The following is a 53825-nucleotide window of genomic DNA, read 5'->3' on the forward strand; positions in this document are numbered from 1 at the left end:
TGAAATTTATCTATCTATTGGGAAACTCACAGAAGTTAGAAGATTTAGGTCCTGACTCTCAACTACTTTCCTAATAAAATATACTTTAGAGAGCTGTCATGAAAGTAAAAATTGGCCTGCTCAGGAAAAATATTGTCAATTATAAAGGACTATTATAGGCCTTAGATTTATCCTCTACAGGGCTTTAACAATTCAGAAGAGTGCTTGTCTCCACTCCAGCCACTTTTCCACAACTCCCTCGTGGTCCCTCTTTCCCCACCCCACATGTGTTCATGTTAAGTGCGCTCTCCCGTTCATGAGAAAAGTTTTCTCCCAGCTAAAAGCCCATAGGCAAGGCTAAAGACGGAGGGCAGTCAGTAATAGCCACTCTGACAGAACCGGGATACTCTGCTGGGTTCAGGCAGCTGCAGGGATGCAGCAGCAACATCTGACATGAAGAACATCTCAGGGCCCAGCCACCTCCCCACCTTGCCACCTGTTAGGACCGCGACCCCGCCCTAGGCGCAGAGCAGGCCGGGAATTGTAGTTTCCGTGGCCCAGCTCAGTCTGCGCACGCGCTCGGAAGTCCCTCCTGCTCTTTCCCCTTCCCCGCCCCTCCCGGGACACACCCGGATAAGGAAGTGGCCAGTGATGCCACGCGTTCTGCTGGCAGCCGCCGTGGGCTTCTGGGAGTTGTAGTCGCTGGGGGCAAGCACAGTCTGTAAGGAGACGTAGCCTTGCCTGGGGTCCACTACTGCGCTCGGCTCCCCGCCGGAGTCGCCGGGTCAGTCTGCCGATCTCGCCTCAGGGCACTCCCCAGACGGGTGAAGCCGCTTTCCTTCTCTCTCTTGTCCTCTCGGGCGCTGTATGCTCTTTACCCCACAGTCCGTTTCTCTGCCTAGTTCTCTCCCTCTACGGTCCATCTCCAAAGCCCGGGTTTAGCGGACGCTCATTAGTCGGGAGAGACAGGGCCGCGACCTTCTCGAACCCGGTCCCCGCCCCGCGGCGACCCTCATCTGATCGGCCCCTCCCACCGGCTTCCTCGACTGCCCCGCGTCTCCCCGCCTCCTCACCGCTGCAATCAGGCTTCTTCCCCTCTCTCTCTTTTTTTCCCTTCAGGGATGGACGCTTCCTGGCGCCAGGTGGCCGGTGGCCGAGGCCGAGCCCGAGGACGGGCCACTGCGGCCCCCTCCTCAGGAAATGGATTCCATCTCCGCGGAGCCGGAGGAGGGCGAGAGAAGGGGTCGCTGGTCGCTACTGCTCCCGGCCCCAGTCCCGGAGGCGCCGCGACCACTGCGGCTGCAGGTAGCTCAGCCCGGCGCAGCCCCGCGGGACCCGAAGCCCTGCAGACTTCCGTAGCCAGTGGTGAGAATGGCTCCCGCCCTCCGTCTCACCTGGATGCCCGCTGAGGCTCTGGCCAGCCCGCGCTGCCTCTGCCCCTGCTCCCACGCACTGCCTTTCTTCTCTTGGGGGGTTCGTTATTGGCTGCACCTCTCAAGCCTTTCAGGCAGCTACTGTCTTCGGTATTCTAGGCAGATTCACATCTTAATTGTATCTTAATTTTAAAAATCTTTTAATTTTAATTGATGTTGATCTTTGCTAATTCCCTGTGCAGTATTCTTCCCTTCACTCTTTTTGCCTGCTGACTCTCTGGATTCAGTTGCAAATTGTCGGGAGGTCTAGCCTATACTGTAGTTTGGTTTGGTTAACACAGGCTTTTAATCTGAATTGGTCTCCTTTTTTTTTTTCTTTTTAAAGTTTTATGAAAACCTGCTTAACATCTTTTCTTGCAAAATACTCTCAAGATTTCATGGCAACAGTCACCAGGACCGAGTCGTAGAAATCCCATGTAGATTGGGCTTCGGCACTAAATTTCACGTTGTCTTTCACACGTCTGGGGGCCAGTTGTAATTTCCTGTCTTTACCTGATTGTCTGTGCCCTGTAAGCTCTTTAGCTTGTGGTACTTTCTTGGTTCCTATTCACAAATTTCACGTCTTTTACTGGGTGTCGCTGGTGTGGCCTTTCCCGGCATGCCAGTGTCCTTAATTCACGGCTGTGTGTTAGCGGCGCCGAGCGCAGGCTCGCAACAAACACGAAATCGCCTTTGCCAACGGAGGAGCGCGCGGGGCCACCACCATAGTCCCTGAAATCAGTTCTGCGCGCCCGCGCGTGTGTTTGGGATGCGTTTTTCAGAATGTATTTTTGGGGGCGGAAGCAAATTGAGCTTCTGAATGCTCTTTTCTCCTAAGCTAATTTTAAAGTTAGGTGATGTTCTGTTAGCTTGCGGTTACCGAGTTTCTAATGGTGGTGGTGAGGTTTGTAAGTTGGAAACCTGTGAAGTTTTGTTTCCAACTTCATGAAGTTGGAAACATGAAGTTTTGGTAAACTTTACTGGATTTTGTGGACAGTAGAAAGCGAGCATTCTGAACCTGGATAATTTAGATTGGAGTGTAAGAAATAATACATGGGAAGGTCGCTTTGTCAACTTTTCTCGAGATGCTCTTATGTGGACACATTGATCAGGATATGAAAGTTTTTGTTATGTGTTCTAACTCAGCCTTTTGAAAAATGTATCTTTAACTGCTAATTTCCCATTTTAATGACATTTATCACCTCTCTTACTGTACATCAAGTTTTGAGTCACATAGCTTATAGATACTACTTTTCTCCTAATCCTAAAAGATTCCTAGGTAGGCACTGTGTAGTTTCCTCCAGTTTTACCTGAAATACTGCCAATCCCCAACCAAACTGGCTGCAACAAGAAAGGGAAAACATTTCATGAAGGCAAGAAAAGATACAACACCATCTAAAATTAGAAAGCTGATCTCAGTAGTAGTAGTTGCAGGCATAAAGTGAATTTTAAACTAGTAATTAAAATTTTCAAATCAGTAAATTTAAAATCCTCTCAGTATGGGCCCTGTTGAATTCAGGTCGATTCAGTACGTTTGTGGCTCCTTTCTTAAACTATGGTTGCTGTCCCGAAGAGCTTATTAACACTTAGTACTCAAGGAAAATTCCCATGGTCCTTGCTCTGGGGGAGTTTGCGGTTTCACTGGGAATGTGCAATGAAGTAATCTAATTCTCTTTGAATTATTATTTAACCAAATAACAAAATGAGAAGTACCGATAGTGCTAAAGAGAAGAGTGGAAGAATTAATCAAAAATTTAGCGTTTCTTTTTGGAAGAAAGTTATAGGAAGCATATTTTCTGTGTTAGCAACCATTTGTGTGTCATTAATATTAAATATTTATGTTGTGTGGCTACATTTTAATAAGGGCAAACAGCCGTTGAGCTTTCTCAGAGGCTACACATTGAATGTTGTTTGTTCAGTCTTCGGTGGGCCAGGCCAGGCTGGTCTGTCGTGTGGAAGAGGTGGTTTTTAAAAGCACCTGCCTGCCTCTCGCTTGTTTGGATGTGCTCCCAGTGGGCGTGTTTCCCTCTTAAAAATCACTGTGTGCAAGTTTATTTTTAAACATCCCACTTTAATTTTTGTTAATGTCCTCATTTTGAGGTGGATCACAGGGTTTTTTTGGATAGTTTTATCATACCTTTATAATTTTTTCAATTGATTTATTAGTCAGTGTTCCTAGAGCAACTCGCTGCATTTAGCAGGGTGTTTTACCAAAGTGTAAGTTTTCATTGTGACATTCCCTTTTGTTGTGTAACAAGAAATTTGAAAATACTGTTTTTCACAGATGATAGTAAAATAGAATGCTCCAAAGATGACTTTTAAATCTGTATTTAAATGATTGCATTAGTACATTATGACTTGCATTTTGAGAGATTGTTTTGTGGAAATGAAAATCATGTTTTTCTCCCTGTAAGCAGAGCTAATGTCGCAAAGGAAATTTGAGGAAATCAAGAAGGCTAATCAAGCTGTGGCAAAAAAACTTGTTGAAGAACATTTTAGCTCCTCCTCTGAAGAAGAAGGAGATGAAGATTTGGAAGGAAAACAGGGAAAAATAGTTGCTAATACATTTATAACTTACACTACTCAGACAGGTACAGTATCTTTTAAATTTAGACTTTTTTGATATTAATGAAATATATTCCTGACTCTTTAAAAACACTTTTACTCTATACGGAACAGTTGTTGCCTCTGAAGAATGAGCATTTTTGTGATTTAGAGTTGAATTTTTGTACAATTTACTATTCGAGTTATATGTTGTTAATTCCATAATGCGAATGGAATGGCGGTGTCCTTCACAGCCTTAGCAGCTGTCCTGTGTGTGTGGTTGGTATTTCACTAGAATGCTGGGAAGGGGCTCCAAAGCCCCCGGTGAGGTGAGTGCCTTCAGGCTGTTCCTGGTTATGATTTGATTGCACTTAAAGACTTTGAATACTCTTTTAAATCTGTTCACTTTTTCTCTTTTGCATCGTGAAGTAAATTTCATTTCTTGACTTTATTTATTTTATATCTTACAGCTTATATCTTTGACTTTCATACTTTTTTTTTGAAACTACGTATTTAGGATGACCTGTGTAATCAATCACACTGTGTTCTTGATATCCAGATTACTCTTAAAGCCATATTTGGACTCCAGAACTTTATCAGAGAAGGTCATTCTTTTTCTCTGAGCACAGCCTTTGAACTTGTGTGATTCTCCTCTCAAATTTCAGACTTGCAGGGTCAACTGCCTGATGGGTATCTCTACCTTGCTGGCCCATGGACACGTCAAGCATGTGTTCAAAGATAACTTATTTCTCTTGTTTTCTTGATCTCAGTCAGTAGCACCACAGTTTTCCCAGGCGCACACCCAAACCAGAAATCTGGGCGCAGGGGTGGCACACAGACGACACGAGTGTGTTTCCTTCTCTACCACTCCTCTCCTCTGCCGTGGCAGGCAGACGTCGCATCAAACACAGCCTTCTTTTCTTCTTACTGTGGACGTGAACATCGCCTTTTAAGAGCAACGTAATCTCAATGTTACCCAGTCCTGTTGAGTTTTACTTCCTAAATTTCTTAAATCTACCCCTCTTCTTCCCGTATACTAACATTGCCTTCATTCAGGCCCCTATGGCTGTTTAATGTATGCATTAAATTCACGCGATAGCTGTGAGGTAGATATTATTATTACTATTGTTACTATTTTGAAGATGAGAAAAATGAGACAGATACATTAGATAACTTGCTCAAGGTCATTTTTTAGTTCATCTGCTCTACCTGCTTCTTAACTACTACTTTCTGCTTCCAGTCTTGGCCTCCTCGTACTGATTTTTCTTTAGTTGCCCGGGCGATCTTTCCAAAGTGCAAGACTTCAAATGCCATGCGATCCACCATGACGTTTTGGACAGTATGCTCTATTGCTTAGGCCAAACTTTAATACAATTTTAAAAGAAATCTTATATAAATTTTATAAATGTAAGGTTAGACTTTATTTTGTTAAGGCCTATTTCATCTTGTTCTCATTTTCCATTACGTGTTAACTGTAAATTAGATGAAATTTAAAATGTTACATATTTGTTAAAGCCAGCTATGCGGAAAAGCAAACTAAACACACAGAATGTGATTATGAAGCATGCTTTTTTTAAAAAAATGATTTTATTTATTTATTTTGAGAGAGGGGAAAGGAGGGAGAAAGAGATGGAGAGAAACATCAATGTGTGATTGCCTCTTCCAGGCATGTGCCCTGACTGGGAATCGAACCAGCAACCCCTTGGTTCAGAAGCCGGCACTCAATTTACTGAGCCACACCAGTCAGGGCATGAAGCCTGCTTTTAATGATACTCTTTAAACTTTAATGTTTATTTAAAATAAAACAATTAGCCCTGGCTGGTGTGGCTCAGTAGATTGAGTGCGGCCTGCGAACTGAAAGGTCGCTGGTTCGATTCCCAGTCAGGGCTCGGTTGGACCTCCAGCTGGGGTCGTGGGAAAGGCAACTGAGGGCAGTTGACGTATAGCTCACACATTAATGCTTCTCTCCCTCTCTATCTCCCTCCTTTCATCTCTCTTTAAAAATTAAATAAAACAATTGATTTAATAATTTTATAATTTATAGTTTGGGGAGTGATTTTATGTATATTTTGTTTAGTATCTGAAATTATATCATGGTAGAACAAATTTTTTATAAGTGCTGTGTTTCCTTAGATGATTTTAGAAAGTAAAGAATTATTTAAGCATCCTATTTATTTAATTTTTCTTTTTGGTTAACTTAGATTTTGACTTGAACCATTTTATTGCTGTGAGGATATAAGCATAAGTTTATACTATTACTCAGGCAGCCTCTATCGAACAGCCTTTAATGTACTAAAGGCATGAAGGCTTACTTCCCTTACGCTCAAGTGACTCGGGTTACTGCCCTTTTGGTGTCATGTGCGCTCTGGGCAGTTTTTCTGCCTTTCATTTTGCTTTTACTTGTTATTTTGGACTTCCCTGTTGTAACCCCTTGCTGTAGCTTATAGTTGTTAAAGAGTCAAACTGAAGTGCTTTAGTTTTATCATCTGTGGAATGAAGGTAAAAGTAGCACATTTAATCCTACTGAAACAGTAATAGTACAGTGCCTAACAAATAAATGCTCAATAATTGCTCAAGAAAATATAGTTCAATTTTTTTCCTAAGAATTTCATGTTTTATTTTTAAGCAGAAATAATTATTGTGCTGTAATGACCTCAGGATCATTTTATTCAACAAGTTTTTATTAGAAATTCTGTGTGTCAAACACACATATGTGCTTATATTTAGGCTAAATGGCTCTGTTGACTTTTGACATTCAGTTTCTTTCCCTTTGCTTTTTGACGTGCTTTCCCTTGTTAGTTGACTTCTTACTGTTCTTGTCTGTGGCTCTGCTCCCACCAAGTTTGTGAAGCATTATAACAGCAATAAAAGCAAGTGCACTCTGAGAGAGTTTTGAATCAAATATGTAAGATTTAAATCTTGGACTTTGTGACCTCTTGGCAGCTCGCTGGGTACTTTTCTTAAACTGTTATTTTAAGCTATATTTTGAGCAATGGATACTGCTACACAGTTCTCACATACTGTAGTGCTTTTAGTGAGTTTGTTATTTTCAGATGTTGCTTAACGTGAAGTTTTCAATTTTTAAATTTCAAGATGGAGATCTACGTGAATTAGAGCGAACAAAGCAGTATGTAAATGAAGCTTTTCAAGCAGGGGCTATGACATGCTTAATTTGTATTGCTTCGGTGAAGAGAAACCAGGCAGTAAGTGTTTCTCCTTATCTGTATTAGTCTCTCTGCCCAAAATATCTTATGCTGTATTTATAATACTTAGCCATTTATTATGCTTTTGCTTATTTTTGTTTAAAAAACGCTTCATTTGAGAATTTTATTGATCTTTATTTTGTAAATCTGTAATTAAAAAAACTACCTCTAATGAGCATCCATTATTTTTAGCATTATTAATATAACTGAAGCAAGTGTCTTCAATTTTAATGTTCATGTCAATTTGATAAAGCATTTTTAATATCTTTGTACATTAGAGATTTCCACAAATACTGAAATGTTAAAATGGGCTATATTTCATTACTTTCAGCAGGTTGAAAAGACAGGCATGGTCCCTGCCTTCAAGGAAATTAACCTCGCAGTGACCATGGTTTATTAGGAAGCTTTTCTTGTGTTGAAGGAACGAACTGTGGAAAGGGACTAGAGTTGTTGGGGAGTGATGGATTCAGTCGTAACTTACGAATTTAGAGTTGCGATGGCCTGATGGCGAGGTTATGTATATGTAAATTTAAAAGGGCACTAATGGAGCAATTACGAGGAAGTGATGACTGGATGTGATAGATGCAACATTCAGACCTCAGATTAACCCACTGCTATTAAGCAGTGTTGCCTAAAGGAAGAAAATTGGGCTAAATGAAATGGGTTGCTCACTTAGAGTGAATCAGAAATTTAACATACGCAGGATAGGGTAGCGTAGCATATATACCTTTGGTGCCTGGAGTCACATATGGTTGGTTTATTCTGATTTCAGCTATAAGTCTCTCCATATGGGGATACAATCCTACCTTAAACAGTTGCTGTGTGTGTGTGTGTGTGTGTGTGTGTGTGTGTTTGTAATATCAGGTTCCTCCTGGGGAACTGACTCAGCCAGTGCAGGGGTGTAGTGCAGAAGCAGAGGGGGGTTAATGTCCCTTGGGGCATCATTCCACCACAGGGAATTGGTAGATGAGTGCCCAGCTTCCTCTCTGTGAGGGTTTTGGACTGTGGTAGTCCTAGGTATGTTGTAAATGTTTCTTTAGAGGATCCCTAGCAGGACAGAACTTTGGCTCTTAGCACTAATCAGCCGGACCATTTATTGGCATTTCCTCTTCCCCACTGTGTCTTCTCACTCCTGCATTCCATGTCTTTTTCCATTCACTGACTGGGGAGGAACTCAGCTGAAAAGTTGGCCTTTCTTTTTAAATGCTGTTACTTATGCAATATACGGCATGTCTGATTTTATGAAACAGTTGAGAAATGTTATGATGAAAGAACTGATTTTTGTCAGTTATATGAAAGTATTCACAGGTGTTAAAAATTACTATTATTCCTTAAGCTTTTAAATTATATATATGTTCTAAATTTTTTTGATCACCTAATTTTTAGAATTTAGCATAAGCGCTAGATTAATATTTTAATATAACACAAAAAACAATAATAGAGATTATATGTAGTTTAGTTATATAGGAATTGCTTGAAGTGTTATTTATAATTGGAAATAACCTAAATGTCTAAGAACCAGAAGTGGGTTAAATAAATTATGGTCTATAAATCTACATGAAATATTATACAGCTATAAATATCTTGTATGAATATGTTTGATAAGGGTGAGTGCTTACACTATGTTAAAAGAAAAGGCTATGAAGTTACATAGCAGTCAGTCCAGCATGACCTCATTTAGAAAAGAAAATGAGATAACATTAAAAAAAAGTTAGAGACCAGAAATTTAGTAGTTATTTCTAGTTTAATGAATCTGGATGGTTAATAATATTTTTCTTACTCTAAGGAAAAATTATTTTTCTTTAATCCTTAGTTTGCTCTTGAAAATAATTTACTATGGTGCTTATTTTAAAGTATTACATAATTATCCAAGAAAAACCATCACATACGTGTTAATCTCTGACACTTTTGCCGCAGGTTTGGAGTTGCTCAGGATGTTTCTGTATATTTCACATGCCCTGCATTCAGAAGTGGGCTAAAGACAGCCAGTTTCTGGTATCTTCTTTGACGGATGATGATTTCGAAAAGAGAGATTATCCCTGGCCTTGGTAATTTTTCTAATTTAGTTGGAATATCAAATTGTAACATATGGAAATTGTAGCTCATAAGTTGCTTTATTGGCAGTTGTAGTACCCATGCGTGGCTTTCAATTAGTCATTGGATTTGCGAAGATATGGGACTTAGTAATGGCATTCATTTCCCAATTTGTATAACTACTAGTCTCTTTCAAAAACTAATAAATTATTCAGACTGTTTTTCCCCTGCAAAACAACTCCTTTGTTACCCTTTTTAAACAACTTTCATTTCTTTTCTGTATGACTAGAGGTAATTCTGGTGCATCTCTTCTGGAGTTCTATATTAGTATCATGTTGTATAAGACTGTCATCTAACATTTTGATCATAGGCTTCCCAATTTTATCCTCAAACATCTTTCAAAACTGTAGGTGTATATTATTTAATATTATTAATTTTTCTTCATGTGTTTGATTGGATGGCTTATGATTCATGAATTGATCTTGAACTTCATTTATATTTCCAGAAACAGTTAGGGAATAGAAGTTTTATATTTCTGCTAAGTAAACACAATGAAAAATTTATCTGTACTAGCAACCAAAATGGTTGATTTACTTTGAAGATAATGAAGCATAAACCTCAGGGGCTCTGTGTGGTCCCATAAATATTCACTTTTGCAGCTAATTTTTTCTTTGTAATTTTGAGTTCTTTTTCTTATCAGAGGCTCCCAAGTTGTATAAGATTCAGGCTTCAGAAAACCTGGATCCGCATCAGACCTCCCCTTGTTACCATAAGTACTGATATGCAGGGAGGGGCAAAAGTAGATTTATAGTTGTTCATATGGAAAATAATATGATAATTAATAAATAATACAGGAATAAACTTTGTGTTTCACATACTCACAATTGTAAACCTACTTTTGCCCCACTCTATTTATAAAATTGTGGTAATAAAGTTTTTAAAAATATTTTAGAAGTACTAGAACTTTGTGAAAGTAATTCTTAGTCATTTGTGAGAGATTTTGTTCCAGTGTTTCCAAAGGGGATATGGAAGTTAGTTGAAATAAAATGATATGATCAGACTTCTTTTACTCTTACATGGTAAAACCCGGATGTAGCCGTACTCTCGGTATGTGCTATTTCCTGCAGTAGCGACCAGCCACTGGTGGTGGTTCACGTTTTCAAACATTGTAAAAGCCCCGTTTCTCTCTCAGTTGTCTGTGTTAGCCGCATTTCAGGTGCTCACTAGCCGTACGCGGTTAGGAACTAGTGTATTGGACGTGCAGGTACAAAACAGTTCCGTCATCTCAGTAAATTATGTTGGACACGGTTGTTCTAGGCAGTTGCGATTTATTTTAGGAAAATCTTGTTTTTCACTAATATAAAACTGGAACAGAGAGTGCCTTACAGAAAACTAATTGAGTATACTGTCTTTCAAAGTGTATTTATGTTTCTGTCTCTTGTGTCACTTAAAAATGAAACTAACTTCAGTAATTCTTCTTTGTAGTCCAAAATGTAGGTTTGAATACAAACGATCTGACACACCTAGTAGGTACTATTGCTACTGTGGAAAGGTAGAAGATCCACCTCTAGATCCGTGGCTTGTGCCTCATTCCTGTGGCCAAGTATGTGAGAGAGAATTTAAACCTCCCTGTGGCCATAAATGTTTACTCCTCTGTCATCCAGGTGAGTTTTGTATTACATTTGTAATTGTTCGTGGGTGGTTATTTCTTTTTAGGTTGAGGCAAAAAAAATTGTGGAAGTTGAATTCAGAACTTAAGTTTACATAAGGAAATACCAAAAGGAAATGCCTTTTAAACTGTCAGCAAGGAAAGCTTTAGAAATCACTGATAGGTATAGGAATTGAAAATTATCTTTGACTTCTGATGTTTTGCTTCTTTTATTGGATTCTAGGGCCCTGCCCTCCTTGTCCAAAGATGGTCACAACTACCTGTCACTGTAAGAAAGCAAAGCCCATCCCTCGTAGGTGCAGTGCCAAGGAATGGTCCTGTCAGCTGCCGTGTGGGCGGAAGTTGCTTTGCGGACAGCATAAGTGTGAAAATCCTTGTCATGCAGGTGAAAGGTCACACTTGTTAGCCAGAGTCGAAGCAGTCAGTATTGCCTTTATAACGTGCCCGTGCTAACTCATCGTTGTGGTTTCAGGAAGTTGTCCGCCCTGTCCGAGAGTTAGTAGACAAAAGTGTGTCTGTGGCAAACGCGTGGCTGAGAGAAGCTGTGCAAGTCCACTGTGGCACTGTGAGCAAGTGAGTGCGGGTGCATTTTGACAGGGGGGCGGGGGGGCGCTAAAGAATGCGGAAAACAGAAATGCTGATTAGGGTTTAGCTAATTACATTTAGTAGGATAAAAGGAGAGGAGGAATAGTAACTCAAATTATATTCATTTTAGGAAACTTTTCCAACTTAGTATTTCAGTTACTGGAGGGAAGTTTTTTTTCCAACGTAACAGCTGTTTGTTGAATTTTGGACTCAGTACACATGTACTTTCTTGCTAGCTCTCCCTCCCTTTACCCCTCCCCCTGTCTTTAATCAATATCCCTCCCCACTTCTTAAGTTAATTCAGCTGAGGAAGGAGGATTGATGTCGTAGATTGTTTGTCCTAGAATTGTCCTAGCGTGGTGTTAGTACCACTTAGAAATCTTTGGTGGGTGGCTGGATGAAGCTATATATATTTTTTTCCTGTATTATATTTTAAATATATACTCTTTGGTACATAGGAGTGTGTGTGTATAAACATGTATATGTATATATGTGTGTGTATATGTTTATAGAGAAAGAACAAATTGTGAGGAATATAAGTTGCTTATTCATAACAAAAATGGATTATATACAAAGAAAAAATGTATTATGTCATGTACAAAGTCTTTTTTGGTAACTTTTAAGTCCTTCACTGGTGCTTATTACATATTATTGTAGGTGTGTGGGAAGACGCTGCCATGTGGTAATCATACATGTGAGCAAGTTTGTCATGTTGGTGCTTGTGGAGAGTGTCCTCGATCTGGGAAAAGATTCTGTCCATGCCAGAAGTCAAGTAAGATGTGTTCAAACCTTTAATGGGATATGATTATTTTTTATGCTAACTTTGTTCCTAATTAGATTTCTGTGCAAATTCATGATGTCGTTTCAGATTTGATGTTAGACTTCTGTACATTTGGATGAGTAGGTGATATAGCACGTGGATTAAGAACTCAGACTTCAGAGGCAGGCATATCTGGGTTCAAAGCCCACCTTCATAAACTCTGGTGTTCTCAAGTTAAATGGGGACAGTTAAGAGTACCCTCTTTGTAAGATGATAGTGAGAATTGCATGATCAAGTGCTCATAAGGCATTAATGAAGTGCCTAGCACATACAGGAAACATAATAATTCCAAGCTATTGTCATTATTGTGTATTGGTTCCCAAATGAATTTAGTTTTGGTTGCTTTGAGATAGAGACGTAGAAAGGGTGCAGTTTGAGTCTGCTTCCCTTGACTGCACCAACACCAGCGCACATTCACAAGACTGTTGCCAGTACTTGTCGTAATATGTTTATGTTGAAGGTGAGTTTCCTTATGTTTTAAAATCTACTTCCTTTTTTTTTTACCTGTGAGGTTATTAAGAGCAAATTGTTTTGATAATACTATATTGTGGGATTCTTCATAGACATTTTTACATGATATTACTTCTTCAAATAACTATTTCCGAAGTAGTTAGCTTATAAAAATGTGCTTCTTTAGGATGGCAACTTGTCATGTGTCAAATACTTTTCAACTTTACATTGAATTTACAAATATTAGAGATTATTTTCATTGAAGTTAATTTTTTCCAATAGTTATATAGATGCAAAAAATTCATAGTTTGAAAGGGCTGTCATCCTCTAGGGAGCCAAAAGAACATGGCATGTTGTTAGTGCTTTATAATAGTGTATCTTACTATTAACATTTGACTCTTTGTCTGCTTTTAGAGTTTTCTTTGCCTTGTACAGAGGATGTACCAACTTGTGGAGACAGTTGTGACAAATTACTTGAATGTGGAATCCATAGATGCTCACAGCGTTGTCACCGAGGTCCTTGTGAAACATGCAGACAAGTTAGTCATCTCCTGTAATAATTACTTCTAAGAGCTCTCCTTTATGTATGTCATGTGGGAGTGTTATGTAATTGTTTTCTAGTAGTCAGTTTTATAAACATCTGTGTCATGACCTGAATGAGTTTAGTGACCTCGTGTGTATGGAGAAGGAGCAGGAGAGAATGCCAGCAGTCACATCCAAAAACCACCTTTTGTTTCTTTTTGCTTGTTGGAACATTCTCATTTTTATAGTCCAGAGTGGGGTTATTTGTTCCAAGCAGACATTCAAAGCAATAATGAATTAGTCTTAGTGATGATGGAAAGAAACTGATGCCTAGACTTGAGACTTATAAGTTATATATGTGTCACATTGATTCTAATCATACTACCAAGTCAGCAAGTTGCTTACAAGATACTCCACTTTTCTTGCGTTACTGAGACAAGATGTGCAGACGTCGTGGTGTAACTACATGTAACTGACTTTAAGGCGTAGTATTGTTTTACTATTTAGTATTAAATTCCTACTAAATTTAATGGTGGAAATTCAAATGAAGTCTCTTGGAAAAAAGTAAGATACAAAAAAAAATCTTAGAAAATTCAGCTTTAGTTTTGGTGGAGGCTTTCATATAAATTTGCACTTCAAACTTTTCTCTAGCATAATAAATATATTAAAAAAACCTTTTCTCCATCACTTTTTAGGAATTTATAAAAATTACAAGGTGAAAAAAATTATGTTAACAAAGTTAGTTTTAATAGCATTTATTTGCTTCTTCCAGGAAGTAGAAAAGCATTGTCGCTGTGGAAAGCATACGAAACGAATGCCATGCCATAAAACTTATCTCTGTGAAACTAAGTGTGTTAAGATGCGTGACTGTCAGAAGCATCAGTGTAGAAGAAAGGTATGTGTTAGGATTCTGCTTTAAAAATTCTCTTGAATTTTTCCTTTGTGGGGCTGTGATAAGCACCATCTTAACGTGTTCCTCAAATGTTCAGGCATATGCTATGCTTCCTATATGAAATATTAATTAATACTCTTTTTTTTTTAAAGAGTATATTTGTTTAGAGGGAAAGGAGGGAAAAAGAGAGGGAGAGAAACATTGATGTGTGGTTGCCTTTCACACAACCCCAACTGGGGACGTGGCCTGCAACCCAGGCATGTGTCCTAACTGGGTTTGAACCCTTGACCCTTTGGTTTGCAGGCCAGCACTCAATCCACTGAACCATACCAACCAGGGCTAATTAATATTCTTGATTAATCCTAATTGTTTGTATTAGTGGGAAGTCTTACCAAGCTTCATAAATGACAAGGTTTTTGTTTGTTTTGTTTTGTTTTTTTATCATGTGCATAATTCTCTGTTTGGTTCTTAAATTATTTTTGTTCCCTGACTTTAAAACATCATAGCACTGTTAAGAGTGATAGTCCATTTGCTGGAAGAGGCTTAACTATTATTGTTCAAAACCTGTTTATAGACACTTGGTTCAGTAGATGGTCAACTGGAGTATTTTACTTAGTTTGTAGGTTTGCAGTTTTTTGGGGGGGTCCTCTTTATCATTATGAATTATCCCTTGATCTCTAAAAGATTCCTTGTTCTTAAATCTGTTGAAATATAATGGTTTCAGCTTTCATTCGCTTAGTGTTAACGTGGTTTATCTTTTTCATTCTTTTACTTTTAACTAATTCATACTTTATATTTAAAGTGGTTTTCTTATATATAGCATTTAGATATTTTATCCTAGCAGAACATCTTTGTCATTTAATTCGGGTGTAGATCATTTACATTTAATGTGATCTTTAATATGGTTGGATTTAAGTCTTATCATTTTGCTATTTATTTTTTATTTGCCCATCCTTTCTTTATTTCTTTTCCCTTTGTTGTTAATTTCTATTTTGAGTGTTTTTCAGTTATTCCATTTTAACTCCTTTATTTGATTTCTCATATATCTTATACCCATGTATTTTATAAATGCAAGGTATTTTTGCTCTAAATAAACAGGTATCTTTTAAAAAGATGGAAAAAAATTAGAAAATGTAGTTTTGTATATTTATTATCATTACTTTTGGTGTTTTTTAGTTTTCTTATATTATCTTAGGTTTATATCTGGTTTCATTTTCTTTTTATTTGAAGGACTTTAACATTTCTTCTAGTGTTCATTAATTCTTTCAACTTTTGGAAAATGTCTTTAGTTTGTGAAAAATACTTTTACTTGAAGTTCTAGTTTGACAGTTTTTTTCCCATTTTTAAAAGGTATTGCTCCATTTTAGCTTGCAATATTTTCCAAAAAGAGTGTGCTCTTTGTTCCTCTATTTGTAATCTGTCTTTTTTTCCTTTTGCTATTTAAAATAATTTTTTCTTTATTACTAGTTTTTAGCAATTTGGGTGCTTCCTATTGTTGCTTTCTTCATGTTTATTTTTTAAATATATTTTATTGATTATGCTATTACAGTTGTCCCATTTTTTTTTCTCCCCTTTATTCCCCTCTGCCCTGCACCACCTCTCCCACCAGCATTCCCCGACCTTAGTTCACATCCATGGGTCATATGTATAAGTTCTTTGTCTGCTCCATTTTCCATACTATTCTTAATCTCCCCCGTCTGTTTTGTACCTACCATTTTTATTGAGCTTCTTAGATCTGTGGATTTATAGTTTTCATCAAATTTGTGAAATTTCCATTTTTTTATTTAAAATGTTTTTCCCCCGCCCATTGCCTTCTGAGGCTGCAGTATGTATGTTACACTACCTGAGGTCTTGCAGCGCACTGATGCTCCATTTACTTTATTTTTTTAAATTTCTTTGTTTTAGTTTATAATAGTTTTTTCTTAAAGTTCATTAATTTTCATCTGCTTTGCCTAATACGTTTTTTAATCACATCCTATGTTTATTCATCTCAGATATTATTTTTTTTTCATTTCTGAGGGTTAGGTTTCGGTCTTTTCTATATTTTCCATGTCTGTCCTTAGCATGTTCATAACCTCTATCTTTGTGAATATAGGGACTATGTTTATGATGACTATTTTAATGTCCTTGTCTGGTAATTCTTATCATTTGTTATTTCTGGGTCTATTTCTGTTGATTGATTTTTCTTCTTTTGGGTTATATCTTCCTGATTATTTGCTTGCTGGGTAATTTTTGATTGGTTTTCAGACATTGTGAACTTAAAATTTTTGGGTGCTGGGTTTGTTTTGTTGTTGTTGTATTCCTTTAACTATTTTTAAGCTTTGTTCTGGGTCAAAGTTAAGTTGTTTAGAAACCATTTGGTCCTGGGTCTGACCAGACTACCGTTGTATCTAGGCCTCAGTTGGCACCCCTGCTGAGGCGGTGATTGTTCGAAGTACTCTGTGTGACTCCTGTGTGGTAGGAGGTTCCTCTACTCTGACCACAGGGAGCACAAGCTATTCCCTGACTTGAATAATCTTTGGAAGTTGTTCTGTCTTCTTCTGGTGGTTCTTTCTCATATTTTGGGTAGTTGCCAGTCACACATACAGACAGGTATGTGGCGCAAACCTCAAGGCATCCCTTTTGGAGTTCTCCAGGAAGTTCGCCACCACTTACCTACAAATTCTAGCCGCACTGGCCTCTGGTCTGTGGAGTTTGTCTACTCAGTGTGTTGGGACCACCACACTCTGTTTGTGATCTTTCCCCTTGTGCTGCAGCCTGGAAATCTGCAGGTCCAAGCTGGTGGTGTCAACAGGACTCACTTTGTTTCTCTTTTCTTAGGAATTGCTGTCCTGTGCTGCCTTGTTGTCAAATACCTGAGAACTGTTGCTTTGTACACATGTCTTGTCTGATGTTATAGTTGTTTAAGGCAGGAGAGTAAACTGGCAGTTGCTTATTCCACCATGGTCAGAAACAGAAGTGTCTGAAGGCTTAGTCATGGACCACACAACCTTCTTTTCCCATGCTGCCACTAGCGAAACAATAGGCACATAGTCTCAGTAAATATTTGTCTAATTGAGTGAGCTATTTTGATTTTTAGTTGCTTTTCAATAAAATGTATTTTGTTTTGAGCTATTTTTGTATACGGAAACTTGTTCTTAAAGTAGGTTTCAACCCTAAGTTTCTTTAAAACAATTGTAGTCTCTATTTTCTTTCCAAAATTAGGATAATGTGAAAAGTCAAGGAAGGAATTAGAATGGTGAGGTAGACTATTAGCAGTTGCCTTTTGTTAGTGAATGAAAATCGGGACAGGTCATAGACAGCTGTATTTCTTACAAAGAGACTAGAAATCAGGGATGTTACAAAATAAAGTTAGAAGCAAATAGCTTATCTCTGCTCTCTTCCTTTAGTTAGTTGCTGAGCCCATGGTTTAAAAATAACTGCTAAACTAATTTATACATTTAACTGGTTTTATTTTAAGTAAATTTTTAAATAACCAGACTAATTGTTTGCCTGAATATAGGGTTTGACCAGTTCTATTCCTCTGGTTAATGTTATCAATCTCTGCATAGATAAGTAGAAATGAAATTATCTTCAGGGAATGTTTTAAGTCCTAGAATAATTAACTGAAATGTAAGAAAATTCAGCCTGATTTTATTAAATTAGGATATTGTCTTTTTAAACTTAAAAATTCTTCATATAGCATATCTACTTAAAAGGAGAACGTTGATACTCTTGAATACTTTTATTCTTACACTGAAAAGAAGTACAGTATCTTTCGCTTTCCGTAAGTTCTGTGGATAACTAATAATGACATTTATATTACGCATGGTTTTCAGATTGCCTGTTCTTTATGTGTTACTTTCTCTTCAGTGTTGTCCTGGAAACTGTACGCCTTGTGATCAAAACTGTGGACGGACTTTAGGATGTAGAAACCATAAGTGTCCATCTGTCTGCCACAGAGGTAATATTTAACAATAGCGGTAATTTTATGTTTGTATTTACGTAGTGTTTTTATAGTTAATAGAGAGCTCTCACATTCATTATCTTAGTTTGTCCTCTTAGTAACCTTTGAAGGCAGGGCAGCTGCCCAAATCATGATTTTATGGACAAGCAGGTTGAAGTTCAGTGATGCGCATATTTAGGGAAATAGTAAAGCAATATAGCTGAGATTTGAACCTAACTTTTCTGAATACAAAAGCTTTGTTATTTCTATAACCTTTTTTTTCCTTACTTCCTCCCAACCTTCCCCGCAAACTTTTTAAATTAATTAATATCCCACACAATTTTTAAATTAATTAATGTGTTCTTAAGTTTTTCAATTTTGTTTTGAATTTTAGACATTTTCATGGAATTAAGTCTAGTAAGGGATTGGATATATCCTAAGCCAGTGGTTCTCAAACTTTTTGGTCTCAAGACCTCTTTACAGTCTTTTGGGACCCAAAGAGCTTTTGTTGATATGGATTTTATCTATTGATATTTGTTGTATTTGAAATTGAACTTAAAATATAATAATAATTATTATTTTGTTAAAAAATAGAAATAATAAGCCCATTACATATCCATGCGGTAACATTTTTTGAAAAATATTGTATCTGAAAAAAATTTAGTGGGAATGGAATTTTTTACATTTTGCAAATGTCTTTAATGTCTAGCTTAATAGGAGATGGCTGGAATTATATCTGTTTTTGTATTCAGTCTGTTTTGGTATCACTTGTCATATAGCTTCTGAAAAACTCTGTGTATATGAGATCTTGCAGACCCCCTGAGAGGATCTCAGGGGCGCCTAAGTTATTAGACATTGAAATCTGAGTTAACTTTACCCATTTCGAGCATGTTGGTATGAAATGGAGTCTACTACACATTGGTTCAGGGTAGTGGGAAGAGCATGGACTTGGGGTGAGAGGTCTTTGCCTCTTAGCACCTTTACGACCTGGGGCCAACTGCTTTGCTGTTTTCATTGTGTTCCTTTGGCACTGCACACATGCTAGATACCCTAGTTAATGTCTTAACCCTCTCAGATTCTTGAAAAGTATATGACACTACTGCTGTTTAGTGTAATAAGGGCACAAAGAGACTGTTGGCCCGGGGTCATAGAACTAGTTGCAGGGTCAGGATGTAAACTTAAACTTTAATGATGTTTCCATTTTGCCATGTTGCCTCTCCTTAGGAAAAGTGACAGATTCCACTAATCCCATAGACAAGTTTCTGTGGATGTTTTCTGATTTGTCAGTGTCTTAAAATTGTGAAGTTAGAGCTAGTTTGTCAGTCATATTTTATCGACTCATTAAATTTAAATTTTATTAACATTTTACCATTAAGCACTAATTTACTCAATAAGGATTTATTTGTTTGTTTTTTTCCCCGTGTCTACTGAGTACCAGGCACTGGGATTATATGAGTGAACCATATTGACAAAGTGCCTGCTCTTATGGAACTTATTTTTTTACCTTTCTTAAGTTAGAATACAAATAAATCAAATTAGTATAGAATGTCTGGTGGTTCCAAGTATAGAAAGGAAACTACAGTAAAATTAAAATGGTGATATTTGGGATGGTATGTACTATTTTGTATAGTGTGATTAGGGGCGGACTCTGAAAGGGTGACATTTGAGGAGACTGAGAGAGGTTAGGGACCGGGCTGTGTGGCAGTGGGCGGGGTCACGTTCCAGGCAGGAAGACAGGAGCAGCATGTGAAGGAGCCGCAAGGAGCTTGGAAGCAGGTGCTCAAGGGGGCAGATGGTAGGAGACGAGGTCACAGAAATGATGGGCTAAAGAGGACTGGAGAGAGGAGAATGGGTGTAGGGTCCTGTAGACCATTGTTAAAGCGCTGGCCTTCACATAGAAAAAAAGCTGGCTAGTCAGATGACCATTAGAGAAGTTGGATCAGGAGCTTAGGATTTTCTTACCAAGAAAACACTAGACTTAATTAATTTTTGCACATAATTTGTAACAAGTAAACATTTAAGGTATATGTAAGTTCAGTCTCTTCATCAGCTATTTTTAGAGTATATCATCCAAAAAGGAAAGAAGAAAAGAGAAAAGTACAGGCCCAGCTAACTCAAAAAGATGTTTGTAAAATGCTAAGTTTTTAGCTATTCAAATCCAGCTGTCCAATAACTGCAGTTTTCGCTGTCCCAGACCTTAATCTGTCACACCCAAATTGAACGTATCCCAGTGATGTATGTTGGTTTAACTTTAGTAGATCTAATAATGTGATTCATCACATTAACAGTTTAAAGGAGAAATGAGGTCATCTTAGTAAATATCTAAAAACAGTTGATAAAATTCAACGTCCATATATGATGAAAACTTGACTAGAAATAGAAGGGTACATCATTAACCTGATAGAAAATATCTACAGAAAAGGCTAGAGCAAGCATCATACTTAGTGGAGAAGTGTTGAAAGCAGATCCCCCTCTTATATTATTTTGAAGCAGATCCCATAAATGCTTCACTATGCATCTCTAAAAGATGGATTCTTAACCTAAAAATAGTTAATATATTTCTTAATATCGGCAAATATCTGGTTCAGATTTATTGTTGTCTCATTTATATCTTCATTTTTAAATTCAGTTTGTATGCCTCAAAAGCCTAATAAGATTGACATGATGTAATTGGTTGAAGTCTCTAAAGTCTATTAATTTGTCATTTCTCTTGTTTAAGAAACTAAGTTGCTTTGTTTAGTTTCACAGAGTCTGGATTTTGCAGATTGCATCTCATAGTATTATTTCACATTTTCCTCTATAAATTGTTAGTGCAATTGGGAGGTCTGATCAGACCCATGTTCAGTGTTTTATTTTGTTTTTTTTTTAGAGTGTTTATTATTATTTTTTAAAGAAATTTATTCCTAACAAAATTTACTTTGATGGGAAGTATGAGGAATACACTGTTGTACAATCCTCACCATTTTTTAATCCACAGTTACATAAGATATATAGAATCATTATTTCATACCATTTTCCATCATACTAGACACCTTCATAATCAAAATTATACTGTAGCTAATAGGGAGAGGATGCTGACTGCATGTTTGCACTGTGAATATATAAAAGTTTGATGCAGTTCTTTTAAGTTCAGTGTCATCTCTCTTCTGGAATTACTGTACTAATACCCACACTGGTAGTTACATTCTGTCTACTGCTTTTTAATTTAAAAAGCATTATACCTGAAACTGTTGTATCTGTCATGTTGTACAGGTATCTGTAACAAATGCTGCGGATCAGTAGGAAGACTGTTTAGAGAAATTACCCCTTGTCCTCAATATTTAAACAAAAGAAAAAGTGATACTACAGTTGAGAGTGGCAAAAATGTTGTTTTTGATAAGGCCCTCTTTGGATTGCTGAAGATGAATGAAATTTGTTATTATCAAGTATGGAAATTGATATGCTGAATTAGAATGGACTTACATGTCACTCTGAAAAAATGTTGCTATTCACTTTTTCTTTTGGAAAGCTCAAAATTTGGTCATGTGGGTCAGGATGACTTGACTTGCATTGCCATCAAGATAATACTTCACTGAATATCATGCTAAGCAAAGTAAGTCAGAAAAAGTCAAGAACCATATGATTTCACTCATGTGGGATACAAAACTGAAAGCAACAAATGAACAAACAATAAAAACAAACAAAAGCTCATAGACACAGACAATAGTACGCTGGTACCAGAGGAAAGGGGGTGGGGTGCTAGTTAAGGGTAAAGGCGATCAGATATATGTAACAGAAGATCGGACTTTGGGTGGTGGGCACATAATGCCATATGCAGGTGATGTGTCATAGAGATGTACCCTTGAAACCTATGTCATATTACTAACCAAAGTCACCACAATGAATTTAATGAAAATATTCAATAAAAGATAATACTTCACTGGATTATTTTTTACTTATTAAAACACTAAAGTATAAACTTGGTAATTTGTACAATACATGTATGTTTTTTGCCTGTGTTGCTTTTTACTCCCATTTCCTTTTTCTCTGTTCATTAATTGAATCCAAATTCTGCCATTTAAGGAAGTATTTTGAACTTTTAGAGGCTTTAACAAAGTTGGCTATTTTTCATCATTAGTCTGTTTCTTATCATGTTAACTGTTAGTCAGTGTTTTGCTGGGTCCTGACACCTAGGCAGCAGTCTCTTAATATACTCACTGCTTAATTGAAGATTCGAATTCCCTTATTTCATTTCAAATGGGGTACCTCATTGGGAAAACCAGCGTAGGAAGAAGGCCCTCAAAATGATGTCTGAGCCTTGGCCATAACGTGATAGCTTGTTGAAAAAGGTTTCTTTCATTTTGTTTTTGTGTATTTCTACCAACTCATAACAAAAGAAGGTTAAAAAGCTGAAGCCCAAATATTTCCTTTTGAAATGTTTAGAAGAGAAATATTCGGAATTATAACCTAAAATGAGGGTTTAGAATTTAGTCTTGCAAAACATGAGTAATGGAAAATTGACTATACTGATGAGAGAATTTACTTTTATTGGGGAATTTATCCAAAACTCATATACTTGAATAGAAGTATGTATGAAAATAAGCCAAAGAGATTATTGTTAACATTAGATTTTCCAAAGACTTAGATCCGTTTATCTTGTGAATGAGTGATGTGTTAACTTTTAGCAAATTTTAAAGAATTTTCTAAAACTTTTATGGAAGCACAAGTGTAGCTATAGAAAAAGTATATAAATCATAATTGTTCTCCTTGATGAATATTTACAAACTTGACATATCCATGTAACCAGAACTCAAATCCTTAAACAAAATATCACCAGCATTTCCAAAACCCTTCATATCATCATCCTGATTTTGAATATTATAGATTAGTTTTTCTGTTTACTTTATGTGAATGGAATCATATACAGCGTACTCTTTCTTCGGGTTTCTTTGCTCAGTATTAAGTCGTGAGGTTCATTCATATAGTGTAGTTTCTTCATTTCATGTAGAATGTCCCATTGTGCAAACACACAAAACTTACTGATTCTAGTATTGACGGGCATTTAAGTAGTTAAGCAAATTTTAAGTGTCGGGCTTTTTTTCCAGGTAGTTGCTATCCTTGCCCAGAAACTGTAGATGTGAAGTGCAATTGTGGTAACACGAAGGTGACAGTACCCTGTGGCCGAGAACGTACCACAAGACCACCCAAATGCAAAGAGCAGTGCAGGTTAGTCTGAAGCTTTGCACAGACTTACACATTTGTGTCTTACCAATTTGAATTCATACTGATTTTTAATAGTAGTATTTTCAATTCGCTTTAATGTATTAAAATAATATTCACAATATGTTCTCATTCTGTATGGAATCAGAAGATTCATAAATAGAAAACTGTGCTTTAAATATATTTTTTCAATGATCAAAAGTAACTTAAAAAATTGTACTTTATGACTTAGTCGACCGCCAACTTGCCATCATACACGTCAAGAAAAACATCGCTGTCACTTTGGCCCTTGTCCTCCATGTCATCAGCCTTGCCAAAGAGTGTTGGAGAAATGCGGTCACTTGTGTCCTGCTCCGTGTCACGATCAAGCGTTAATAAAGCAGACCGGCAGGGTAAGAGAACTGTATTATTCAGAGACAGTGGATTGCTGTGGATCGTGTTTTTTTAATTTTACTTAGTTATTCAACAGGCAATGAATAAGTATGTATTTGGTTGTAAGCACCGTGATAGGAGCTGGAATGCAAGATGACTAAGACTTGGTCCTTTGTTTTAAGAAGCTTACAATATAGGACACGAGAGAGATCAATAAACAAGTATTTGCAAATACAGTGTGATAGTCATGTTGTCTTCAAGATAGAGCTAAACTTGGCAGTCCTCCTTCACATAGGGTTATGGATATCTACTGGTTTTCTCAAAGAATCATTCACATTTTCGATGAATAGTTATTGAGCTCTTACCGTGTGCTAAATATTCTTCTATAGGGGAGACGATAGTGGGCCAAGAAATGGAGACTCCATTCTGCTGGTGGAAGTTGGAGTATACAGTTATATCTCTCATTGTCTGGCTAATGAGGAGTAAAGGAGGCTGTACTGCCTCCTTTACATCCTCCAGTACTGCCTGTGTACTGCCATTGAAACGTTGGAGTTCTCCTCAGGTTTTGATATCGAATGTGTGTGGAGGGGAACAAGCTGATAGAATATAGGTGGAATAGAATATTTTAACAAGCACAGTTTGTTGATTTCTTTAAAAATTTTCAACCTGCTTGAGTGGAGGATACATGACACTATGTTCTTAGATTCACATTAATGACCAGTGTGATTTTTGTCCCTCTGACTTGGAAACATGTTTTACTTGTAGCACCAGCCCTCAGGCCCGTGGGAACAGCCCTCTGAGCCAGCATTTATTCAGACTGCTTTACCTTGTCCTCCATGTCAAGTTCCTATTCCTATGTAAGTATTAGAACTTTAACTTTGAAAAATATCTCTGACATAGTTCAAAGGGTATCTTAAGTCACCTTTTCTGATTTTCTTTTTTTGTCATTTTAGGCGTAGCCTAAAAGCTATTTCCCCTGTCTTCAGTTTCGTTCTTCACCAGACACATTTTGCATACTGCTTTAGAACTTCTTCGACATTTCTTTTTTGAATCTGTTCCTCCAGCTAGAGTTTGATTCCTTTCTTAGCTTCCACAACAACTTGCGCTTACAGTGACAATAGTATACCTAAGAGATCATCACGTTAGTTTTCCTGACTGATTCTCATGCTAGTCTCTAAGCTCCTTGAGGACAGAGGAAAGCCAGGTTTTACGTAAGATGAACTTGAAGGAGAGTGTTTGAGGAAAATGATGAAAATGAAAGGAAGTATTTTCTGGGATTGGTCAGTAAATGACCTGGGCTGAGTCATACCTGGGGTAAGAGGGAATCCCGGAATGGTTCATACTTCCAGCTGAAGTAATGGAACATAGGGACACAGGAAGTACAGCACTAGGACACAGCAGAAAATTACAGAAGAGGCTGTTGTCTACGACTCAGTTCCAAATTGAATTTGGTATGTCTTGTGTATCTGTCTTAACTCTTGAAAGCTTTCACTGCTGTTTTGTCCTGTGACAACTTTCCTTTCACTTTAAATAGCATGTATATTTTTATGTGTTGGTTGGGCAGTCAGGTTGGGAGGTAAAGTGTTATTGAGAGCTATATTGACAAGTAGAGTGATTTTAGTCTGTAGATTTGGGTGGGGGGAGGTATAGTTAACACAAAGGTCCTTTATGTATTCAGTTACTTACTAGAGACTGTTCTTTTACTGAGGACTCGTGTGTCTGTGAGGGACCAAGTTGTCTGTAGTTTGTCTCACTAGGTTTGAATTACTAGTGATTATCAGTGTCCTAAATTTTTTGTTTTGGGGAAACAGAAGAAGAGACCCTGATATTTTGATTCATAGGCACTAAAATCAACACATTGTAGCCAATTACCATTGAATTCCTTAATCTGTTTTACAGGAATTTTATTTTGTGTGTGTCATACCAAATAGTTTCACTGCCCTAAAAATGCCCTGTGCCATGCTCATCCCTTGCCTCCCTCCCCCTGCAACCCCTGGGAAACCACTGTTCTTTTTATTGTTTTTATAGTTTTGCCTTTTCCAGAATGTCATCCAGTTGGAATCACAGTGTACAGTTTTTCAGACAGGCTTCTTTCCCTTAGAAATGTGCATTTAAGGTTCCTCCAGGTCTTTTCATGGCTTCATAGCTCATTTCTTTTGATCACTGAATAATATTCCATTTTATGAATGTACCATAGTCTATCTCATCACCAGTTGAAGGACATTTTGGTTGCTTCTGAGTTTTGGGAATTATGAATAAAGCTGCTATAAACATTCATGTGCAGGTTTTTGAATGGACATCAGTTTTCTACTCATTTGGGAGAATGTTTAGGAGTGCAGTTGCTGGCTCATATGCTAAGCCTGTATTTAGCTCTGCAAAAGACTGCCAGACTGACAAATGGCTGCACCGTTTTGCAATCGCGCCAGCAATGAATGAGTTACCCTGTTGCTGTACGTCGCAGGTGGCAAACACAAGGCCCTCAGGCTGAACCCGGCCCTCCACCTAGTTTCTATCCGGCAACAGCTCTGATCTCCTTGCCCCTAGTTAAGGAATAGTTACATTTATACAGTCCTAAAATTACATTCGGCCCTTTGAAGGCAAGGGTGAGTCTGGTGTGGTCCCCGGTGAAAATGAGTTTGACACCCCTGCACATCCTTGCTAGTATCTGGTGTGGTCCGTGTTTTGGGTTTCAGCCATTCTAGTAGGCATGCAGCAGTATCTCGTTTTAATTGGCAGTCCTCTGATGACATATGATGTTGAACACCTTTTCGTGTGCTTATTTGCCATCTGTATGTCTTCTTTCGTGAAGTGTCTGTTTTCTGTTCAAATCTTGTTCATTTTTTAATTGGGTGTTGGCTTTCTGATTGTTGAGTTTGGAGTTCTTTTTATAATTTGGATACAAATCCTGTACCAGATACGTGTTTTACAAATATATTCTCCCATTCTGTGGCTTGTCTTTTTATTTAATACTTTTTCATTTAAGTGTTCTTCACAGAGAAGATGTTTTTGGTTTGATGAAGACCAACTTTATCATTTTCTTCCGTGGGTCATGCTTTTGGTATTGTGTCTAAAACGTCATCACCAAACTCAAGGTCACCTAGATTGTCTCCTCTTGTATAGGTTTGCATTTCTTGGGGTTGGTTAGTGTCAGTCCTTTGACTTTATTCTTCTTCAGTACTGGGTTATCTGTCCTGGGTTTTTTCTCTTCTCATATAGATCCTAGAATCAGTTTGTTGATGTCCATAAAATAGCATGCTGGGATTTTGACTGGAACTGTGTTGAATCTACATTGAGTTGGGAGAAGCGACATCTTAACAATACTGTACTTTCCTGTCAGTGAAATTTAGAGCTTTGAGTTCTTTCACGAGTGTCCCATAATTTTCCTCATATGGATCTTGTATGTATCTTGTTAGATGAATACCTAAGTATTTCACTTTTTTATGTTAATATAAACAGTGCTATGTTTCATGTTTTCAAATTCCAGTTTTTCATTGCTGGTTAATAGTAAAGCAATTAACTTTGTATCCTTTAGCATTTCTATAATCACATATCTCCATATGTGTTTATTTTTTATTCTTAATAAAACAAATTAGTAGATTTAGCATCTTTACTGTAGATAATCTTTTTAAAAAATATTCTTATTTCTTCTTTTCCTTTTTTTTAAGAGTTTATTTATTTATTTTTACAGAGAGGGGAAGGGAGGGAGAAAGAGAGGGAGAGAAACATCAATGTGTGGTTGCCTGTCACGTGGCCCCTACTGGGGACCTGGCCTGCAACCCAGGCGTGTGCCCTGACTGGGAACCGAGCCGGCGGCCCTTTGGTTCGCAGCCCACGCTCACACTGACCTACACCACCCAGGGCTGCTTTAGGTATTCTTTTTGAAGAATTTATAATGTTTTTATTTCATTTTATTTTTCTCTTACAGGGAGTGTCTTGGGAAGCACGAGGTGAGTTATTGGCATAAGTTTTAAGTAAAACTTGTGCAAAACTTGTAATCTATGCCCCTTCTATACTAGGATTGTTAGAAATAATGAAGTCAAAGTATCATTTCAGTGTTTTAAAGATAATAGTTTGTCTACCAATTTTATTTTATTTAACATTTTATTTTATTTTTGACTTAAGGGGAAGGGAAGAGAAAAGGCATGAAACATGGATCTGTTGCCTTCCATATGTGCCCTGGGGGACTGAACCCACAACCCAGGCATGTGCCCCGACTGGGAGTCAACCCACCACCCTTCCATTCATGGGATGACACCCAGCCCACTGACCGACACTGGACGGGGCTGTTGACTGATTCTAAAAACATACAGTGCTGTTATTTGAAAATTAGTTTATGAATATGCATCTACTACAGAATCATATTGAGTTTCCCTTTTAGGAAAACAATGTTTTGCTTCTTGCCATTCATTTTTTTGATTTTTTGATATGATAAATGAATTACCGTTTTTAAAATGATCGTTATTATTAGTGAAAATGTGTCAGGCCTTTGTGAAACTTGTTATCAAATGGTAACAGTTGTTTTGGAAACATGGGTCTAAAAGGTGTGTGTGTATATATGTTGTGCTGATTGTCTTTCTTTTTTTTCTTTTCTTAAGGTGAGTCCACTGCCATGCCACGCCGTAGGACCCTATTCTTGTAAGAGAGTTTGCGGACGCACCTTAGACTGTCAGAATCACACGTGTATGAAAGAATGCCACAAGGTTACGGAAACTGCTGCCTGCACTGGCGAAACCAAGGTAAAACTGAGTTTGAAAGAGTGCGTACTTCTAGATATCTCCGGATTTGCTTTCAGCTGTTTTTCAAACCTGACATGTATGACAGGTGATGCTTGCAGTTTTAATAAGTCTCCAGACTTTTGTTGGAAGTGAAGTAAATGTATCACAATGTGTGAGTACATGTGTGTGAAATTCATTAAAAGCATTTTATAAGCATATCAGAAATTGACAGTTCAAAAATCTCTAAACATTGCCATTTTATTAGGAAGAACAAATGTAGCTAATCAAATTTTAAATAAAATTTTATTTTTAAAGTAACTTGTTTTTCGTAGACTCCCATTTTATAGGGAATCATTATAATAGCAAGTGTGCCTAATGAGGAATAAGCCAAAAAATCTTAAGCTTCATATTTATTAAGTAACATTAAATTGACAAATGTTTAAGTAATTAATATGAATTGTATTATTGAAAATTCCAGTTGCATTGTTAGTTTTTGGGGGTTTTGATCTGGTAACTGGAGTGTATGACATCATAAATATCCATGATATCATTCTTGCTCATGTGTAGACATACATGAAAATGTGTTGTAATCTCCTCATTCATCCATGTGATGTTCCTCAATAAAAATTTTCATGATAAATGTAAAAGGTATTGAAATTGCAGAATTAAACAAATAATTGTAATGATTCAAATCCATTTAACTATAAGGTGTAGCTGCTATACAGCATTCCTCCTTGAGGTTTTTAGAACATCAAATGAGTCAGAAAAAATTCATTTTTAGAGCTGATATAACTGACAGAGATTGGGGAATTCTCACTGAACATTTCGCCGTTGCTTTTGGGGCAGTGGATGTGGCAAAGCGTGGGTTATAAGTTACGTGCCCTTTTTCTCAATTTAGCTACAAGTCCATTCGTATCTCTCACTCAGTGAAGGCTACTGCAGTGCAAGTGAGTGAGAGTTACATTATTTGGGCGATAACTTTGTGATCATTCTAATTTATGTATTAAAAACAAAATGATAAAGAAAGTTTGAAAAATTTCTTACCTTACCATAACACTTCAATTGAGATCCACTGGAGAAAGGCTCCTAGTATGTATCTCTTGACCCAAATGCCTCTGGAATTTTTCATGCAGTTTCTGCCGTCAGTCGTAGAATAGAGCCTACAACATAGCAGGTATTTAGTGAGTGTGTCTTGAATTGACTGGCCTCAAAGCCCTTTTGATTATCAGCTGTGCTCTGGTCTCCTTGCCTGACCTTACCCACCGGTCTCAGTCCAGTCAAGTGTATTATATGCAGTGGCTCCAATTGTCACCATTAGCGACAAATGTTCCTGTTGTCTAATTCACTGGTTAGAGTGAGTGGAACTGTGGTCGACAGGGGAAAGGTATGAGGCTGAGGGCAATTGAAATAGTGAGTGTTTCCCAGGCGGGTGTGGGATCAAATATCTTTGAGTGACTGAAAGAAGAAATGGAGTGATGAGGAAAGTCTTATTTCTTTGGGAAAAATCTGTCACCAAGAGCACATATAAAAGAAAAATTACGTACATACGTAATTACATACACATACCTTCTTATGTAATTGTGTATATTACAGACCCTTGCCACTCGTAGTGTTGTCTGCAGACTGGTAGCATTGGCATCAGCTGGAATCTTGTTAGAAATGCAGAAATCTCAGGCTGTACCTCAGCATTTTAACAAGATTCTCAAGAGATTGATAATGCACAAAAATGTTTGAGAACACTGCTAAAGGCAATGTATGTGATGTGTCATGTTTCACTGATTTTTTTTGAAAAAGAATTTTATTATAATCATTAAACTTGCTAAGAGACTAGAATTTAATTATTCCAACTACTAAAAGGAAAGGATAATTCTGTTACGTGATAGAGGTGCTAATTATTGCTGTAATGAAATCATCATGTGTAAATGTACCAAATTAACATTTTGAACACCTTGAATTTATACATCAAATATATCCCAATAAAATAAGGAAAAAAGTTGCACTTATCAAGATTAGTTTTCTAATTTGTGATAGTGACCCAAATGTATTCTGCTTCTCATCATCCTGCTACTTAAAGTTAGGATTGCTCTCCCTGGATTTCCAGAAAGTTGGATGAATTGGAAAAGCTAATTTTAAAAGCTAATAATGAAAAATGTTTAACCTTTAAGACTTAGTATCCATATCTATAACCCTTTTATTTTATCTCATGTATGATATGTAAAATAAACAATATTCTGTAATAAAAATCTTTAACCTTTCTTAGTAGATACATTCTACTTAAATTATTAAATTACCAGAGCAGAGAGGTGACTTGTTAGGTTACAGTTTTACAATTTAGATATATTTATTTGTACTAAATGCAATTTAGTTTTGCATTATTGAAGTGCATTAAAAGTAAATTAAACTGGTGGTCGTTCTCCTTTTTTCCTCTATATGTGTTTTACTTTAGCAAAATGTGATTAACCCCGACATTTAATGCTTTGGGAATTTTCATTTATGTGTTAACAATGTATGAATTTCTTTAGTTTATGATGATCATACCTGTTGGGTCTACATGAATTGAAAATCTTTTAATCCATATTTTTTTTTCTGCCACTGACTATTCTTTAGGAAGTAATTTACATTTTTAATAGAGATATTTAGTGAAATTATGTCCATTTTAAAGGTGAGGCAGTTTGATTTAATGAGGTTTGTAGACATAAAAATCTTTGTGAATAGTGGTCATATTGATAATCTTGTTGGTCTCCATTTTGAATATTTAAAAAATGAGTGATTTTTCAATACAGTTAATACATTTTATTAACTATATTTCTAAGAGCTGCAGAAGCACTTTCTTTTAATGGAGTATATAAATTTTATAATTACCATGTAGCAATGTTAGACTTTTGTACTTAGGTGATTTGTTTCCTTGCAATGTGTCAGGCTGGCCCAGAATGCCTTCAGTGTGAAGAAGGGTGCTCTAAGTCACGGCCAGTGGGCTGTCCCCACCCATGCGTTTTGCCATGTCACCCTGGAGAATGTCCCCCTTGTGTTCAGATGCTTAGAATAAAATGTCACTGCAAGATCACAACCCTGTTTGTGGAATGTAGGTAAGTAGCCTGAAGAAATGTTCTTGTTTTACTAAAATTATTTTGAAACCTTTTTATAATTCAGGACCCTTTATAGGTAGTATGCCGTAAGGGATATTTTTCAGTGGTGGTCCTTAGACTCGGGAGGCCTAGGTTTTTCCTAGACACCTGGAAGAAATGTACACTACTTCACCTTGTGGGTACTTTACCCTTTTTCAACCAGGGCAGTTCTGACTTCCTATTTGGGGATTCTATATAAGACTTTGTTAGGAAAAAAATTGTGTCACCGCTTTTAAAAAGACATAGGAGAAGCACTCCTATAACAATTGTTCAAATAACAGTGACAAAGTAGAATTTCATTGGCCCCAAAATTGATTCGCACGTAATTACTTAAGTGTAATTTTTAAATTATAGATTTAAAAGCTAGAGTTTTGTTTGTTAACAAATGTTGCTGTCATGGCATTATCGTACAGGATGTGACCTATTTTCTTGACTTTCAAAAAATGCAAATTTTGCTTGTAGATTATGTGGAGGAGGAAAAAATTTCCATTCCTTTCTATTTAATCATGATCTAACTTCAGTTAATCACAATCAAACTCATTCAGTTCCATTTCTTCCAACTCTATAAAATGGGCTTTTTGTAAGGTTTAAATCAAGGTAAATTGGAGAATATAACTTTATTTCTGATTTTTTTGAGCATAAATACTTTTTGGAAAATACCTGTTAATGTTATTTTAAATTTGTTTTTGTCTCTTAACTCTCTAGATTCATGCTTTGTTAAATTAACTAGTCAAAATTGTTTTTGCAATTTAAAAAATAAAATGTTACAATTTTTAGCTTTAGAAGTTTTATAGGCAGAGTTAATAGGGCAGTTTTCCTTTATTAATGGGGGATACTGACAAAAGGGATTGTTTTCTTTGATTTTGTTGGGTTTTAAATTTCTTCCTCTTTTTTTTTCCTCTTCATCATGTACTCTTCAATGGATGCCTTTCCCCACCCTTTTTTTAATCCTTACCTGAGAATATATTTATTGATTTGAGTGAGAGAAACATTGATGTGAGGGAGAAACATCAAACCCTTGCCTCCAGTTTGCACCCTGACAGGGGATTGAACCTGCAGCCTAGGCATGTGCCCTGATCAGGGATTGATGCCTTTTGGTGTGTGGGACAACTCTCCAACCAACTGAGCCACCCAGCTAGAAAGGGTGCCTTTCCATTTTTACCTTCTTTTCCCCAGAGTGATGTCTTTCCAAGGTTGGTTCCTTGGTTATGCACTTTTAGAATTCTCTTCCTTGTAGTTAGTGCTCTGAACTACCAAGATTTTTTTTAGTGTTTTTACACTCAGAGTTTGTGGGAGGACTCTACCCACAGAACTCCCCCTTCTCCCCCACCCCGCTGCTGCAGTTGAGAATAAGTCCACCAAGACGTAATCTGCTTGGCGAGGAAAGGCTGACCAGTCACTCAGAGGAGAAGGGCCTTGAGCCTCTTTCTCAATGGGCTTTGATTGGGTTTAGTTTGCATAGGAATACAGGGGCATATATGTAAAGCTCATTAATCATTGTCAGGCAGTAATGATCAAGGAATAGATAACATTTAAAGAACCATAAGGGCTTGTTCTGAGCCAGGGTCAGATAGATAGGGTGACGCCAAAGGGCCATAGAACTTTGGGAAATAAACTCGTTTTACGCTTGGACGCTTAACTTTTAAACTGAGGCCACTCTTAGCAAAGCAGGTTTCACAGGATTTTACGCATTCTTTCTTAGGCCTGATCGCCCCAGGAACCTCCCAGGCCAGCACAGGGCTGTACCACCTCCGGCACTGTTTTAGGCTTCAGTCAGATGGGGGAAGTAAGGCAGCCAAGAGATTAGGAGTCTTCTTATAGATAGAATGAGGACTCAGGCTATAAGAAAGCCGAGGGGTGAGGGTCCATCACCCCTTTTCTATAGCCCCCCAAGTCCTTCCCTGATGGTCCCTTCGTTACTGTGCCTGTCGTGGGTTGTTCCTCCCTTGAGAAATCTTAGCCATCGTTCATTATCCAGCCATCCTCCAGGGACGAAGCAGGGTGAAGTAAAGGGCAGAGGCTATGCCCCTGCCGGGAGAATAAGTTTCATCTCCTTAGTGGCTTATGGTCCCAAGGTCTTTTTACTCAGCCTTAGCTGTGGGGGGTTATAGCTTCCGAAACCAGGCAGGGTGGTTCCCAACAAGGGTTGACTTTCTTTTTCTGGTGTAAGGTTGGCTTCCCCACTTTCCTGTTCAGTTTTTCCAGAACTTCACTGGCTTCTTGAAGAGATTCCTGTGGGAGCTTGAGAAATAGCTCTGCTAAGAACTGATACTTACTTTTCTACTTACAGATAATTTGAAGTTTGTAGACATTTCTGTCTTCTAATTAGGCCAAGGTCATGGGATTTGAGTGATTTTGTTATCGATGAGGTGAACAGTTTTTTGGAAGGACGTGTGGATACATTTAAATTGAGGTGGCTTCCATTATCTCAGCTCTCCAGAGTTCCTTTTTCCTTTTCTTTTTTTTTTTTAAGATTTTATTTATTTAATTTTAGAAAGAGGGGAAGAGAGAGAGTAAGAGTGGGAGAGAAACATCAGTGTGTGGTTGCCATTTGTGTGCCCCCTGCTGGGGACCTGTCCCACAACCCAGGTATGTGCCCCAACTGGGAATCAAACCAGCAACCCTCTGGTTCCCAGGCCAGCACTCGATCCACTGAGCCACACCAGCCAGGGCATCCATTTCTTGAATACGTGTTTAAAATATGTTTTTATACAGAATTCTCTAGTCTTAGTATTCTGATAATTTTATTTGCTTTAATTCTGCAAATTATTTCATAAGTCATCTTTCCCTTTTAGTACTTTTCTGCTTCATGTATATTTGTTCTATAGAAATATAAAATATAAAAAATACAGACCTTGAAAAGTAGGTAATGTTTCCTAATTATAGAGTAATAGGAGTAAAATGATTTTAACTCACTAGGTTCAGAAGTGGGCACCATACTTGTAAGAATGAAAATATACACGTTTAGTAGAGCTAGCATAAAAACTTTGTGATATTAAGTGAAATTTTGCCAAGAAAATTGCCTATGTTAGAGTATGTTTGTAGCTAATTTGATACAAATATTAACATTATAGTTTTGGCATTAGTGAAGCTAACTTTATGGTACATTTTGGCAATTATGTCCTGCAAAGGCAAATAGAAAAAGCAGGTAAAGGAAAGGAGAAGAGCCCTGGCTGCGTGGCTCAGTTGGTTAGAGCATTGTCCCAAAATGCCAAGGTTGTGGGTTCGATCCCTGATCAGGGCACATACAAGAATCAACCAATAGTGAAGGTGTCAATAAGATGTTCCTCTCTCTCTCTCTCTAAAATCAATCAATAAAAATTAAAAAAAGGAAAAGAAAAGGAGAATAAAGTAATGGAGAAAAGTGTTTCTCTTGTACATCGATGTTTCTCTTCCTCTTGCTGTCTCCCTTCCTCTCTAAAAATAAATAACTGGAAACCAGAAAAAAGATATAAAATTTAAAAAGGAATAATTGTAATTATGAATAATGATTGACCTATAGGGAAACACAGTACAAGAACTGTTAAACAGAGCCCAGGAATAGATGATACTTCATGTGTGTTTCATACATCCTTTCTAGCAGGGACTGTCCTGTTGACATTCGAGTTTTTGTAGTTGATGAAGGTCTGGAAGGTTTATCAGGACAGTAAAGTAGTTGGGAGGATAATTGTTACAGAGACACAAAATAGTTCTCAAGAAAAAATAAGTTCATCTTATAGATATGCTTGGAATTGTGTTGTTTTTGGAAAATATGCTATGAAATGGTCTTGGTTTGAATGTCACCAAATCTTTCTCTCCTATTTTTAGAAAAATAACCACAGCTGATGTAAATGAAAAGAACCTCCTCAGTTGTTGCAAAAATCAGTGTCCTAAAGAGGTAAGCTTTACTAGAACCTTTTAAGTTGTATTTTTTGGGCATTGTTTCTTTTGCATTTTCTCTTTTCTTGTTTGGACATCCTATTTCAGGTCTGTTTCTGGACCCAATAAAAATAGGTGTCCAGAAATAAAAATGTGATGTCTGTAAGAATGTAATGCATGTGATTAGGGTAGATGCACATCTCTTTATGAAATTTGCAGATACTAGGACTAGGAATGACCCTCGAAGATTATTTTTAAGTAGTTTTAAAGATAGCTTATGTACTTCATGCAGTAAGGTATTCACTTAATGTTTACTTTCCATAATGTGATTCAGACTTAAAATGTAAATAGATCAAGAACTGTGTGGGTTGTACAGGCAGTTAGAGAGTAAATTTATAGTAGGTTATTTAAAAAGACAGATATGTATGTGTGTATATGAGAACTTTAAAGTTCATTATCATTTTGAATTGATTAATATAAAGCATTTATATATAAGGTTTTGTTTTTAAAGACTCACATGTTTGTATGTACATTGTATTCAAACTAAAAGGATGAAAAGTGGTTCCAAAATATTGTTGGGAGTAAATGGGAAAATTTCACTATTGATTTGTCCTGGCAATAATTTGAGAAACCAAAGTTATCCATCTGTATTTGGCCAATCTAAAAGTGAGGAGCCTCCTTTTTTCAAGGTTGGAGGTTGGGCAGTGACAACTATTTGATTTGCGTGGACGCTTATAAAGGAATCCTTTTGACTTATAGATGTACTAATAGTACCTCTTTTAATGCTTGGTCAGGAAGAGATGCCAGCAAAGTGTTAAATGTGGTAGTCAGTCTCTGACTGAAGAAAACAAATCGGTGCATGGCGTGCCATTTTGTCAATGGTATTTTCTTTTAACTAAAACTTTGGACGCTTTTATGGAGTCTTGTGTAAGAACTAGAACCTGAAAATTTCAAAATTTATGTAAGATTTAAAATAGGAGAACATTTGAAGCAATAAATGATTACTTTAATATGTTTTTGTTAATATACATAAGACTAGAGGCATGGGATATTGCAAATTTAATTTTCTGAATTCTTCAAATCCTGCATTTTTCTTGTAAAAATTTTTTCCTCTACCCAAATTCAGATTCCAGGTAATAATTAGTTGAGAATGTTTTATTTTTAATCTGACACAGTACCTTGCTATGATATCAGTTAGAAATAGGATAACTTAATTCAGCAAAGGCTGATTCGCAGTCCAGCATTGCCTTGGCTATGGTGATCTGTAATGACATTTGCTGGTTCTAGATGAGTGGGGACTGTTGATTTAAAAATGTGTATCTGTGCTCATGGTTTTGGATTCTAGGCCATTCTGGAGCCCCTCTGCTATTCTAGAGTCTCTTTGGGCTTGAAAACTATAGCCTTAGTCTGGGAACAGTACAAGTGGCTATGACATAGTTTAGAAAAACCTAGGAGTAGACAAGTGAATTTCAATGTGTCTAATAGAACTCATTCTAGTCTATGGCCTCTTGACATCGATAAGGCTATAGCAGTGGTTCCCAAACTCGGGCCTGCATCAGAGTCACTTTAGGGGCTTGTTAAAGCAGATCGATGGGCCCTACCCCAGAGTTTCTCATTTTCTGGGCCTGGAGTATTTGCATTTCTACTAAACTCTTACATAAAGGCCATACTGTGCACTTTGAGAACCAGTAGGCTACAGAATCAGGTCCTACTTACCAGCCAAGAACTCTGTTGGTTTAATCTGCAGTAGATATCTTGTACTCAGTTATGGTGTGGGATTCTGATAAATTCCTGTTTACTTTATTCTCCCCTCCCCAGACTGTAGATTTCTTGTGGGCAGGGACTATGTCACATTTACCTTTGTGCCTAGTCCCTGGTTCCCTGGTTGCTCGTATTAGGCACCTGGGAAGTGTTTATTGAATGTGAGTGAAGGAGCATAGGCATATCCTTTCAGCTCTGCACCTTCTCTGATATGCACTCTGTCTTCTGGATTGTTGCATTAGGTTTGAATTTAACTAAAAGAAAATTTAAAGGTACCATTAAGAACCCAACTTTGTGTCCCACATATACTCGTACATCTGTACTTCAAACATTGTGTTCTTAATTTGGTTTTATTATTAACACACAAGCTTTTCTACTTTTCACTTGGGCAAATTATTTAATCTCTCTGTAACTCAAATTGTTCACCTGTAAAATGGAAGCAACAATAACGCCCACGCAGAAGGTTGTCTGAGCATTAAATGAGTTAATAACATGTAAAGATCTTAGTATTTGGTAAGTACCAGCTATGGTGATGATGTTAAGTGTGTTTATCCACAAACAGTATTGTTTTACCGGCCTTCTTTAATTGTCTTTGGAGAGAGCTTTTTAAAATCATTGGCATTAAAATGGAACATTTTTGAACTAGACAATGTTGGTTATTGATAAGCCATTTGATATGGCTTGCCAGAGAGCTAGCAGAATGATGCTAGGGGCTGGGTCAGGTGGAAGAAAACCATCTCACTTTGAGTGGGAAGGGCAGGCATCTCACCTTTAAATGGATATCAGGGTTGGATGTTTTAGAAAAATCTTTCGCTGTGAAATCTACAATGAAGGCACAGACATTATATATTATGCATTCTAATCAGTGTTCTTTGTGACTGTTTTTCAGCTCTTTCAGACTATAACCTGGCTTTTGAGATAACACACACTGGCCCAGCTAACAGGCTCATGTGATTTGATTATAGTTAGGGTTAATTAAAGAAAAAGTTGAAAAATTAGCTGATTATCCAGGATTGATTGATCCTATTGTGATGGACTGTCTCTTAAAATAGTTGTTGGGAGAAGGGGAGGCAGAGTATGACTAAAATATAAATATGTAACTGCTTTATTTTGGTTTTGTTTTAGCTTCCATGTGGTCATAGATGCAAAGAGATATGCCATCCTGGTGAATGTCCTTTTAATTGCAACCAGAAGGTAAAACTTAGATGTCCTTGTAAAAGAATAAAAAAGGTAAATATTTTAAGTTATTGAATATACTTTTCTGTACACACTTCTTTTTGTCTGTGTTCAGTAGTTTGTTGGCTTTATTTTTTAGCCTTTTAACGTTAAGGTCTTTTTTTTTTTAAAGATTTTATTAATTTTTTAGACAAAGGGGAAGGGAGGGAAAAGGGGAGGGAGAGAAACATTGATTAGTTGTCTCTTGCACTCCTGCACCCGGGGCCTGGTCTGCAACCCAGGCTTGTGCGCTGACTGGGAATCAAACCAGTGACGTTTTGGTTCACAGGCCAGTGCTCAATCCACTGAGCCACTCCAGCCAGAGGCCAGGGCAGGTCCTATTTCTTAGAAACTTATTATCCCATCTATTTCTGTAAATGCTTTTCTTTTTCTTTTTCTTTTTTTTTTAACCAGGCTGTAAGGAAAATTATTTTTATTGGCCTTCAATATTTTTGAAAGTTTAGATTTTCTTATTCTTTTTTAAAAAAGGTATCTAATCATTTTTTATTGTTATTCTATTACAGTTGTCCCAATTTTTCCCCCTTTGCCCTCCTTTGCCTATCCCATCCCCTGCTTCCACAGTTGATTCCCACACTGTCGTCCATGTGCGTGAGTCATTCATACATGTTCTTTGTCTAGACCCTTCCCCTTCTTTCCACCATTATCCTCTTCCCCTCTGCTCTCTGGTCACTTTCAGTCTGTTCCATGTTTTCCATGCCTGTGGTTCTAGTTTGTTCGTTAGTTTATTTTGTTTATTAGATTCTTCTTATAAGTGAGATCGTTTCTGGCTTTCACCAACTGGCTTACTTCACTTAGCATAATATTCTCCAGTTCCATCCATGTTGTCGCAAAAAGTAGGAGTTCCTTCTTTCTTTCTGCTCGGTAGTATTCCATTGCGTAAATGAACCACAGTTTTTTGGTCCACTCATTTACTGATGGGAACTTAGGCTGTTTCCAGTACTTGGCTATTGTAAATAGTGCTGCTATGAACATAGGGGTGCATAAGTTCTTTTGAATTGGTGTTTCGGGATTTTTAGGGTATATTCCCAGCAACAGAATCGCTGGGTCAAAAGGCAGTTCTGTTTTTAGTTTTTTGAGGAAATTCCATACTGTTTTCCACAGTGGCCACACCAATGATTCCCACCAATAGTACACTAGGGTTCCCTTTTCTCTATACCTTTACCAGCACTTGTTGTTTGTTGATTTATTGATGATAGCCATTCTGACTGGTATGAGGTGATGTCTCACTGTGGTTTTAATTTGCATCTCTCTGATGGCTAGAGATGTTGAACATCTTTTCATATGTCTATGGGCCATCTGTATGTCTTCGTTAGAGAAGTGTCTATTTAAGTCCTCTGCCCATTTTTTAATTGGATTGTTTGCCTTCCTGGTGTTGAGTTCTATGAGTTCTTTATATATTTTGGAGATCAAACCCTTGTCCGATGTATCATTGGCAAATATATTCTCTCATACGGTTGGTTTCCTTTTCTATTTGATGATGGTTTCTTTAAACGTGCAGAAGCTTTTTCGTTTTATGTAGTCCCATTTGTTTATTTTTTCCTTTATTTCCCTTGCCCTAGGAGATATATTGGTAAAAATATTGCTATGTGGGATATCTGAAGTTTTCTTGCCTATGTTCTCCTCTAGTACTTTCATGGTGTCATGACTTATATTTAAGTCTTTTATCCATTTTGAGTTTATTCTGGTGTATGGTGTAAGTTGGTGGTCTAGTTTCATTTTTTTTTTGCATGTACCAGTCTGGTTCTCCCAACCCCATTTATTGAAGAGGCTATCTTTACTCTCTTGTGTGCTCATGCCCCCTTTGTCGAATATTAATTGACCGTAGAGACTTGGGTTTATTTCTGCGTTCTTTGTTCTGTTCCATTGATCTATGTGTCTGTTCTTGGGCCACTACCAGACTACTTAGATTACAATGGCCTTGTAGTATAGTTTGATACTGGGTATTGCGATCCCTACTACTTTGTTCTTCTTTCTCAAGATGGCTGAGGCTATTCAGAGTCTTTTTTGGTTCCATACAAATTTTTGGAGTATTTGTTCTAGATCAGTGAAATATGCCCTTGGTATTTTAATAGGAATTGTGTTGAATCTATAGATTGCTTTGGGTAGTATGGACATTTTAATGATGTTCATTATTCCAATCCATGAACATGGTAGATGCTTCCATTTATTTGTATCATTCTCAGTTTCTTTCTTCAGTGTTCTTTAGTATTCCACATACAGGTCTTTTACCTCCTTGGTTAGATTTATTCCGAGGTACTTTAGTTGTCATGTTGCTGTAGTAAATGGGATTTCCCCCCCAGTTTCTCTTTCTGATAATTGGTGGTGTACGAAAATGCCATTGATTCTGAATATTGACTTTGTGTCCTGCTATTTTGCCAGATTCACTTATTAGGTTGAGTAGTATTTTTGGTGGAGCCTGTAGGGTTTTCTGTGTACACTATTAGGTCATCTGCAAATAATGACAGTTTTACTTCCTTCTTTCCAGTATGGATGTCTTTTCTTTTTTTTTCCTTGTCTAATCACTGTGGCTAGAACTGCCAGTACTACATTGAATAAGAGTGTTGAAAGTGGACACCCTTGTCTTGTTCCTGATCTTAAGGGGAAAGCTCTTAGTTTTTACCCTTTGAGTATAATATTAGCTGTAGGTTTCTTGTATATGGCTTTTATTATGTTGAGGTATGCTCCCTCTATTCCCACTTTGCTGAGTGTTTTTATCACAAATAGGTGCTGTATGTTATCAAATGCTTTTTCAGCATCTATTGATGTGATCATGTGATTTTTGTCCTTCATTTTGTTTATGTGGTGCAACACATTTATTGATTTGTGAATATTATACCACTCTTGCATCCCTGGCATGAATCCCACTTGGTCATGGTGTATGATCTTTTTAATGTATTTCTGAGTCTGGATTGCTAGAAAAATGATTCTGAGTGGGAAAAGAAAGGAGAAATTACAAGAGTAGGGGATAGAAGCAAGGCAAAGGGAGAAAATAAAATTTAAAAGGTAAGTAAAACAGAGAAATGCGATGACAAAATGGAGTTAAGAAAAGGAAAGAGTATAATAATTGGTTTGAAATAAAATTAAAAAGTAGTGAACTAAAGAGAAGAAAATTTCAGAAAAACTGCAACAAGGTTAATAATAATGATACCTGTCCCAAGATTAATAAAGGTGGAAAGAGAAGAACATTATACGAAAGAAAAAAGAATATGTGATGTCTACAATAAAAATAAATGATTTTGAGAGGATAGAGGGAGGAGAGATAATAAGAGTAAGGAATAGAATAAAGGCTAAGAAAGGGAAAAAAATAAAATTCCAAACTCAAATAAGCAAGGGCAGGAGGAAGGCAAAATGGATTAAGACAGGGGGAGAGTACCCTATGAGATTTGAAATTAAAAAATAGTGAACAAATAGGAAGAAGAAGTTGAAGAAAAACAGCAATAACCATGTTATCCATGCCAAATAAGCCACAATTTATGAAAGGGGAAAGAAAATAAGAACATTATAAGTAGGGGAAAAAGAATGTTTGCTGACTAAAGGAAGGAAGAATGATTTTGAGAGGATAGAGGGAGGAGAAATATAGTAAGAGTAAGGAATAGGAAGAAGGTGTAGTGTGCAGGAAAATAAAATTGACAATGAAAATAAGAAAGGGCGGGAAGAATGCAAAATGGAGTAATACAAGGGAAGGGGACAATGAGAGATTTGAAATAAAATAATATAAAAACCTAAATAAAAAGAATAAAAAACACAATAGTGAATTAGTTGGAATACAGTTGAAGCAAAAGAAGAAATATTAAAAGGTTATGCAAAAGAAAAGAAAAAAATAATGCAAATTCCAAAGGAGAACGAGGTAGCATCTCAACAGAGTTTGGTGTTTGCCTTCTGTCTTCTCTTTGTGAATTTGCCGCTGGTGTTTTATCAGCTCAAGGTCCTGGGGCAAGTTGCCCAACTTCTGACAGCACTGCCTGTATCACCTTAAACTGCCCCTAGAGGGAGCTTCTTTTGTGATTGGTAGGGTGGGATCCCTGGGTCTCCCCTAGAAGGCACTGTTCAGTCTTCTGGGAAAATTGTGGGTGTGTTCCCCTGCCCTTACACCACCCAGCTTGTTTCCAGTAGTGTATAGTTTTTGATAAATTAGCTGTCTGTTTCAGGGGAGGGGCCGATCTGTGTAAGAGGGTCAGCTCTTTCCTGTTTGGTGCTGATGGCAGCTCTGGGTGGGCGTGGGGAGCTGGGCAGGGCCCTGATTTCCCCTTGCTGTGCCGATTTCTGATCTCCCTGCTTTGCTGGCCGCAGTGAAACAGGGCCTCAGGAAACAGTGTATTTTGTCTCCCTGAGAGTTGTTTAAAATGGGCCCTTTAGGTGTTTCTCTTTCTGCCTTTCTCTTGCAGATATGTACCCTGCAGGAGGTTCTTGAGCTTGTCCTGCTTCTTCTGCAGGAGGTGGGGGCTGGGTGTGTCCTTCCCTTCTTGGAGGTTCATCTCTGCTGGGGAAAGGGGCTCTGTCTAGCTGCAAATGATCTTAGGTGCTCAACTCCCACCTGTCCAGTTCCCAGCCCACTGCCCTCACAGCAGACACAGTCTCAAACTTTCCACTCTGCACAGCCTCCACCAGCCAGTTGGATCAGACTGGGGCCAAGAAATCCCCTTGCTGTGCACCTTCCTGATCTCTGCCCAGCTGCGCTCACTGGGAGCAAACCGCTCCCTCAGTCCTTTCCCCTTGCTGGCAGGGCAGCTGTGCATGGGGTCCCTGCCCAGCAGTCCTCAGCTCCCCTTTTAGAAAGTCTCTCGGGGCACTTCTACTGCAGCAGAGTCACTGTCCAGCTTTCTCCAAAAAGCCAAAAGTCTCTCACAGTCACAGCTGGCTGTAGCCTGCCTCCTCCGCCCGACACAGGTGCTTGTAAATGCTTATTTTAAAAATCAGTTTTGTTTGGCATTTCGTTTTCTGCAGTTTAATAGTAAAAGGTGATTTTGTTTTTACATTGGAACCAAGTTCAGTGTCCCCTTTTTTGGCGGGGGGGTAGAAAAAAAGGGCACTACACTTGTATTTGCACAGGAACACATGTGAGTAATAAAGTGAGTTTCGTGGTTTAAGAAATAGTCTGGCCCTGGCCAGTGTGGCTTAGTTGGAGCATTGTTTTTTACACCAAAAGTTTGAAGGTTCGATTCCCAGTCAGGGCACATACCTAGGTTGCGGGTTCAATCCCTGGTTGGGACGCATATGTGAGGCATCCAATCCATGTGACTCTCACATCAATGTGCGTCTCTGTCTCCCTCCCTCCCTCCCTCTCTCGCTCTCCATCCCCTCTTCTCTCTCTCTAAAATCAATCAATATATTTTAAAATTTTAATAATAATAGCAATAAAGAAATGGTCTGGAATTAACCTCTGTTGCTTTTATGAAACTTTTTTTGCCATCAGTATTATGTTTTAAAAATGTTGTCTTAGAAAGTCCTCACATGCACAGCCTTATAAAATTATAACATTGAAACGTGGAGAGAACTCATTCTAATATAAAATAATGGTAACAGGAGTAAGAGGGCAACAACTAACTATGGGAAAGCTCAGTGGCAACAAATTACATACCATTAGGCAAAACTGAGGATGGAAGAGTTGAGTGTTCAGATGCCAGTGGCCGAATGGTCTTTCCTAGTCCTCCTTTTCCTTGACTTTCCTGTTGACCTTTGGTTTTTTCCTCTCTCAGTAACAGTTGTAACTCCTTCTTGACTTCCTGTTTCTGTGGTCATTTCCTAAAGCTAGACTCCTTTTTCTTGTCTTTAAATTTACTCTTTTCTTTATCCATTCAACAAATATTTATTGATAATCTTTACTTTTATTGAGGGTCTTTTCATTTACTTTCACAGCTCCTACTAATATTTTCTGGGGTAAATAACTTCCGAATTTAAATTTATAGGCTTGACCTCATCTGGAGTTGAATTCCAAAGTTTTAGATGTTTGAATTGGACCACCTTCACATGAAAATCAGTGCTTAGTCAAGCCACATTTACCCTGGGCTTTCTCAGATCTCATGTTAATTGTCCAAGTGCAGTTTGCCACCCATTAGGACTTTGGCAGCGGCTTGTTCTTGGACAGCAGCTTCGTAACACATTTTCTAGCTTGTAATCATAACACTTTCCCAATCTAAGTTCTTCAGTGGTTCTTCATCCACTGTGGGGAGAAAATATGCATTTCATAAGAAACATGTACATATACACGGACTCAACGTACAACGGAATCTATGATATTACCTTTTCTTGCTTGCCCAGTCTCATCCGCTAGTAGTTGTCTCTGTGAATGTGTTACTTAAGTGCCCTAACGTGCACTATACTCCCCTTTTGTCTGTGGACATGTCTGTGTTGCTTCTGTGTAAAATACCATGTATTGGGCTGGCCAGAAAATTCCTTTAGCACTTTGCACACAAGAACCTGCACACAAGTCTGCCTTCCCTGACTCCCGAGGAAAGAATTACTGGTAGTGTTAGCAGTGCTTCCTCTTTGCTCTCTTTGTACTAGGGTCTAGCGTTTTCTCAAGAGCTTTGTGATTCTAGGCTTCTGTAACCTTGTTTCCTCATCTGTGAAATAAAGTTAATACATAGATTTATTGAAATGAGTAAAAGAGGTGACGCTTAGGTAGCATTAAGCACAATGACTGCTATGTTCAGTAACATAGTATGTTTAATGTTTAGTAATATAATAGCTGCTATTAGTATTATTAGTGTAGTACTTATTATTATACTCTCTTCATTATTCTGTCCTCTGTCCCTAACACAGCACTTGGCATGTAATGGGCACTCTGTACGTCCTTTTCGAATGAGAAAAGACGTCCTCCTTTCAGGCTTGTAGACTTAATGTCCACAAACACACATTTTTGCCTCTCACATTTGCTCATGACATTTTTTCTTTTTTTGGACTACCCTCAGAGGACAAGACTGGGTTTACTTTCAACATCTGCCAAAAATGAAGAAGTAAAGGGGGAACACTCTAATAAAATTCCATTCTACAAAGTGCTTTCACTGAAGCGTATGCACTTTGTTACAGGAATTGGTGATCTTACTTCTTAACTCTGGTAGATTTGAACTACAAAACTAGAGTCTGAGAGTGGTGATGAGAGAGGGGAAATTGATACAAATAGGTACGCTTAGAGCAAAAGTACATCCGGCAGCAAGAACTAGGGAATGAATAAGAGTTGTATAAAAGATCTATAAAATCAAAGTCCGAGACTATTTAAAATAAGGACCACTTGATTTATTGTAGCATAGTACACAAATTGATCACAGTGTTGCTATCAAGTCATTAAGAAAAGAGTACATTGGTTTTGTATTTCCTTTAAGGAGACAGTAAAGTGCAAATACCAACTGTGGGATGATTTTTATTTAAACTTAAGGAAGGTTTACGGGTTGAGAGAAAAATTTGTAGCTCTTTAGAAAAGGCTCCAGGCTGGCACTGAGTTGGTAGCGACTAGCCACGTGTGTCTGAATTTCGATGAATTAACATTAAGTAACAGTAGACATTTATGTCCTGGGTCTCACGAGCCACACTTGGAGCGCTCGGTAGCCGCCTGTGGCCAGCGCCGCTCTGTGGGACAGTGCCGATTTAGGAGCCTCCGCACGCCAGAAAGCGGCCGGTGGTGCTGCTCGCTGCAGCTTATTCCCTGGAAGTTTTAGAAGATTAACAAGAAATAAAAAACCTGAACTCTTCTCGATAGTTGCACTCAGTAAATGGATGAGTTTAATTTGATGGTATTTGTTTTTTTGTAATTAAGAAAAAATAAGGTAACAATCACTCTTTGGACCAAGAAATTGGATGCTTGCATCCATATTGTTACTAAGTATTGATGGACATGACTGTTAAATATTTTGCATAACCTTAAGCTGTTATGGGAATTTTTGCTTTCTTATGACGTACAGTTAGGACTTTGATGTGAAAATTGTTACTTGTAGGAATTGCAGTGCAACAAGGTGCGTGAGAATCAGATTTCAATCGAATGCGATACAACGTGCAAGGAGATGAAGCGGAAAGCGTCTGAGGTAACGTCACAGTGAATACCCTCTTTGATGTGCCAGTGGCTTTCCCCTGCCTGCTTTGTGCGTTTTTAATGCGCTAATTACGAATGACTTGAAATCTCATCTTTTGTGATTTTGTAATTACAGCCTAGTTTTATAGGCCTACTTTGAATCCTCAGGGGTGCTTTTTATTGTCTAGGATGTACCAGATTTTCCATCCTCTGCACCAATTAGGGCATGTGCTCTGGGACATGGTCGTTCATCTTAACGTTAGTGTAAGCCTCCTGAAAATCAGGCTAAAATAATAATAAAAATAAGGTTTTAGGATTCTTTGCTGTCTGGGTTGCCTCCTATGTTACTGTTTCCCTTACTCAACCCCGTCAAGGAATAAATTCTTGATTTTGCTTGAAACTGAAACTATTTCCCCTTCAAGACATTTGAAGTAAATGGTCGATTTCAACTCTAGAAAGAGAGTGGTGTTTAATAATTTTGATCACAGCTTCTTAGTATGGTTACTCGAGAGAAAGAAATCCAGTTTTCAAAGCATTTTAGTTTATACTATTGTAACTCTCTGAACTGTGGTCTAGTATCTGTTACAGTTGTGAAATTGCAGTGTTTGCGCGAGGTGTAACGTTTTACCTCTCCTCGCCTGACGCTGTTAGGCAGTACCTTGGTAACACTAATAACTTCCACTATAAAGCTTCCAAAAGTAGTTACGGTTAGTGGGGCATCAGTGAGAAGATGTTAAAATTCTGTGTAAAATTTGACAATTAACAGTGCTGGTTACTTTTAAATGTCCGTAAACAGATAAAAGAAGCAGAAGCCAAAGCTGCACTTGAAGAGGAAAAACGAAAACAACAGGTAACTGAACCAGACACCTGGATTTGTGTGTCTTTGCATCATTGTTAGTTGTGTATTGTAGAGTCTGAGTAGATCATTGGTGTTGAAGTGTAAAACTGATGCCTGTATTTTAGGGCACCCCGATCTAATCATTTCTGTATTTACTGGCAAAGTCAGGCCTGCGTCTGAAATACTCTTCTTTTACTCCCCACTTCCCTTTCTGCTTTCCTGAACTCTGAATTTGTTGAATATAATTAGTAGTAGAGAGATTTTTTTTTTAAATCAAAGCAATATTGTTATTATATATCATTACTATTAAAAAGTTTCCCAAAATGATGTATTTTCATCTAAGTGGAAAAATTTTAAATTAATGTATGTATTGCTTTTAATAAAAATAATACTATTTTGATTTAGGCCGAATTGGAGGCTTTTGAAAACAGACTGAAGGGCCGTCGGAAGAAGAACAGGAAAAGAGATGAAGTGGCAGTTGAGCTAACGCTGTGGCAAAAGTATAAATATCATCTCCTTCCAATGTGCGCAGTTGTGGTGTGTGCCTTCGCGTGGTACTTAGCCCGCGGGTGAATTAAAGTGTTTTATCTGTTAAGATACCTCAGACTGGATTTAGATAAGTTATTAAATTTGGAATACTAGGAAAGTGTATATTGTACAACATGATATACATCACATTCATGTCTCTGTTCTCTTCCATTTGTTGTTAGAAGGCTAGAATGTTAAGCTTTGTCTTAGTTAATGCACGAGAAGTGGCAGTGTGACATTGTTTGATATTAAACACATGACTGAACTTGTACGCTGTTTCATAAGGCATAGTTAGTAGCAGGGTAACATGTCGTTCGTTGTGCTTCCTTGTATTAACATAGTTGTTTCATTTACTATTAGAAACCAAGATATTTTTTTCCAAAATTAAGATGAAACTGAGCCATATGTGCAGAAAGAAAAATGTTTCATAATGTTTTAGTTACTTATTAAAAGGTACATTTTCTTCATCATGTAATTTGTACTTTAAAACAATGATTCTCTAAAAGACCTCTTAAATTGTAACATGAAGTTATATAATTAGATTCCAGAAATTGGTTTATTAGTAAGGAATTTTCATCAGTTATTGAAATAAATTTTTACGTTGTGTGTTCCTCAGAGGAAAATATAATTGTTCTCATAATATGCCAGGCTAGACCCCTCCCATGTGACTATTTCTAGTGTGGGAAGCTTTCAGCGGAAGTTGGCGTGTTTTGTAAAACTTGTATCTGTCTTTTCAAAGTAATAATAAAAGAAAAACTAATATTTATGAGCACTATGTGCTGAGCACAGGGCTTATGAGCTTTATGTACTTTATTCTCATTTTTTCTTACTATAAGTAGATTTTATCTGGAAATAATTAGTTCTTATGAAATCGAGCTGATAGAGAAATATCAGTAAGCCAAATCTGTTTGAATTGTAAGTCATTTTAAATGGTTTTGTTATTTAATTTTTGTATGATTAATGTTTTCATTAAAGTTTTTCATACCAAATTTGTAATCTAGCATATTTATTATTATCTAAAATATTCAGGAGCCTGTAGGCTTAGACTAGGTATCAGTATCAATGTATAAAACCCAAAAATTTGATGCAAAACATAGTAATTACTAATTAGTAAAAAGTGGTAGAGATATGTTTTAAACAGGAGTACAATGAAGGATTTTTAAATTTTGCTAAATTTAACTCAGAGCTTTTTTTTTTTTAATGCCTTTTTGATGAATCAGGTATTAGCTGGGATCTAAAATCAAAGGGCACTCATTCCTTTCTTTATGGGTTTTGTGTTTTGCTAATAGTTTTCATTTTGTTTTTGGTTTTAATTTTCCCAGTGATGGAGTTACTGGGTCGGTGTTCAGAAGCTCTAAACTAGAGCTGCTGCTCTCAGCATCACCTTACTCGGCTCTCAAACGAGTGTTAAAGAACATGAGCAACTTGGTGTCTGCTTGGAAAGCTATTTTCATGTATGTCAGAATCTTGGCCTATTAAACAAGCCTGAAGGCCAGCTCATGTCTGTTTGTTGGTCATCTGATCTTGCTAGGTTTTCTTTCTAATTCGTGGGAAAGAATTAGAAGGAAATTGAATAAATGACACATTAAACTGTTTGCTGGTTTTTATTGCTGGGCTATTATTACAGAGCTTAATATGCCCAAAGTCACATGACTATTTATTCATTTATTCAACCAATACATGCATTTCCTCTGTGACAGGTACTTTCTGGAGATAACAGTGATCCTTCAGGGAGCTGCTACAGGAGTGGAGGAGATAAAAGAAATGAATATGATGCCATGTGTAATAGTGGTATTAAAAAGTCAGAGATAGTACAGGAAGGGGTGAGAGTGGGGTGAAAGCACTAGCTACTTTAGATGGGGAAAGTCCCTCCGCGATCAGTTCATTTCAGCTGTGACCTGAATGACCTTCATTCAGCAGAGTACTGATTACTACCTTGTAGAAGAGAGAAGACTGTGAGAGGGGTGGGGAGAGCTAGGAACCCCTCTGCTCTCTCGAAACTCTTCTAAGGGACAGAGACCAGACATCCATCTGAGAAACCATGTTCATGTATTCCAGAATCTTGCTTAGTTTTCTTTCCAATTAATGTGGGGGCATGGGGCATGTATTGAAATGGTGATGTGAGGATTTCCCACCTACAGCCCGAAATTCCACAGTTCGGATTCATTTAGTTAAAATGTCTCTGGAGAAACATTCCCTAACTACTCTTATCACTGTCACCTGGCTATTGTCTAGCTCCCTCTAATACTTTCTCCTCTCAGTGCTAGACGGTGCCTGTCCCTGCATTGTGCATTGTGTGTGAGTCTTTCACTAGAACTAAGCTCCAGGAGGGCAGGGTGCGGTTTCCTTTACAGCTGCAACTCCAGGGGGGAACCGCGCCTCGCCACGCAGTAGGTGCTGGGGATTGTTTCCAATGGCTGCCGTAACAAAATGCTACAGTGTGGTTTGAAACAATAGAAATGTATTCTCTCACAGTTCAAAGTCCAGAAGTCCAAAATCAAAACATCAGTAGGGTTGGTCCTGTCTGGAGACTCTGAGGGAGAAACCATTCCCTGCCTTTCTTCTAGCTTCTGGTTTTGGGCGTTAATCCTTAGAGTCTCTTGGCTTGTAGACACATCACTCCAATCTCATCTCCATTTTCACATGTCTCTGTGAGTCCTGTTCTGTCTCATGGAGACCCTCTTTGTTCTTAGGGCTCATTCCATTCCAGTATAATCTCATTTTAGTTCATTACATCTGCAAAGACCCTATTTCCAAATAAGGAAGGTTCCTGGTGGACATTAATTTGGGGGAGGGGCGCTGTTCAACCCACAACAGTGCTCAATGAATATATGATGGATGGATGAACGAATTCAGTGTAGGTGTGGGCTGTAAACTCCTTGGGTATTTCTCATTAGTCGTAATAACTGAGCTGCAGAAGGTGGTGGTTAAGAGGGCAGTTTAGTTAGTTGCAGATTGCTTGGGCTCCAGATGTGGTTCTGAAACCGGGAGAAGTCGGTGTTGATGCTGCCCGTCACTACTGAAACCAAGAAGCAGACACAGGGATTGGATCTTCGTGGGCACTTTATTCAGATGGCCGGCTATCTGAGAAGACGGTGGGTACGTGTCCTAACTGACCTACATTTCCTCTCAAGCCAACCTTTCTTACAAGGAGGAAAAAGTGTAGGTAAGGGATTTGGAATTCAGGAAAGAAGTTAGATAAAAGCTGCAGTCTGGTAATTTCCCAGCATCCTTTCATCTGCTGACTGGTGATTTTCTTTATCTGTGTCCTGGGCGGTGGACTGCTCTCCCTGGAACACAATGGCTCCAATACCACCTTGATTGCTTATGGTCTCTTCTGGAGCTCAAAGGTCAATTGCTCCTGGTCTCCTGGAGTCAGGGTGGGCCATACCTTCAGCTCCTGAAACAATAGCTGTTTCCATGCATTAACTACTAGGCTTATTAACTATTACCTTTAACGTTTTCTAACTCTTGAGTTCCCCATCAGTTCTGCCATTTTCTAGCTGTGAGATCTTTGGCACTTATTTAACTTCTGTAAGCCTCTGTCTCCTCTAACACGGAGAAACAATGGTAAGTGCCCAATAAGTAGTAGCTATTATTATGTGTCTGCAATTACTTTGAAGCGCTTTACATATTTAATTAACCCCCATGATAGTCTTGAGGTTGGTTTATTATTATTCCCACTTTATAACAGAGGAAACTGGGTTTGTTTCAACAATTAAAAACAGAGAATATACATGTCAATTTGTGAAGTCCCTGAGAAACTCTTAGTTACAATAATATAATGTGACAATCTCATAACTTGAAGACTTCTCTTGCAAATTTACTCGCAATCAGAAAAGGAAAATGTTGTGCACTGAGGCACCTCAGTTATGCTCACGTGGTCATTGTCGCTGAGGGGGGACTATTCCCAGGAAGACCAGGCAGGATGCTGGCCAAGGGGTGGGGGGCATTTGGGCAGTCAGAATGCAGTGTGCGCCCCGGTGTCGGGGGAAACATTAAAGGGGCACTGGGGGTGTGAGGCAGCTAAAAATACAACTACTTTGGAACTGTTTATGGGCCGGTTCTTATTACCTTCTTTCCCATGACCACTCCTGTATATTAGAGTAGGGGACCAATGTCCCAGAAATATATATAGCAAACAGAATGTCTACGTGGGCTACTTCGATCATGTTTTAGTGTGCTGAAATATACTACTTCAGATACTATGTTGTTTTCACCTTTTAATTACACTCCTCCCTGCGTCAGGTAAATGTCCAATTTACTTGGTTCTTGCTTTGTTCCCTTTTTTTTTTTTAGGATTTTATTTATTATTTTTAGAGAGAGGGGAAGGCAGGGAGAAAGAGAGGAGAGAAACATCAATGTGCGAGAGAAACATCCATGGGTTGCCTCTCTCTCGCTCCCAACCGGGGACCCGGCCGGCCACCCAGGCACATGCCCTGACTGGGAATCCTTTCAGTTCACAGGCTGGCACTGAATCCACTGAGCCACACCAGCCAGGGTGCTTTGTTCTTTTTTATTTATTTATTTTTTATTTTAAAGGCTTTGCATTTTCAGCTAAAAACAAATCACACTGTAACTCTTGAAAGCCAGTGTTAACATTATTTGCGAGTGTTTTCCATAGTTTATGCGTTTGTGTGTTTGTTTAATGCATGTATTCCGTAGGCTGCATGTTCTGAGAGGGCAGGAACTATTTTACTCATCCGGCAGCTAGCAAATCCTCAGTGAGTATTATCTGAACAAATAGCTGAATAGATAAGCCATGGGGGAGCCTGTCTGTTTGAGCCACTGCTTACCTGTTATCCTAGGATTCTTGGCTGCCTCCCTAAGATCTCTCTTGTTCATCCTCAAATTACCTTTGTTTATAATGCTAAGCACTGAGTTGGGTCTGTAATATATGTAACCAAAGTTTGATCTGTAAAATCACCCTTTCCCGAGGTATATTCACTACCTTTCAAGTTTTCCATAAACCTTTTTTTTTCCTTTTAGATCATCTCATTAGTTGAATTATTATTTGAAATGCTAGATGATAATTTCAGGGGCAAAAAAATTTTTGTAAAATTCAAGTATTTCAAGAAACTAGGGGATGGTTGTCACTTTAAGTGGAAAGGCACATGCAGCAAAATAAGGAATAATTCAGATAGGTCATTGGAGATTACTGTGGGGTTTCTAACATATTTATGATTTCTTACATTATACAGGTTGTTACAAAGAATGTAAAAATGAGGACAGCTGTTTATCCTCATGAGGAATATCTCAAGTGTTCACTGGTGCCATTGGGAACTAGAACTGATTGGGTTTTGTTGCTAGAGGAAGTTTAAGGAATGTTTTTTACACTATCAATGCATTCGGCTTCAGTCCTCAGAAGAACACAATGTAGTAGTGGGACAGAGAGGGAGACTTACCGCCTCTGTCTGAAATTCACTTGTTAGCTCCTTTAATTTCACAGTTCCTGTAGCACGAACGCCAGAGGGCAGAATGTGGAAGAGAACCGCGGTGAAACAAATTTATCCTTGTTCAGAATGCCTGTAGAAACCTTGAGGATTGAATCCAATCCGCATTTTATAAACAGCTAATTGGGGCCCAGAGACTGATGATCTGGGCAGGGGAGCGCTGGCGGATACATCGCCCGGTCTCCTGATAACTTCAGGCTGGTGCTCCCGCGGCGATGACTTGTGATTTGGTGCTGTCTTGGTTAAGAACGCAGCCCCGAAATGGCACTGCCTCTGGAGAATCCCAGCTCAGTGCTTGCTGGCTGTGTAAACTTAGGCTGGTCACTTCGCCTCTAAATCTTTATTTTGTCTCTAAAATAATGATAGCACTTACCTCGTAAAGTGGTTGTAGAACTAAGAGAATGCATGTGTAGTGTTTAATACAGAGCCTTCAACTAACTAAGCTTAATTTTTGTGAATTATGATAGACTTGTCAGATACTGGATTTGAAATCTGATGTTTAGAACATGGACAGAATCAGTTTCAACTATTGTGCTATCTTTTCTACTTTATCATTTCAGAAACAACATTTTGCAAATCCCTCCCCCCCCCCACAGTATTATTTAAAGAACAGGTGTCTGGTACATATTTTGTTGACAATGGTGGCCTCCTGCAGGATAATGGAGATGGATTTATTCAATAACCTCCTGAGTAACTTTTG

General features: G+C 37.9%; 1 protein-coding gene across 5 annotated transcripts; it reads left to right on the plus strand.

Moving 5' to 3' along the window:
* Positions 1-665: 665 nt before the first annotated feature.
* NFXL1 (nuclear transcription factor, X-box binding like 1) lies at positions 666-48848 on the plus strand. 5 transcript variants are annotated; one of them, XM_053922548.2, is made up of 23 exons: positions 666-763; positions 1099-1344; positions 3806-3982; positions 7029-7138; positions 9056-9186; positions 10658-10836; positions 11065-11226; positions 11314-11414; positions 12084-12198; positions 13111-13235; positions 13991-14113; positions 17963-18053; positions 23120-23240; positions 23467-23626; positions 24372-24463; positions 27532-27553; positions 28202-28342; positions 31241-31407; positions 35254-35323; positions 38191-38295; positions 46233-46319; positions 47103-47156; positions 47550-48847. In XM_053922548.2, exons 2-23 carry the CDS (start codon positions 1101-1103, stop codon positions 47715-47717), a joined length of 2745 nt encoding a protein of 914 aa, XP_053778523.1. In that variant the 5' UTR covers positions 666-763; positions 1099-1100; the 3' UTR covers positions 47718-48847. The 5 variants fall into 5 exon arrangements, with proteins under 5 accessions (XP_053778523.1, XP_071077399.1, XP_071077400.1 ...); XM_071221298.1 differs by having other exon boundaries at positions 3809-3982; XM_071221299.1 differs by having other exon boundaries at positions 1099-1284.
* Positions 48849-53825: the final 4977 nt, after the last annotated feature.

This window comes from Desmodus rotundus, chromosome 4 (assembly GCF_022682495.2).
Source record: "Desmodus rotundus isolate HL8 chromosome 4, HLdesRot8A.1, whole genome shotgun sequence".
Classification (NCBI taxonomy): Eukaryota; Metazoa; Chordata; class Mammalia; order Chiroptera; family Phyllostomidae; genus Desmodus; species Desmodus rotundus.

Excerpts from the sequence above, each read along its gene's own strand:
- NFXL1 (XM_053922548.2), top strand. The coding sequence starts at position 1,101 with ATGGACGCTTCCTGGCGCCAGGTGGCCGGTGGCCGAGGCCGAGCCCGA. Across the intron at positions 1,345-3,805 it reads GCAGACTTCCGTAGCCAGTG|CAGAGCTAATGTCGCAAAGG; the intron begins GTGAGAATGGCT and ends TCTCCCTGTAAG. Across the intron at positions 31,408-35,253 it reads ACCCTGTTTGTGGAATGTAG|AAAAATAACCACAGCTGATG; the intron begins GTAAGTAGCCTG and ends TCCTATTTTTAG.